Source organism: Erithacus rubecula, assembly GCF_903797595.1.
Source record: "Erithacus rubecula genome assembly, chromosome: 1".
In the NCBI taxonomy this organism is placed as follows: Eukaryota; Metazoa; Chordata; class Aves; order Passeriformes; family Muscicapidae; genus Erithacus; species Erithacus rubecula.
Window position 1 is genome coordinate 55009301 of NC_136658.1, and position 60948 is coordinate 55070248.

Here is a 60948-nt window from a genome sequence, read left to right on the forward strand (position 1 = left end):
CAGGCACTCCTATGTCACACAGAAGAAAAATTAAATATTAACACGCTCCTTCTGCTACCTGCCTGGAAGTCACACAGTCACAACATTTTAACTTGTATAGTGGTGGTGAGGGCAAATTTGAGCTTAAGCGGTGTTAGATTCTCCCATTCCCCATTTTTGGATCACTTCTCATTTCATGCAACAGATTAAAACATTCAGGCTTAACCTTCCAAATCACAAGAAAATCTTGCTTATTTTTGAGCAACTGCCTCAGTCTTCCAGAGCTGACAAAAGGAATCTCCACTACTTAAACAATATGGAGGTTTTTCTCCAGCTTTACCTGACTGAGCTTGTAGCAAAGTAAATTTGTGGTGTCATGAAAACATAAGGTTATGCCCACATTGCTCATGGAGTAGTCATGACTTGAAAGCAAGTGCCACAGCCCCAGTCTTCTGCACAGAGGAGTTTCAGGTCATCCTTTGGTGCTATTTTGGACTGCTCTGATTAAGTTCTCTCCCCCTCAACTGGACCTGGATGCAGTTCAGGCACAAAATTATTCTAGAGGAGGCTCCCAATAGGCAGTATGACTAAGACTGCACCAGGTTTGACTCTCTTTCCTATTCCACTGTGTCAGTCCTCCAAACACTACTCAGAAGTCATAGGAAAATTGAGCATTATATATATATATATATGCAGCATGGACACAGTTATTCTGCTGCAGGTCTGCATACCTGCACAAATGCAAGCTGTTCTGCACCACTGGCCTGGGTGTCAAGGATCCCTTCTGCAGCTACATTGCACTGAGTGTCCCAGGTTGCCTCTGAAAATCAGTTTAATCCCTGTCAGTGCAGACCCCCAAAGCCCATTTGGAAAGTGTCACCTAACAGCTGAACAGCACTTCTGCAGCAGGATTGTTCTTCGTGCCAAGTGTCTAAGTAAAACTCAGACTGGGGGAGCTCTCACTGTTACAGAGGAAGGATTCAAGAATCAAACAGAGCTTAAGGCCTCGGAAAACCTGGGTGACCCCTCAAAATCTCAAAATTATTCAAGCAGCAAATAATCCCAAAATAACATCTAGAAGAATGGTTCAAAAACTAAGTAAATGAGATGGGAACATGAAAATTTTTGACCAACAGCTTGCTGTGTGGCACTCTTTAAATACCTTTCCAGCTCTATCATGGAAACATACAGCTCCCACAAACCATACCAAAAAGTAGCCTGGCCATGGAAACTGGTTTCTTTGGTTTTTGTGAAGAACTCAGCCACTTTAATCACAACAAATACCAAAATACTGGGGGAAGGAGTCCCACAGCTCAATGGTATGTTTTGTGAAAAAAAAAAAATTGACATCTGTGTACTTGCTTCATTATGTTCTGACAATTCTTGGATCAGAAGGGAGCAAACAGCTGATCTTTATTTGCTTATGAAACAAAGTCTGTAGGAAAACAGGATTTCACAAAGCTAGACCATTCCATTTGAAACACCACAGAGTGAAGTGGATTGCCAAATACAAGGCAGGATCCGGGAGGAACCCAGGGGACTGGCAAATCTGGAAGTTGTGGTATCCTCAGCCACAGGACAGATGTTCCCAAAGGGCAGGAACACTGGAAACTGTGGAAAATTGCACAACTGAATTTCACAGAAAGAACAGCAATTTTCTTACAACTGAGGAACTCTACAGCAAGTTCCAGTGAGACCAAAAGCTATTGTTTCTTAAGCACATTGTTTGTAAAGTACATTTTTTGAAAGGTACTGGAAGGTGCAGTTTACAGTCCCAATATTTTAAATGCTGATTCTATTGATACCAGTTTGGACATATGGCTTTGGGTGGGAAAAAGCATCATTTGAAATTGCATTTCTTGATCTGTCAACAGAGTAATCCCTGGTAACTAGCTTAGAGTAGATGGCAAATGAATGCAAACTTTTAGGCAAAGGAAATTAGATTACATGAGGCCTGTGGCAAGTGATCCAAGCACTTAAACCTACAGTTAAAACAGGAATCATGGGAGAATATCCAGATGTCATGTATTGAGGAAGAGGCCTCATGAGGGAGATAATTTCAGGAACAATTAAGAGTATTCACAGCATCCAGTGCCCTGAGTGCTACAATGCTTAAACAAGCTGGCAGGAAATAGTAGGAGACCCACAATCCTTTTTTCAGTGTTGGAAATGTGAGCAATTCATTAGAATTTGTACATTCTTTCCCTCCAAATGCCTTCTGCCCTTTGTCACTTAACAGCAGAGTAGTTTTCAGGGCTGCTCAGCAACCCAGAGACCTGGGTTACATTTCTCCTCATGGCAGGGCTCCCCTGTCAAGAGAGAGCTCAGAACTCCAGGGTGCTGTGGAAGGAGGCACTGAGCACATCTCCCATCAATATTGGGTCAGTGATGACAACACAGGAGGATAATCAAGCACTGGGACAAGTCACCCACGGTGTGTGGAAAATTGTTGTGCTCTGGACATTTTAAGATCCATCTGACAAAATCTTAAGCAGCACAGTCTGAATTCAGCACCAGCCCTGCTCTGAACAGGAGCTCACACTAGATTACCTCCTGTGGTCCCCTCTAACCTGAATGACTGATTGTGCAGAGAGTGTGGAAACTTCTGGTCCAAAGGAAAGCAGGTAAGAAGCTGCCCAACCCTGCAAATTAGCTATAGAACTCAGATAGGAAATGGGATTCTTGGGAAAGATGACTTTTATTTATGCTAAATGTAGAAATAATCCTGAAAGCAGGAATTCAGAACAACCTGTTATACAGCCAAGCAATACACCTAAATCTGGCTTCATAAAGGAACTCACATGTAATATACATCAGTCTGATACTAATTTCTCACTATCATTACAAAAGAACTGGTAAATATGGGTAGTCAAGATGTGCTGAAGAGTGTGATGTTTATGCCCAACCTGGCCTCAAAAGCAAGTGCTTCAGCCTCACTACTTGCATTACAACCAGCCATGTACAATCCAAGCTGGCTCCACATCCGTATTTCTGCACCATAATTCCCAATAGTCCTGATGATACTAGTCACAGTCTAGGAAATTAAAAGATAGCTCTGGATGCAGCAGCCAGACCAGTTGCAAAGGACTTACTAAGCTCAGGATCAGGGACACTGGGTGGCTATGGTAACGTTTCCAAACTCAGATCCAAATCCAAGCTCTTAGCATGGTTGCTGTGACTAAACAGACCCAAGCACAGGCTTGGGTGCCAAACAAAACAAGGGCAGGAGTTAGTCTGTGGGATTCACCATGAAGATAAGCTGCCTCTGGATAACTGAGAGTTAATAGTATGGTATTATCATTTGAAGTACAAAACAACTCTGTACTAATTAGGAGTAAAAATAATACTGCACTGAATTCTATGCGTTTCACAAGCCCCAAATCTGGATTAAATCACACATGTGATTTGTAATGTGAGCTGTTTAATCACTTTTGTAACACAGATGCTCTAAAATTAGAAGCTCTGAAAAGATGGGGAGTGGTATTGAGCTAAACACTTGCACAAGCATGAACACAAGCATCAAAAAAAGAACAAGAAAAATATCCAAGGAAATAAGTATGCTAAAATCACTATTACTACTAAAATTAATAGTTTAGGGCTGAGATGCAAAAGAAATAAACAGACTGCTGAAACTTCTAAAGCACAACAAAAGTGAACTTCATTAGACTTTTTATTTTAAAAAACCTATACCAAAAAAACATCTTTTCTCTTGATAACTTAAATGTATACTGCCCCCACAAAAAACATAGGTCACTTTATAAGCAGGGACCACAAAGATCAAATTTTATATATAGTACTTATATAGCCCAAATACCATGAGTAAGTCTTTACAAAAGCTGCAGGGAAATAACAAGAAACACCAAAAATGCTGTGATAGTATTTACAAAGTTAGTTGTAAGAAACCTTTAAAGGTCATCCAGTACAACCACTCTGTAATAAGAAGGAACATCCTCCAACTTGGCCTTCAACATTTCCACATATGACACATTTACCACCTCCCCAGGTAACATTTCCAGTGGCTTACCATCCTCACAATAAAAAATTTATTCCTTAGATCAAGTCCAAATCTAGCATTTTTCAATTAAAAACCATTACCCCTTGTCCTATCACAACACACATTGCTAAAATAGTTGTATCTCAGCTTTCCTGTAGGCTGCCTTTAGGCACTAGAAGGCTGCCATAAGGTACCTGCAGAGCCTTCTTTTCTCCAGGCTGGACAGTCCCAATTCCTACAGCATTTCCTCACAGGAGAGGTGCTCCATCCCTCTAATCATGCTGGAGGCCCTCTCCTGGACTCTCCATCAGGTGCCTGTCCCTCCTGTGCTGGACCCCAGGGCTGGGTGCAGCCCTGCAGGTGGGTCTCACAGAGCAGAGCAGAGGGGCAGAATCCCCTCCCTGCCCTGCTGCCCACACTGCTCTGGATGCAGCCCAGGACACCTTTGGTTTCTGGGCTGGGAGTGACCATGGCTGGGTCATGTCCAGCCTCTCGCCCACCAGCACCCCCAAATCCTTCTCTGCAGGGCTGCTCTCCATGCTGACACCAAGTTGCCCTAACCCACAGTTGACTTTTGGAAAGCAAAAAGCAAATAAAGAATAATAGATCTTGCCATACTATCAATTTATTAACTTTTATATTACAGAATTTTAAAAGTTGCAAGATATCTTCTTGCATTATATACTTTCAAGAGAATTGAGGAAGGTAAGGGTCATGTTAATGTCTTGCATCATACATGTCAGATTTAACAAGTATAGCCAGCTTTACTGGCTTTATGACACCCCATTGAAGAGTCTGATCATGGAGATAAAAAGAAAAACCCCAAGAACACTTTATCCCAGACATTCCTTAGAATTAACAGCAAGTGCACAAAATTTCAAGTTTATTATTATCATAGAACAGATACCTTCTCAACTTAAAAAATCATTAGCTTTCTTCATAGGGAATTTTTATACCATGAATTGTATGTGTGCTCACTGTGGGAAGACTCCAAATACCAATTCAACTGCAAGGGCATAATTGGAAGGACATTTTCTTCTGCTGAGTTCTTATTAAGGTCAATGATGTGCAAGGCAAGATATTGCAGAACCGAAGATACTTTTTCACAACCAGCAATAATGCAAAGTAAAAGAGCTGACAGACTTAATTACTTATTTGGGGGAGTGAAGAGAACAACACACAATGGCTTTTGCTTTATTTCATGGGTAAACCTCCTTGATTAATTTGCTTCTTAAATTCTTGATAATTCATTGCTCTTGAAACTTTCAGATTCACACCTCAAAGATGCATGACCCTCTAAGAACAAAGAAAGTGACTTAGACTTTGAGAACTGTAACATGCTCCATTCATATTTAATGTGAAAATCAAAGTCAGAAGTAAAATAACACTGCAACATAAAGAATTTAACATTGTATTTGAAATTTTTCACTTAATGAAAAATGTATTATATTAGACATGATTAGTAAGAAGTGTTATTGTTCTGGTCTATGTCCCCCCTACAGCTGTTGCTGTTACTGAAAAGCTAATGTTTCTAGTAAGCAGCAGCTTCTGCTTAAAAAGTGCAAGTTTTATGACTAAAATGTCAATTCAGAAGCAGCCTGTCACAAACTTTACTGACTCTTTGCATCAGGAAGCTGTAGAGAGGTCCTGCCAAGACCAGGAACAAGTGTTAATGAATTCATTGCATCCACCTCTGAGATTTTAAAGAGCATTCAGGGAGGGAACACGCTATTCAACCCTTGTGTAGGTACCACATTAAGCAAAGGGTAAGGAAGGTACCAGCACCATGAGATTTGTGACAAAACACAAAGCTCAAAGTACTGATTCCTTCATTAATGTAAATTTCAGTGTTTAAAGAGCTGAGTCCCTGACATCCAGAGCACAATGTGTAGCAGCACTCACCACCATTATGAAGGAAGAATTGACAGAGCCTGCCGAGTCCAACCTGACGTGATGCCAGCTTTCAGTCAGAATTCAGGAACATTTAACTCCTAAATAAAACTTAGTTTTATAGCCACAGGATTATGCTGTCAGTGCTTCTTGAACTTAACATATACATGTTCACTACAAAAAAAAAAAAAAAAACCACCAAAAGCATCAAACAAAAAAAAAAAAAAAAAAAAAAAAACCTTCCAAATCCGACTTTTCAGGGGAAAAATAGCAGCACTTGAGAATCTAAAGCACACTCACACTACAACTGACTGATAGTAACTATTTACAACAGAAATTCCTCTTTTTTTTTTTGCTTAATCACAGCATCATACTGTTCTCAATGTAACAGCTTTTAAGTTGGGATCTGATTTAGATTTCAGGTAGAAATGGCTTATCAATTTAATTTGCAGTACTATTTCCTTAATTCTGGATAGAGAAAAGTGAAGTTCTTTGTTTCTAGAGGTAGAAGTAAATTTGATCCATCAAAAACAGCTTGTCATTCTGTAAAATAAAAATCCCTATGAAGACTTTCCATGAAAATGGCAAGAGACCATGTCAAATTAATTAATTAGAGGTCAAAGAATCAAATAATAATTATAGAATAATATATGTTTTGGGTTGGAATGGACCTTAAAGATCATCTAATTTCCAACCCCCTTGACATGTGCAGGGATACCTTCTACTTGACCAGATGTCTCAAAGTCACACCCAACCTGGCCTTGGACATTTCCAGGGGTGGGGCATACACAGCTTCTCTGGGCAACCTGTTCCTGTGCCTCACCACCCTCACAGTAAAGAATTTCTTCATAGTATCTTAATGAAACATGCACTCTTACAGTATGAAGCCATTATCCCCACACTCCCTCATAAAAGGTACCCACTCAGCTCTCCTGTAGGGCTGCTTGATGTCAGCAATGGTCCCACAGGTGCTCATGCTGTTAATTATATGATTAGCACTGGATTTATCTCAGTAACATATCCAGTAGAAAGACCAGCAAACTGCTCAAACACCCAAAGATACACCTAATGCTTCAGACTCCAGGAGAAAGTTGTGTACAACAGAAGTGGATTAACCAGAAACAATACTGCAAATAAACTACCAGACTCAGTTAAAGAATGCATCCAAGTGAAGCATGCTTCATAGTTATTTAACTCATAAACAATTTATAGCAGCAGGGGTCCATGTTCAATGTGCACCTGGGCATTTGGAAGTCATGGGACTACTCCACCCTTGAAAATTCAGAAGGATGGGCACCTGTGCAGCCATGTATAATTTTGTGTTTCTTTGCCCACAGGAAAGATTAGGAGTGAAGACTAAAAGAATAGAAGTAGCAACATGGGAATAACTGTAACCATCCCTCAGCATGAAAGAAAAAACATTTTAAACTTTTTTTTAATAGATACCATTCTTGTTCCTAAAAAAGAAAAGAAACATGAGCTGGAGATATGATGCTGTTTGCTATACTTCTAAGCCTCACTGCCCTCCAGTTACCTCAAATAGAAAATATACCACAGGTAAAAATCCATGAAAGTTGACTTTATTTCCTTTGAAAATGGTTGAGGGTGAAAGGCACTTACATAGCAGAAATAAAATATGAATGAGTACAGACCATCACTGTAAGAAATAAAAAAAATACCCTTCAGAATTTCTAGGTGTTTTATTTATTAACTGCAGCCAACATGCAGTAGAGCACCCTTCTGCCTATCCTTGCAGGGAGCATAGCGAATGCACAGAGAAAGGAGAAGGGATGTGGACCGAAATCATATGCTAAGTAGAGAACATACAGATGGTAAAAGTACACTCAGAACTATAAAGAAAAAAGATAAGGATCTCTGGATACATACACTGGAAAAACAATAGCCTGGACTCTGCTGTTTCTGGGTACCTGTGCACATGTTAATCATGTTTTAGCATGATTGGAAAATTTTTTCCCTTATTGAGAGATGTTTACTTCCACATCAGAGGTAATTCATCTTCTCTTCAAAAGTCCAGTAAGCTATGTATTGTCATTTCATTAGATTAATGTTTTTTGCTCAAGTGAATAATGTAAGCAACCACACAGGACAGACTAATGCAGAGTATTATAGGAAAACATTCTCAAAAAGTGGAAGAGAGATTAAAAGCTTTCTGATGTTATGATAACACACGAATAACACCACTTTTCCTCACCTGTTGTCATCATTCAAAGGGAGGGAAGAAGGTACAAAAAGAGCAGGGTTGAAATCGAGTTAAAAGGGGCTGCAGGATGAGGATTATGTCCATACCTTAGGTGAGACAGCAAAGGCAGAAGCTCGGAGACAACCTTGGCTCTATAAGGGGACTGAAAGCAAAGTGACTGATCGTTTCTCAAACATCTTAATAGAGTCCCACAGGCTACCCAATCACATCCAAGATCTCAGTCTTCCTATGGTGTCTACATCAATAGATGACAAAACTAGAAGAATTTCAATGCCATCTGCTCAAACAAGCCAGAATTTTCTCTCCTCACCTCCCCTCTTCAGCTGTTTTAGTCCCAAGTTTCAAAGCCTTATTTGCATTCACAAAATCTGTTTACAGGCAACTTCACTGCAATACTGGAGCTTCTTCCCCGACACCCCCAAGACACAAAGTAAAGCTGGCCAGGTGTCTCTAAACCACAGAGCCAGATGTTCCAAACCAAGCTCACAGGAAATAGCAAGGAAAATATGAAGCATTTGACACATCTGGAATAGATTGCAGTGTCTTTGAAAATATTGTCCCAGTTCCCTTCCTCCTGCTGATGAGATTTCAGGCTTCCAAACTGATGCATCAACTATAAAGGATTAGATAATGTGTACATTCTTAACCCTGCATATTCATTCTGACCAAATGAGAATTTTTCCATACATGTACACAAACAACATGTATGAAGTTTCCTATAAAATGCATGGACCAAACAATTAATTCTACCAGAAGTTGCTACTTAATATGGGAAAATTTACATAGTTGAAAAATAGCGCCAGTTGATTTTGGTAAGCACAGAAAATGAAGAAATATTGCCTGCTTTGAATGGTTGCATTAACTCCTTAAAATAAATGTCCTCACAGTTTGTTGCCATGAAACATGAGATGAAAAAGAACAGAAGATTGGTTAGTACCTATTTTGCCAAGTAATTTGTCTGTAATTCCATGTTGACACAAACACTGCAGAATACATTTTTTGACATGAAGTTAAAAAAAAACAAAAAACCAAACCCAAAAAGCATTAAGTCTTAATTAGCAAAACAAAGCAATGCTTTATTTTTCGCTTCTTTTTCATCTGGACAATGAATGCAAAAGAACACAGAAACAAATAGAAGTTTAGAAGAAAATCCCAATAGGATATTGAAGATAATACTTAACTTTCTTCTTTCCATAAAAAGCTGAGAAGTAGAGGTGCCCCTAAAGCTTTAGTTACTATCAGTTATCTCTGAAAGATTAGGAAAATGAAAATGTTTACATATGTATATTTTAAACATTCATTATAGATACAAAACTCAATACAGCACTAGCTTAACACAACATAAACCTCACTGGTTTTAATGTTAGTAATAAAAAAGCAGAATTCTAATTAAAAAGAAAAATGGAGGAAACTATTTGTACTTTTTTTCCTCAAAGGTGCAACCAACAGCCAATGCATTTTTGCAACTGAGATTCCAGTTGTACAAAGGACTGAGAGATGTCTCCTCCTATTTAGAGAAGAAGCATAAATTTCACAAACTTTAAAAGAAACTACACGTGCATGAACTGTAGACAGTACCCCTTAAAGAGATGATATTTATAAGAATGTAATGGTATACTTTAAATGAATAAAGGGAGAGGTAAAACACATTTTCTACTTTCAGAGCTTTAAATTTTTTTCCTTCATAGATTACTTCCCAAATTACCTTGCATTTAAAATAGTTTGTTCTCATGAAATGGCAATGTATTTACTCTAAACAAGCATCATAAAGTAGTTGTATGATTTTTGAGAAGCACTCAATGTGGATGTTGTATTTATAGTGACCTCAAGAATGCAAACCTCCAAAATTACATCTGCTATTAACTATCATTTAATAGCCAATTAACAAAAAATACGTATATAGCTCTAAGATTAAACAAAATTTAGAGAATATGCTGTTACAAAATATATTTTGACATATTTCCTAAGAAGCAATTAAAACAGTCATTTATGCATTTATTTACAGGGGACTCAAAGTGTATCAGTTTTAGCACAAACCAGTATATTGGCTTGAATTCAATAAAATATTGGCGAATATAAGATTGTGACAAGGAACTCTGGGGTTTAGTAAACATAAAAATGTTCTATACAATCATTAGATGAATCTAAATTATATAAAAAAACCTGTCTGAACTGGTTAATCTGAATCATTTAATGCATTTCATTGTACTCAGAAAGAAGTTCAGATCACCAACTCTGTGGTACATAAAAGCTGTGAAACAAGTTACCACTCAAATCTTTCAGATACAACAAGCACAGATTAACTGAGTCTGACTGTACCTAATCTATACTTACAGATAGTTTGTTCTTATTTCAATACTATCCTTTTAACAAGCACATATACAAATGTGCTAAAACAAAAGGCAGCAATTATAAATATTTACTAGAATGACCAGAACTGGTACTTGCTCCTAAACCATCCTGTCATTCATTTTTGAAGCCATATTTTCAATTATTTGTCTTCTGGTTTTAGTAGTCTTCTATTTTATTGACTTGGAGGGTTACAGATCATCTGGAAGTTTCATACCAGCATAGGAAAGGAATGTCTGTTCGATGCAGTCTGGAGATAAAGAAGAAGTTGTACTTCAGTTCATCACCATGACTTACCAGAAGCAGCGTTGCTAAGTGACCAGCAAACCTGAACTGCAAGCAAAGCAGCAGCATCCCCACCCCCATGTCAGAACGCGAGAAAAAAAATGTTAAAATTTACTGTTATTTTGTTATGATTTCTAAAGAACACCTGAGAATATTTTCTAACTGTAGGGGTATTATTTGTTATTTATTAAAACTAATAATCAGTGTAAAGGAGTCACTTTAGAGTCACTTTGCTACACAAGAACAAGGACACTTAAATGCGATGGCAATTAACTTGAAGTTCTTGTTTCAGTACTTAGGATGCTTCAAAAACAAATATTATGTGCTCATCTCTAAACAGCCCACAGACCTTATGAGCCCACATCTCAGAGGTGCTTACAGGCAAATAAAAGATTCAAAACCACTGAACTCTGACAGAACAGCTCATTAACTTCAGCAAGTCCTGGGTTAAACAGTGTTTTGTTCCAATGCAGAATTTTAACTGCAAAACAGCAAGGAATCCCAGACTGCATTATCCTACACTTTCACTATTCAAACTTCACTTCTCAAATACCATTTAGTCCTAACAACTGTTTTTATAACAGTATTTTTAAACTTTACTGTACTGAAAGCTAAGAGATATTTTCAGTCATGTCTACAAATTTCAGTATTCTGAAGAGGTTACCACAACGTTAAGAAAAGAAGCCATAGCTAACCATTGCAAAAAGGCAATGCTGCCATGCTTGCCACTTTGGATTGGTTGCTAAGAGGCAATATACACCTCAATAAATTGACTTACTGCATAGTTTGGAAAAGAAAAGGCACATTTAAAAGAAATATTATGTCACAGTTAGGTTAACAGATTTTTTTTCATAATGCAGTGTCTATTGTATAGCACACATTTATCATTAGCTGTTTTTAAATGTTTATCAATGTCTCTTATAAAATGAATCAGTTTTTTTTTTTTTTTCCAGTCAAATACTGTCTGTTTTCAGCCTTCAAAAATGTGTTGTTAATTCAAACTGACTCTGTGATCAATCCTGGAGAAAATTTATAAAAGACTTCATTTTTTTTTACAGCAAACATAGCTTCGCATGTCAAAACGTCAAAATACCATTTTTAAGCATTTTTAGTGAAATGCAGAGCAATAAAAATGCTGCAATACTTATTTCTAGGCTTAAATTTATCTTGTCATGCAATTTAAATAAAAACAGTCAAATGCAAATAAAGACCCCTGGTTTAAATTACATACTGAAGTCCAATAAATCCACTTAACAGATAAATAGTATTAAAAAAAAAAAAAAAAAGTGGATATGTGCCAGACTGATTAGTCAGCTACCTGAAGGATACATAAAGCACATTGTTGCATACAGAATAATCATACTTGTACATGACTGTCTTAATCCAGTCATGTAAAGAGAGACAGTACTCAACTATTGTTTGCATGTTCAGGCCCATGTCAATCAGATTTAATATGCAGGCAGATTAGAGCTTCCTAACTTGCTGACAACAGGTTGACTACTAAAGCAGCACAAAGGACAGTATCCTGACAGCAGCAGATACTGTTTCTTAGGTAAAACAATATGTTCCTCCTAATTTTTTTGCTACACATTAGCTCCAGGAAAGACTGGAAGCAATGAGGATGCATTACTTGCTTTCAAGTAAGAAACTTCACACATCTCCAAACTTATGAAGAATGTATGTACAATATTCATCACAGATGTTCAAAACCCATGCAACTTCTACTTTGTGACAGAAGTTTGATTATTTATTTTGAATATTTTTTTTTCTTTGCCATTTTCCTGGGAAAGATAACCTCCTCACTAAAAATGGCTTACCTTCAGTACAAGAAAAAAAATCTTGTTCTGTGAGCAGCTGCCATGCTTTCAGACATATTTCTGACTTTAAGATAATTAACAAAGCCTCGAAAGAAGAGAAGGAGTCCTGAAAGTGTAGAAAAATGCACAAAATTAAGTATATTACATAAATACACACTACCCCACATTATTCTTAGAAACAATTTTTAAACTCTAAGTAACTTACTACAAAGTAATTTACTACAAAGTAAAATGAACCCTTTATCATTCACAAACTCAACAAGCAAGACAGCTTTTATCTTGTGATACAAGGATTCAATTTTATGAAAGGTTTTTTACAAATTTAAGGGACTTTAAGCCCAAGTGTCATCTGCTAAAAAGACTTCATGAAAATACTTAAAGAAAAAAATCCTGAAAAGTAAAAGAATCTGATTTGCAAATTCAAGTAGAATTCTCAAAATAAACTCCTAGTGTGTTAGAAGAGTACCTGGTTTACAAAATATACCTTTAGCAATATACACAATAAATGTACTGCAAGTAAAAAAGGGAAAAATAACAGACAAAGTAAGGATTGCTCTAGCAAGAAGTCTATAATGAATTATAATAGATTATGACTTGGGATTTTTAACCATCTATAAAAAACCACCAGTCCAAGAGGAGAAAGAACAATTGCCAAAGAAAATTACTCAACATATGTCAATATTACAGTTTTGTCAACTCTAAATTTAAAAAACTTTAAAATTATCTACATTTCACTGCATTTGAAAGAATATTCCAACTAAGAGGAAAAAGATGCGCATAATAGTTACAGAGAAGTTACATTTGCAATAATGTCACCTTGAAGATATATGCTTATGTGAATATATACATGTGCATTAAAACTCCAAAGGCTGAAATGAAAATCTAAACTGAGGTTTTATAAGTTCAGCAAAGGATTTCATTATTTTCTTTTCCACATGATGCACTTTTTCTTCCTGCTGTCTGTATGTGCCTCTGATTTTTTCCAATGATCACTTTGTCTCTAAATTATTTTTGTTTGTGATTTTTTTAACTTTCCTTTTGCTTTTTTAAACCAAATCTTCATTAAGACATGCATAAAAGAAAAAAAAAAAAAAAAAAAAAAAAAAAAAAAAAAAAAAAAAAGACAATAGAAACACTCTCCTAACCCCTAACAAGAGGAACTTCACCTAAGCCAGAAGACACATTTCTGTGATTAAGGCAAATTCTCCATGAAGAAGAAAGCAGTAAGATCTTGACTGCAAGTCTACTACAAAGCCTGCTACCCAAAGGCTACCAGACATAGTCCCCCTTTCAACTGAAAAAAAACTGAAAACAGCAAAATGAGGGCAGGCAGCTCCTTAGGTGCTTGATTGCATATTTTCTGCATTATACACATTGGAAAAACAGTCCAAGCTCAAACCATATTTAACATTTCTCTGTTAAGGGAAGATTAAAAAAAAACACACCCCACTTTCCATTGTGTTCCTCAATAAGAAACATTGGCTAACATTTAAGTTTAAACTATAGATTTCTCTCTCCAATTTTTTCACTTCACATGGCAACTCCTTGGAAGTAAACCACTGCTGCTCTGTGATAAATAAACAGATTTTTCCAGATGTTGAAAAGAGGAAAGCGAGCAGAAACAGATCAGTGAACAGCAGAAGAGAAGAGATGGCAGTAGGTGGGCTGAAGGATGTCAAAGGGCTATGCATAAGAAAGACTCCAACTCATTCACTTCTGGAGAGATGCTGGACATACTATTTTGTGTTCTCTAACAAAAGGTTATCCAAAACACAGATCTGGTTGGCAGTGTTCCCATGACATGATAATACTCTTCTTCCATGTCCTGCTAAGTAGCTTTTTTATGTAGAATCCTTCTATGGTGTTCTAGCAATACCATACGGCCACTTTATCAGTTTAAAAATATTATTGGCATATCTCATGCAAAACACATAAGACAAGGGAAAGCTGACTGCTGGATGCACACTGTATACCTCAGAGTGCTTTTCATTCCAAGTCATATTATCAACTTTGTGATTTAAAGAAAAAATAAAATCTTCAAATACTTCAGACTAAAAGTAAGGCTTTCCCAAATTAAAGTGAGCTGCAAAAGCCTAGTAAAAAGAAAATTACAGCTTTTTCCATAGAAAAGGCAGGCGCAGGGGGAGCGCTAGAGGAAGAAAATTATTTTCATCCTACTGAAAAAAGGTGTTAAACCTCAATATCAGGCACCACAGGGCTTGGTTTTAATTAAAGATTTATCTGGAGATGTTTGTGTCTGCAAAGAGTCTCTTCACTTCAAGGTCTGTGCCTGCAAAGAGTCATTTCACCTACTTCAATGCAATAACCTCAAACAATACAAAAACATTCAAGGGACCGATGCTCTGATGTGTTAAACATTTGCAGTTTTAATGCATTTCAAGCAACCAAATGCACATTAGCAGAGCGAGGTGGGCATTAGAAAGTATGGCGAATGCCCTTGAACGCTACCAAAAGGCAGAGAATTTTTTAGGAAATATTATTTAAGAATTTTGGTATTTCTTGCAAGGCAAATAGTAAATCACAAACAGTGAAGATCTCCAAGTTGGTGTTTTTTCTTAACGTACTCAACACTTCATTCTAACACTTGCTGTTAGCCACTTGAATCAATTGACTCAAAGGGAAGAGTGCCACCTACTGAATCAGCAACTGTTTATCATGCTTCCAGAGCTGGAAACAAATTAAAATGCATAGCAGCATTCACTTCTATTAAAAAAAGGCATTTCAGAGTCCATATTCCAATTACAAAATCCACAGTTGGAGAAAAGGTTGGGGTTTGGTAAACCTTCATTAAAAACAAAAAGAGCAAAATTTGATGTGCATAAGACTTGAAGCATGGGCAGGCAGAGCTTTCAAGAGAAAGCTGACATCATGGGACCACTGTGATCAGAAAGCATGAAGTCATTCTCTCATCTTACTGAGCAACTGCTGATGCAGTTTGCATTTCAAAGGACTCAAAAAGGACATTTTGTGACCTGTGCACAAGACAGCAGACTCCACCTTCCTGGGTTCAGTCACATTTCTTAAAATTTAATACTTGACATATAGGTTTATACATGTAAATACTACTTAGCACATAAAGCCAAACTTTCATTACACAGTTCTGCCCCTCTAGATCAGTAGAAGCAGCTTAAAAAGCGCAAGTTGCAACTATGTTTTACACATAATCCCTTATGCAGAACTAAATTTTTTGAGCTGAAGGGTATTTGACTTGTCCACAGTTCACACAAAAACACCACTATGGTAACCAATAGCCTCATTAATACAGTATTAATACTAACGTGGAAATAAGAACAATACACAAAACTGTCAGCAGCTAAGGAAAAGCGCATAGCTAAACATGTTACAAAACTCTTATTTACAATTCCACGATTCATCTTCTGAGTATTTCCACATGAAAACAGAAATTAATTCAACTGCCACTTACCAAGTACGAGAAATATCCACCAAAGCCAGTACTGTCCATTGAAATATCCAGTAAAATAATCTGAAAACTGAAATTTATACATGAGGCTTAGCTGCAGTAAGATAGATGACTAAGACATATTTAATGCACTATGCAAATAGAGAAAGCATGAAGGGAAAAGCAAGTTAAAATAAAAGTAATGAATCCTACTAAAATGCAAACCTAGCATATGTAGTACAGTTTAATACACAAATAAAATGCTTCTGTTGTCAGTTGGCTTGCAGCAAAGTAATTAAAAATCTCCAAAAAAATACATGTGTAGCCATTAAAATATATATAAATATATATCTGAGAAACACCCTTGTACGCCAGTAATGTGATGTTTTTTATTATAATGAATCACCACTTGTCGATTTTCCCTTTTTCCCCCCAGTGCCTGCCATCCCAAACACATTACAGCAGCCTGCTGCTTTAGATATTAACACGAAAAGCCACATTAGTTTAATCTTATCAGACAGGGATGTTCTGCTGACCCCACAAAAGAAGAGCTTTTGACCTTCTGTATACCCCCTACTGTTAATCGCTGCCACGAATACCAGCCCCATAAAGACCCCCAACTCATTAAAGTCTTTTCATTTTCAAACCAGCATTCAGTTCCCAGCAGTGAGCTGAACACAACTAAATGAACCTTGAAGTGCCATTTCAACTGTTCCTGCGAGTGACCATGGCAGACAGTTTTGTCCTCCCTGTGAAGTGGGAGGCAGCTGGAGGGCAGGGTGTGATCGTACTGGAGACAGGTATCTGTGCCTTTACCAGACTCCAGACTTCATGCTTCACTGATAAAAAGGCTAATCAAATGTCTCCAAAACCCACACAAAAAGTAGAAATGGGGAGATGAGTGAAGAGTTGCCAGAAGGAGTAAAATAACCTACTTAGCAGCTCTGTATGTTCTTTCCATGCACTTCTACCCTGCTATCATTCTTTATGTTTACTGCATCCTGACTTTTGTGTTTAGTGCTTCCTATTTGCCCTTTGTAGGACATTTCAGTATATCAACCAAAAAGTAACGAGGTGGAAGGGGAAGAAGCCCTGAACAAACAAAAGAATCCCCCAAAAACAACAAAGCAAAAAACCCAACAAAAGAAAAAACAACCAAACCAAAGATACTGGGCCACATATGCAACCAGATGACAATCTAAGACATTTTAAAAACTAGATAAAGCTGGCTTTTTTCTTCAATTAATCCACATGTTTTCTCCAGAATAAAGTCAGATCATGTGAATTATTTGAGGGTTTAATCTTATATATTCCATCTATATCTATCATCAATCAATGAAAAAAATAGCAAGAAACAGAATTGCTAAGTTGAACTAAAGAGTTGGTATTTACATTATCCTTATATAAATACTCAGTTCCTAGGATTTGGACAACACATTGACATTGATCCCATCTCACTTGCTAGTCAGTATTTTCAATTCTCTAAGCATTATATGTGTGTGCATATAAATATATATATCTATACATACATACACACACACATATCAATATACTTTTCCAACAGTTACAAGTTAATTTGATTGGAAAGAAGATGTACTAAAACAAATCAAATACTTGCCCATATGCATTACTCTCCTCTCCTACTCTCTTTGGGCAGAATCAGTCATGGCTGCAGAATTTCCCCTATAGCAAAATTGTGCTTTTGTTCCCCCTGCTCTTCCTTCTCCCCAGTAAAAACTGATACAGATCAAGCATATGTGAATTCAGACTGTTTAGACACTAAAAAGTTTTGTTAATCCTGAGTGAAAGGGTGGAAGATCTTGAAAGAAAGGAACAGAATCATTTGGTGCATACAGGCCTGCTTGTGTGTCACCATTACAATGACTGTCAACACACACCTCACAAGCTTTCTGCTCTTGTCTCTAGGAAAGGAGACAGTAGGGGAACATGATGATCTTCATTACAAAAATACCCACCCCTGAGGTCTTGAAATTGGCCAACCCTAATATTTTTGAATTAGCAATGGATTACATACAATAATTTAATCATAGACTAGAAAGTAATTCTACAAGGAAGGTTAGCATATATTAACTTTTATATTTGTTTTGAGCATATTTTTCAACAGAGAGGAATAATAAAATTGACATAATGAACAAGTTCTGCCCTCTGTTTAGCATGCCTCAAGGGAAGCTGAAAATATCCCAAATGAACGCATAGTTGAAAAATTTATGTCTTCTCTCTCCATTAAGATAAATTCCACCTCAGCCCCTGAACTCCAACAAATACATCAGAATCACACCTGGTACAGCACCATTCCTCTGCTCTGAATTAGCAAAAAGAAAATCAAAAATTAAAAATAAAAAAAAAGCCCTAAGAAGGATGCAGTACATGTCCAGGAAGCACTATGCAATTTTTCTACATTGTTTTTTTTACTACTGTGCTAAGACTAATACTCACACAGAAAAAAAAAAAATGTCATTGATGGCAGAATATGAAAGATATTTAAGTTATCCAAGATATTTTTCTTCATTAAAGGGAATGGGATTTTAAATGCTGTGTCCCACAGATAAGCAGAATTCAAGTTCAGAAAGCAGTACTATATTTCATCTAGCATCCATTTAGCTAAGTAACTTGCATTTGTCTAATATGCCTTTTGGAAAAGTATCTAGTTTTGCAGTGAAAACATCAAGAATCAAGCATTTAAGATTGTAAAAGTGTGACAAAATTTATAATTAAGTTGGACTTGATCCCATATGTATCTTACAAGGAATAATATAATTAAATACAGGGAGGAAATGCATTTTTATATTCCCTTCCCAACAGCCCTAGACATCTTATATAAAAGGACACTATAATACCAGTGATATTTTAGGTACTTGCTCCACATCTTCTGTAGAGTTTTAAATACTTGTGCAAGGAATGAGTTATTCTGCATTTATTTTAGTGAAAGTGTGAACACCAAATGTTATCAAATGTTATACAGGTAAAAAAGGAAAAAATACTGGTTTTCAATTCCCTTATCCTTGAATAAACTATTATGGGTTTGCTCTACAGAGCCTGCACAGTGTGAATCAAGAAACATACCCGTACAATGAGAATCCATTTGATCAGGGAGAGACCAAATCCACAGATTGCACCATACCTTCCAGCTATGGTATTTGTTATACAGAAGGATAAACAAAATCCAATCCAGTTGAAAATAAATGCCACTATAAAATAAAAGAAACAGTAGCTTCTGTTAATCTGTATAACTAAGCAAACAGACTTAACAGTAATTTCACTTTTCAACTAAGGACATGCTTACACAGTCAGCTAATTCCCTTCCGGTAATTCAGGCTTTCAGAGATTGACTTTGAACCCAGACATTCCCCATGGTATAGTCATTTAATGACAAAGCAAATGGTAAACAGGCTGGAACCTACTAATTTACACAAGAGAAAATGACAACATAAAAGAAAGTATTACACTGCAACAGACACCTAACCAGATTATACTGGGCATGAAAAGTAAATTCACAAAAAGGTCCATAACATACAAGATTTGGATTAAATAAAAGATGAAAAACCCTTGCTACACTTTTATAACCAAAAAAGTAGTTATATGCACACATACATGCATGTATCAAAGCTGCATATTCAGCTTTATCCAGTTTGGATCTTACAGAATAAAAGTATCACTCTTGCTCCAAAAACTTAGTGTAGAAACAAAGGCAAGTTGAGAAGCTAATGTTTCATGGGTCTTTTTTAGATTTATATTAATGCCTTTTCTTTTAGATCTATATTCATAACACATAAGAAGCTTTGGAAGCTTTGCACAGAAGTTAAAAAAAAATCAATGAACAAAAGGACATTGAGCATAACTACTGATATTGCTTCAATTAACACTTTCACATAACCCACAGTTCAACAACTTAGTTTCATATCTGCATATGTACTTGGCCACCAGCATCATCTGTATTAACTTCAGGTTGCATGCATTATATCAGTGGGAGAATTCACAATTAGGGGAATGGGCCTTCTTGGGAATCTGTGAGGGCATCCAAAAAGAAAACCACCAAACAGAAGAGCTGGAGGAACTGGTAGAAGGCGGCAACTTTGGAATTCGGGAGAGGACATGACACGGAAAATTGGAAACATTAGCGAACTCCACAGCAAACACAAGAATCACAGAGGAGGGAAAGAAGAATGGAAGAAGGGTAGAGGGGAACAAAACCCCTGCCCACAACTCCTTAATGTTTAAAATCCCAAACTTACGTACATAAAATTCAGACACTAAATCAACAGGGAAAAAGAAAGCCTGTCTTTTCAGTCAAAGTTGGAACACACAACTAGGAACAGAAAATTGCTTAATAGTTTTCTTCAATTAAAGCATTTTGAAGTACTATCTATAAAAAACAACTATTTTTATACTTTAAAACCTTCTTACAACTCTCCCAATAATCCACAAGATGCAATGATATGCTCACAAATGAAAAATTAATGTGTAAAACTGCAGTAGGATTTCATGAACTTGAAAGAAACTGAAGTGCCAAGAGAAAGTTTTGGAAGGCTTTACATCAAAATAGCCATTTTAGTACAAGTGAGAAAACATTTTGAATTGGTCAGAGACATGGGTAACAGATGGTGGCAACAAGAATTCTTACTTTTATACAAATTACTAATCTAAAAGGATCCCAAAAAACAAAATCAAAAAAAAACACCACAACTTTGAACAGATGCTGATCCTAACTGGCATGTGCAGAGGAAACAAAACCAATCCAACCCCCACTAAAAAAGAATCCTACAGAACAACACTGTGACCCTAACATTTACCTATCTTTCCAAGACAGTTACATTTGAGAGAGCCTAGATAACCTGTTTTGATTTCCCTATTTTAAGCAAGCTCTCCAAACGCACCATCTTTTAATCAATTTCAAAAGCTCCTCATTCAATGCATTTTCTGGTCCTGTCTCAGCAAAAGAGCACATTGCTCTTTCTCCCCACTACTCAAGCTACAAAGAAACACTTTGATCATGGTTAGGTATACCTAAAGGCAGGTATCTTAAAAAGGTCACAGGATACACATGTTTCTAATGGTTCATGAGGACTAATTTTTTAATTACCTCATTCATTGAAAATGCATTATAAAAATTAGAGACTTCCCAATCATAAATACAGGAGGGGAAAAAAATTAGTTTTTATAATTAAAGAGGAACACTGACAATTTCACCCTACTTTCAACTTGAACTAAAGAAATATTCAAAATAGAATCCACTGTCACTGCATATGTATTTGATGGATATTTACCATCAAGGTGTTTGCCCAACTCTTGAAAGAAAAGGCATCAGCATGTTCCAGTCTTGTTCACAGTAATCTCTATCAGTCTGCTGTTCCATCAGACTAAACAGCTAATCCAAACAATAGACATAAACCTCCTAAGAGTTGCAAACTATCCAAGTTCATACATTCCAATAAAACTGAAGTACATACAGAAGAAAAATATCATTATTTAAGTTTTTATCTGTAACCATTTGATAGAAAACTTGTACAGTAGGGATGTGATAAAAAAATCTGTGTCCAGCAGCACAAGGAACATGTTACTTCCACCTCTCTAAAACTCAGGCAATGTAGGGAGATTGTCCCAACACTGCCTGGGTGTTCCATCATTTCAACAAACTTAAGAAGGGCAACAATAAGGTCTACATATTTTCCATCTTGCCCATTACTTCTCTCTTACATGCCATGTCCTACTACTACTTTGAAAATCATTCTCCTTGTCTCATTCTGGTTAGGAAATACAGTATTTGCTTTCAGAAATGCATCTCCAGCTTCTGAGCAGACTACAATTCTGCCAATTGTTTTTCTCTACATCAAGATCAGCTTCATTTGCCTATCTGTATATCTTTTTCCACCATGTGCATCCATGTATACCTTCTGTCAGCCATGCAAGCTCTGAATTTTCAGCTTACACTGCATCTGGTAAGAGTTACTGCAGTTTATTTCTGTGTAATTCTTGCCTCAACTTATTATTGAAATGAAAGTAATTTGTAATTTTCATCCCTGTGTTGCCATAGAGAAGCCACAGCATAAGCTTCCCATCAAGCTGAGGGAGAAAACAAACCAGTGAGGGGAGTGACCAGTAAAATGAATTACATATTAATTTCTCCACAATTACCAACTTCCTTCTCTATCTACTAGAGACAATTAAGGAATTGTATAAGTTCCTTGATGTAACAAATGCTATCCTCCACCATTTTCCTGCACCCACTCACTTTGTGAAATGGAAATGACACTGCTCAGCTGTTCAAGAGATGACTTCATCCTTCATACCACATCAGCTTCCATGACATTCCTGCACAGACAATGTACCTGCCGTGACACTAATAAACACACTTTCATAAGAAAAGCCATTGTTAAAACTGAGGGGGGAAAATCTGGTGAGCTGCTACAACCACATCATGATTCTAACTCAAAAAGACTTCTTAACTTCTGCTTGACCATCATCTTCATGCAGCCAAGTACTATGTGGATCCTGTAGATCTCCAATCAAACCACTGAGCAACAAGAATTGTTTTTTATCCCAAAAGTTATTACATGCCTACTTGAGCCCAACTTTCAATTATTGTCAACTTTCCATTAACAAATTTATGACATTCAGATGAACATCATGCTGACTGCATTGGCATCATGATTTCAGTATCTACTTTTAATACTCTAGCACTATTCAGAAGTAGGACTAATAAAAGTGTTTTTTGAATTTTATAATTCCTGAGGTGATGACAAGAGGACAATGTCTATATAAAAGTAATTCATGTAAGAAGAATATAAGCATTAGCATTATTTCCTCATGACAACAAAGCTCATCATAAAACATAAGAAAATGGCTTTTGGGAGGAGGAGGGTTGAACTAACTGTCTTTTTTAATAAAGAGTGTTCATGATCCAAAGCAGTCCCTACATTTATGCTGTATTTCTCCTTAAAGTTTTTAGTAAAATAATCCCAGTCAAAATACAAAGTACATGACTTCTGAGTTGTATGTATTAAAATACATCAGATGAAACAATGACAAGCACATTACATTGTGATTTTTCCTCAGATGCTCCAGCACTTCACCTGCTGATCCTGTTTACTTAGCTTTCCACAACCACACATTAACCACTTGCTTTAAATTTATAAGTATCATGAAAAGAAGCCAGCAAAACTGATTGGAAGCCTTATGTTCCAAATCTTAGCCACACTCAAGCCTGTAAAAAGATTATAATGGCAACTGAATATACAAAAAGCAATTAATGCTCAGTTATAGCCTTTATTCCACAATTTGTTTGTTTGTATACTTATTATTTTAACATACAGCAAACACCAAGAGCTTAATGGTTTATACCTGGCCTAGACTTACTAAGCATACTACAATAATAATCCTCACCAGGTCTTCACACCACTAGGAATTGTTCTTTCCATTCCTGCATACAATTTGTTCAATTCTTGAACTGGAATACATATCTTTACTCCATCCTGAAGGTTAATTTACAGACTGATGATGATCACTAGAAGTGCTGGCTCCATAGGCTTCCACAGAAATCAGAATTTTTTTCTTAATGATTAATGTTCAGAAACATTCCTCAGCAATTTATTCCTACTTCTTCATTACTCTAGCTGCTATGTTTTTCTTACTAGACCATCTAGAAGTTTCTTCATTCCAGTTGTTTTGTATATCTAATGCATACAGAAAAACTATGTCAGTCAAATTGTTTCTACGGTAAGAAGTTAGGTGATTGTGTATGAAGGTCAGTGAGCCTCCCCTAATAACCAGAGAGAAATAAGAACTCAAAACAGTTCCTCTATCTCCCAACATTTAGAATTTTAATGAAGTAACTTTCCCTCAGCTTCTCTTGCAAGACTAACAGGAACCTGCATAACATTTGTAATAGAGACAGAGAAGCCAGGTTTCCTAAAGTTACACAGAGGAAACCTCCCATGGGAAATTCAACAATGCTTACCACTCCCCAGGAAGCATTCACCAGGAGACTCTGCTCTCCCTGAGCTTGTGCTACAATTCTGCCATCCAACTAGGGTCCCCTTGAAACCCCCAAAGTAGGTTTAACTGTGTGCAGTTAATTGACTGTTTGATGAACTTATCAATTTACAAAATTCTGGTAAGTTATTTTCTGTTCCAATATACTGTCTAGAACACCATGTACATTTACATTGCCCTGTAAAACAAGATTTTATTGCTGTGAGTTGTATACAATGCTTATATAGCTTAGATGTTCAAAAACATCAGATTTCTGTATGAGAATTTAAGTTTTGGTTGTACTACTGAACACTTTTCTCCATTTTTATCTCCTTATTAACCTATCTTTTAACCTATGAATTCACTTTTTCTATGTTATAGGGACAACCCAAAACTTTACATGGTTTCAAAGAATCCAGATAAGCTTCTCAACTCCTCTGAGGGCCCACAGGAAAAAAGGTTGGTTCTAAAGCATTCCTTAAATATAAAGGAAAACCATATAAGCCTTTCAATGATGTCCAAAAACACCTCCTTCAGATAACATACCAGTATGTGTTTATCAGACATAATTCAAAAGACTTCCACTACAGGCAGATTAACCATGAAAACCAAACCCTTTGTTCATGACAGTTACTTGCTCTATCACAATTACACTTTGTTCAAAATGGAAAGATACAGCTCAGAAATTCCTCCCTTTTGTTGTGCATATAAAAAAAAATACTCTGAGAAACTCACCTACTAACATTCTCAGGCTTTCTATAAAATTTCTACCATGCTGAATAATGCATAGCTGACTTAAAAATACAAAATATATTTTAAAAATGAAGTGGTTTGATAGCATTTTTTTTTTCATTTTGCCTTCATAGAAAAAAGAATATATTCACACATATATTAATTTCCCTCTAAATAAGAAGCCGACAGATACCAGTCCCAAACATTAGAGAGCAGATTCTTAGCTCACCAACATAATCACAGACTAAGGGCAATACCAATTTCCTGAAACATGATTTTTACCATATATTAGAAACAAAATGGGTTGCTTTCCAAAGTCTTTCACCAAGTTTCCGAATCAAGTAAAAAAAATTCACCGCTTTGTGCTAAGGACTTCACTTCTTCAGTGTGCATTGCCTCATTCTGTTTAGCTCTGCTAAACAGAGTAACACTTGATAGCTTAGATGGGAAATAGGTCTGTAAACTGGCATGAACCAGGCTCCTAAAGGAACCAAAATCCTTCAAAAAAACAGATCTGGCCACTAGATGGCCTCGAGACAGCAATTTTATGCAACGCAGACAGCTACCACTAGATGGTGGCACATATCACTAAGTGCAATATGCAGCTAAACTCAGTAAAAAGTTTATTTTACTATGCCTCACTAGATAAAATGAAATTAAAGAATGCTAAATTACTGTTAATCTTAAAACAAAGCTATCTATCTCCACTTCCATCCCCAAGATCTTCCAATGCTGTACTTGACAGTCAGGGAGGAGATGGGAGAACACATCTGGAACAAGTCATTTGTTCACTCTCCTTCCACTAGAGAACAGTTCCTGATATAGTTCTCTTACATTTTAATTTTAACTACGTGGGGGAATTTGCGGATTTCTGTGATCTGCCACCTCTACTTCCCATTCTGGGAAAAAACCCAAAAGATAGCCTTGCTGTAAATTTCAATTGCTACTCTCCTAAATCTACATACATCAACTTTCTGGAGATTTTTATCTCTTTGTTGGACAAACGTGAATACATGACCCACATATAAAATATATACCCTCATTACGTTATGCTCATTTTTCATTTAATTCACCAATTTCCTAGTAGAAAAACTGCAAAAAGTAACATTAAAGGTATATTACTATTTATAATTGTGTTTTTGTGAACTCCTCATACTATGAACAAATACAGAAAGTAAAGTTTAGCAATTTCCCTATGTAACCAGTATCCATAATAACCAACACATTCCAATTAAACGCACACTTGCTTAAATACCTTTTCATGTGTAATCACTCATGTTATGCATTTCCTTCATAGGTAAGCAAAGTTTTCAACAAAACAGTCTCAGAACAATCATGACAAATTATGATCTACAGAGTACTTTTGTCCCATGTGTAAGAGCACTGCCTGTGCAGTCAGACTCAGTTAAATACCTATTTGCAGAGAAGGTTGCCAGTTTATCCAAGTACATACTTGCACTTGTGAAGGTGGGCACAAGGGTCTGGGAATGCAATTTTGGACATCTGCAACTTAAAGGACTTAAGACATTAAAGCAAATAATCCCCTTGGCCTCCAAGTACAGTGCTAATGAAGGCCTGAAGCAGAATTTAAAAGGAATAAGTTCACACAATAAAGGATCTAAATAGGTTGAATACAAAAAGTTATAGAACATAGAAAAAGGAGAGGAAAATAAAGTGAAAAAGAAAGACTCACATGTCCCTTTGCTCCCAAGAATATACTCTTTCTATGCTCCAACTACAGAAAGACATCAGGCTACAAAATTCACTTTACTACTCCATAAACATGTTGACAGATTTGCTTTGTGAGGCAGACACATTTTTATCCCAAGATGCAAACACCATATCATACACCAACATGAAAAAAATCTTCTGTGAAAACATTGTAATCTGCATGTGCAACAGTTAAAGACATTGCAAAATACATTACACAAGAAAGAAATAGTACAAAACCTAGGTTGAAAGACAATGGTGACTTTAGTGGATTATCAATCAGCTTTAATCCTGATGAATTCTCAGCAGAACAGATATATCCCCAACACCAAACTTCCACCCAGGTAGATAAACACATTTATTTCAGAAAGGGGAAAAAAATCCTCAGAAATTAGAGAAAAATAAGCAATTGGTAAAACTAGCACAGCTTCCTCGTAGAAACAGTTTCTAGTTGCTAAATCTGACTTTGCTTAATGCAGTTCACAAGTTCCAAGGCATGTACAGTGTGCACACAGTACATGACAAAGAGCTACAGGAGGGCTGGGTGAAATCAGAGGTTACCTGAAGACAATGCATTTTTACATAGCAGTGGTTAGCTTAACCTGAAAATGAGTATGGTTGGATTTGTTCCAAAAATCAACCCATGAGTGTTTAATTCACTACACGACCAGCAGCAACTTTTATTCAGCACATCATCTCTTGCAAATTTTTTCTAGTTAAAAGTCAATTGCCAGATTCCTGTGATCTGGCCCTTGGGTCCAACTAGATGATGATAGAATTTCCAGTGCTAGATCTTCAAGCATTTACTATGCTCTTTTTTTGTCCCCTTATCTGTGACAGATGCCACCAAAAAAAAAAAAAAAAGGGCAACATATTTGCTGTATCTGGAACAGGAAGTGTTTAGAATTTGTGCAAAGGCAAAAAAATCTGTTCATTACAGTACATGAATGCAATTTATCACAGCTCTCTTTTATATTCCATAGGAAAAAGGCACAATTAAGATATACCTCAGTAGGTCTGGGATACAAGATAACTTACTGAAAAATGCCAACATGAAGATGCCATCATTGCCCACTCTAAGCTGATCTGCATCACTGAAATCATCCCGTGGTGGATACTCTTCTTCCTGGATTTACAGGTTAGTGATAATTTAGTGAAAAGTTTAGAATAACTATCTAAAGGATAAAGTATTAATCATGTTTCTAAACCTAGAAGAAAATTGACATTTCTGTAACATGTCCACATAAAGGAATTAAAAAAAAATAAAATTAATATCTATAAAACAAGTCTTATTTGTTGCTAATATTGACAGAGTCCAAATTTTCTGTAAAAGTTTCTGCAGAAGATATGTACACAGTGTCTATTCATCTTAAATGAGAACTATTTCAAATGAGTACTTTCACAATCAAAACCAACATACTTTTTTCTAACTGTAAATATCTTGATACTAGTAGCTAAACTATTGAATATTTTTTTGAAAAGTCATCACACAATATGCGCTATATTTTTCCTGCTGGAAAGGTCTTCTAATAATTTCCTTAATAAAAAATAAAAGTTATAGGATAAGGTTAGTATCTTAAAATCAAGTGCTGATGCAACAGCACTGCACTAACCCATTTTATAACCCACAGCAAAACATAAGCAAGGCAGAGAACACCTCCAGGGTCACTAGAGGGCGCGAGCACATTAGAAGTGTCTAAGTGTCTAAAAGGCTCCTAAAATCAAAAATCACAGCACTTGAAGTCAAACAAAAGCAAACAGATGTCAGTCAAGACGATCCAAAGATGTCTTCCATTGTGTCAAAATGCTGGACCTTAAAATACTGAAAGTGAGAGTTGCTTTGTTTCTCAGCACTCCATTTTCATCAGAACTTGGCAGATATTATATATGCAGTTCTATGCACAGGTGAAAAACATTGTTCCAGCTGTAGACTAGCAAACACATAAGTTTTCACAACGAGTGACAGCGCATCCTAAAGGTCCTAATGAAAAATAAAACCAATTAAACACCATTTTTATACTTGAATGAGTAACATCAAAACAATGCAGGATGACAAAAATAATGCTGTCAGTAGCAGCAGTAAAATGGTCTAAACAGAAGCACAAGAAACATTCTTATCCTAATTTTTCCTCCTATTACCATAATGTATTGGAACTGACATAAGAAATTACAAACATAGAAACAAATAAAATCAAATAATAAAAACAAATGAAATCGAGACATCAAGTGAAATTTACTTGGCTGTTTTGCCTACAAGCACTTGCTACAGAAATAATGTTTATGACTAAAAGGGTATTAAACAAGCACAGTGATCTAAAGCTGTCATATGTTCCCCTTTGTCAATAGAGCAAAATTATTTACCAGGGTATGGCAATTAGGTTAAAAATGTGCTTGAACAATTGCTGTACCAACTCAGAGCAGTCACCCTCACCCTTAGTAATACAGCTGTGAAATTCCAGCTGTGGTCTATATTTCAGATTAGTTAACCATGACACTGGATCAGATAACTTAAGAACACTGCTGTTCACACAGACAATTCCAATGGAAGCACAAAAAGCCAGTTAAGTAACAATCCTTAGGGACTATATTTCAACTCCACATCATTTCAGGTGTTCCTAAATGGTCATCTTAAGTGACAAAGAAAGCATTGGTTTGTTAAGCTCAACTTTGCTGCAGCTATAAGACTGATGGAGAGGCAGGGAATGGGAGTGAAGGAAGGGCTGAAAAGGCATTAAAAAAAGGGCTGCATTTGACTGTTTATCTCCAAAATGTATGCTATAAAACTTCCTTTTTCAAGTCAGGACAAAAAAAAAGTATTTTCAATTTTAATTTCACATGGTCTACAAAACCCCATACATCATAATTTTGGGCTTCTTAAAAATTGTCTGCTAACTACTGTAGTTCATACTGGCATTCCCAAAACAATTAGTGAATTATGCTTCATTTAAAAGTCGCCTCAGAAAAAAGAAAATTCTGCTCAATGACAGGAACAAATTTAGCAGAGGCTTCTCTGAGGCTTACACTTGTGAAAACACAGGTTAATAATACAGCTCAGGAACATGAGAGCAGATATTTGCAAGAAGCACTGTTCTATTAAATATGAACAAGTATTAATTTATCACTTCCTCAAAAGGGAAGATGAAACCAAGTTATCTCTACTGTCTCCAAAAACCAGCATACAAAAATTATGAGTGTTTAAGAAATAAAGTATTTTGAATACTAAGAAATTAAATGAGCCTATATCTACATCATTTAGGATTATGAGGTTTTATGAGCAGTCCTGCAGACAGAAAACACTAACTGACCACTGCTCAAGTCCCATTAATACTGGGAGTCTGTCAGTGCTCTCATTTGATCTGGTTAGTGCCAATTGCCCAAGTCTTTCTTCAAAATATAATTGTTTGCCACCATGCAGTGAGGAATAAAAATGGGCAATGAAGAATAATTGTCCTCTACACAAATGCTAAAGTTAAACATATTTTCACAAAATACTTCTATTAGATAGTGACATTTTTATCAATGAGATATATTTTATTTATATTTTTCTTTTGAATGATAAGAATGCAATACAACATATGTAAATCTATAAGATATGTTGTACTTTTTCAGCATTTCATTGATTTTTGACAAATTTAGCCAAATTAAGGAAGACAGACAGCATTTCTTGCTTTCTAAATAAGCTGACATCTCTAGGAACAGAAAACTTACTGCTCCTATGACCAGAGAAACATCTGAACAGCAAATTATATTATTGACATAAGTGGCATGTCAGAGTAATTTCTCTGAACAAAAGAACATCAAATGGTACACAGCATCTATTGAATCTACCATGCTCTCTGCAGTATTCTCAAAGAGGAGGACCATCTTTTCTCCTCAATGTATTTTAGCTTTTTTTAAAACTGAAATCTAGCATGGCATATAGGGAGACAATCCCCTTATTCAAGTAAATAACCACTAAACTGATACAACTCTTCCCAATGCAGTGTTTACAGAGAAAAACTTCTGAGGAAAGGGTCAAATTACTTAATAAAACTCATAAATTATAATTTCAGCATACAAACCAATAGGGAGAAATTAATTGTGTGGGGAGAAAAAAGGCACAATTAACCCCAGAAGCGTTTGTTTGCCAGCAGGAAAATTCATAGCAAAGTCTAAACTAGAGAGAACTATACCATACCTCTGGACGACTGAGGAATATTTCATCAAACAGACTCCTAGATTCCCTAAACTGGGCGTGCTAAGCATGTAAAAACAGAAAAACGTAAGACAAATGCAACTGAAAAGCATTAAGTAAAAGCCATTCATTGCAACATATAAACAAAGTCATTAAATTGTTAGCAGCATTTTTGTCCATTTCAATCGCCATTTCAAAACTGACCTTGCGAATTTGAAAAGAAAAAGCCAGGACACCTAATGGTATCACTATTGATGACACAGGGTTAGTACAATTTCTTTGATAAAATGAGATATCTGGGAGCATTTGAAAGGAATACATGTTTATAACAATCTATTCCTGAAAGACGTGCTACCCAAAGAATTATAAAATTATTGAAAGTTTCAGTAAATGTTTAGTTTAGATTGTTCATATTATGTTAACACAGGGCCTATAATGAAGTATTTAATACAATCAGATTAAGTATCTTTTTAAGGGCCCTACATGATTTGGGGGAAAAAATATGAAAGCTGCTTAAGTGTACTGCACTTTCATGTAATTTTCCTCTCTTTTGCCTAATGAGTAGATTTGAACCTTTGCTGCACACTTTGGAGTACATCGTGAAAAGGATCAGCTTCACACATTGCTCAAAGTAGCATGAGCATATTTAACTTTTAACTGTTCACATTATTGCTGTCAAGAGGCAATATATCCTTGTTTACAAGGAAGAAAGCAGAAGCTTAGAACACAGCAGAGTTCACATTTGTAAGAGCACTATTTTCCTAAGGCTGAAAATAAAGAAATGAAAATAATTTGTCTGTTTTGTGAAGTGTGTAACATGCGGGTCAGATAATGTCTGCAGCTGTCACTTGTGAAAGTGAAAAAACAATGGAACGCTGCACTACTGTTACATAATCAAGTTACTTATCTGTTCTTCCATGACATTCAGAGCTAAATCCTTCCCCTAAGTAAGGCAAACCACCACTCAAACTGTAACAACAGCCTTCTTTCTTATTCCAGCCATCTGCCACATTAAGACAGTCTTATTACACAGTCTTAGTTTATCTCAGTGTAAGTCCAGAGGTATTAAATAAGGTAGGAATTTTGTGGCAGCATCACATAGTAAGATAATAAAAACTGCAGTAATTAAAACTGCACTGGCACATAATTTTAATATCATTACAAATTCAGCTTCAGCATTTCTTACTTTTTCCCCAAATTCCAACTTGGCAACCTTAATGCTGTTTCTTTAATACAGCTTGTGTGTATGAACACATTCACTTTAAAAAAATTAAAATTAAAAAAAAAAAAAGAAGAAAAAACAGAAGCAAACTGAACAGAATTACTGTCAAACTTGAGCACTTCAGCAGTCAGCAAGAACGTGACTTTCAGATACACTTCTGATACTGACTCAGTACTGCCATAAATCTAGAATCTTTTAGTCAATCTCTGCCTTGGGGGAATAATAGTGTGTTCCTACTGATTTTTCAAGTTAAGTTCTTGTGGCATCAACATGTAGTTCTTGAATTTCAAGCTCTCCTGTATGTTCTAGCAAAGCAGACTGTGAAAAAGTTTATTTTTCACTTCATTACTTCAACTTTCTTGCCTCTTACTTCCAGCTTCCTTTTCTCTCCCTGGTCTTTTCTCACACACCAGCTTCATTTCCTTTCCCAAGACTACATTTTGTCCCCACTTGGGTTCCTTTCTCTACTAATCTCAGTTAATCCTTTTCTCTTCTGTTTCTCATTTACGTCTTTCTACTCTGTCCATACCACTGCTGTCCATTCATCCTTGCCTTTTTTTATTTTGACTTGGATCCATCCTCTTTGATCCCTGCTAGAGCCAGTTACCTCTCTGCTCAATCAAAACCAGACTTCTCTTCCCACAATATGTAAGGTTCAGAGGTTCAGCCAATGTCCTTCTTCCCTTCACCAACCACTGAAGAGAGCTCAATCCAGTGGCTTTCCCTTCTAACTGAAGGATATGAATAATAAAACTGCTTCAGGGCACACCAAAATTGCTATTTCTCAGATCCAATGTTTTCACCAAAAGCAGTCAAGAGCAGCCATAAGGTGCATCTACTTTCAGCTTTGTAATTCTATTCTGATATAGAATATTTGAGAATGTTCTCTGGGAACAGCACTTCTGATGTCTCATCCCCTTCAGAGGTATAAGCAACCTAAACTTTTTCATGCAAGACTATCTCCATGCATTTACAAAATTTGAAGCTGTATGTATCAACTGAGGAAACTAATTTTTCAAAAATTTGTCGTTTGACCAAAACCAGGCAGACTGTTAGAGGAAGGGCAAAAGATGTTTCTAACACAGTGACCTGAACTTGAAAGAAAGAGTAAATAAAAGTTTAAAATGACAAGACAAAAAATACTTGCTCTGTTCTGGGGGTTTGTTTATTCATTTGGCTTAGTTTATTCTGGAAATTGACTGAACCTCAGGCTGAGTTCTCAAGGGAAATTGCTTGTATGCCTGAAATGTGCATCTCATAGTGTTCTAGATATAAGAATAAGAATCTTGTGTGAATTGCACATCTTGTCTGCAGTGTTACAAGTACTCTACAAGTCAAGGTTTGGGTTGCTAATGCTCCAAATTTGTAATTACAGCATAAGGGTTTGATTCAGACCAGTATTTCAGCAAAAGTTTTACTAATGTGAAAAGCAGTAAGGACAGACTACAAAGAATCCATGCTCCCGTTAAAGCCGATAACATGTGACAATGGAGATCATCCCCTCACAGCTAAAACTGACTGATTTGACTGGCAAGTCAAATCTCCATGGTTCCCTACTGAATTCAGTCAAACAGGTTTGTGTTTTCAACACTGTCACTGGTGATGTAACAGAAACCCACTTTAACATGAGCTGTGCATACCTTAAAGTGAGTGCACTGTGAGCACTGTTCAGCAGTCAAGAAGGACCTGCCTCCTGCTGGGTGAGTAAAGGTTTTTTCCAGTCACAAGCACACTGCAGCCAGTAAGATTTTAAATGCTTATCAAGCATATTCACATTTGATCTCAAGGAGGAGATTTTTAGTGAAAGCTCCGGAAGCCTTTTTTGGGTATAGTATATTATGGTCAATAGTACCAAGCAGCAGAATTTCCACATTCCAAAACTTCAGAGAAAAGAAGAAGCTTGTTTACAAAACTAACATTTATCACTAACTGCAGCTACCCATCTTTTATTTCAAAGACTATATTCTTCATAAAGTTAATTCTTACAAAACTAGCAACACTGAATATATGCCTATGAATTGTTTACCACAACTCGTGTAGGGGCTTTAAGTACTTGGAACACATATTTGAGCTTCAGTATTTAAATTTCCATAGATCAAACAACGGGAATCTTTCCTTTTAAAAAACATCTACACGATTTGTGGTCATAACCCTTCCAGACTGTTGAAATTCTCCCTTCCTCTCTAAAGGTCTTGGGTAATTCTTTCGGTTTTACATCCAAAACAGTACACATTAGTGATAACTCTACAAAGTAACATTAGTAGGGGATACCTAATTAAAAGTTGACCAAACACTGGATAAACTGTTAAAACAGTGCAAAATTTGGCTTTTAAAGCTGTTTAGATAGCTATGTCTTTCAAAAGATTGAATATTATGTGCTTTTTATAGTATTTACAACCAACTTACATTATCTATATAAATGTAAACATCCAAAATATTTAAATCATCAGCCCACTATTATTATAGTAGTGGGTCATAATATGTTATAAATAATTACCCCAACACATTTCACAGAACTGAAATACAGCAGAAGTGTATCACTTACTCGCTGGGCAACTTCAGCTGCAGCAGCTGCCATGGCTGCAGCTTTGGCCTTCTCTGCTTCATCATACGTAGGAAGAGAGGTAGCTACACTGTATGGAGGTGGTACAGGATAAAACTCATTGTGTGTGTCTGTTCAAAATAAAGAAGTTATTCATTTTTAAACCAGAAAGATGTCAAAAATATTAACTTTCACATGCACGTAATTATTTACCTTTAAAGTATATTTTTTACAGGGGCTGAAACTGAGTATATTTGCATTTTTAAGTTCTTAGAAATATTTTTAAAAGAAAAAACTTTTAACAGCTTGATGGTACTTTGAGCTGCTACCCAAGGCAGAAATCTTAACATGGTGGCAAGGAAACAACAAATTCATGAAGAAAAAAATAAAATTTGGTAGGTATATCCCCAGGCATTCCTACCAAATGCTTTTTATCCAATCATACAAAAGATACAGACAAAAATCTTGAACAAAAAAAGGTTATAAATATCAGTATCAATCTGTTACTTCAGTCTGGTAACAGCCATGCTGTTTTCTTATTATTGTGACATGGTCGCCAACTTCAGTTGCTCTCTGAAAATCAAGATGTCAATTTCAACACATTCTTTTAAAAATTGTTCCTCCCATCAAAATGGACCATAGACTTCATTCTTCTGTGCTGTAACAGTAAGACATTGCCATATAGAATAGAATCATTAACAATATTAATTAAAAGTACTTAAAATATGCCTTGAACTTCCTCCTACAGCCAGCAGTAGCTCATTAAAAGGCTGTTTACGTGGTAAAGATTTGCCAGCACAGGTCACATGGTAAACAGATTTGTCAGCACACCAACACAAGGATGTTATATATAGGGATAATTCCACACAGCTATGTACTATACGTGCAAACACTGCCTCAAAGAACAGGGACAGGAAACTGTTCTTTTAACAAACATTAAAAAATTAGGTTGGCAGTTACTCCTAAAATATTTATTTGGCACATGGGAGACACAAATCCATGTAACTTTACTTAAACAGGAACTTCAATGTTGCCTGTTGTTAACCCTCCCATATCCCCAAGTCACAACCTCCTAAGAAAGGGATCAGTGAATAAATGGATAAAGAGACTCATTGCCCCTTTTTCATTACAAGTTTTATCAAGAGCCTTTGAAGCAAAATTAACCTTTTCATGGCAATATTTTCACCAAGCCATGTAACACATTAAAGAAGTCTGAAGAGTTTTTTATAAAGAGGCAATGAAAATTGCTAATGAGATCTAATAATGAAGTGCTATTCAAAAATGAAGACTAAATGTGGAAATGAATAAGCAGACTTAAATAAAACCTATTTAACTAATTAATGAACATCCATTTAGTCCATTTGGAATAATCAGCATAATTTACAAGTGTATTTCTTCTGACCAAACCAAAGGGCTGCACATCAAAGGAAAGCTTTTTACTGCAATTGTGTGCATGGAAAAAAAAAAAAATACATGGCAGCATCAGACCACTTTGAACCAAGAGCTGATTCATACACGCTCATCCCTGACAAGCTGCTATTTGAGAAACATACCTGAGGTTGCAGCTGCTTCCACAGCTATGGTACAGTAAGGAGGAGGGGAAGTGTCTGCCTCAGGTAAGGCTGCTGGCTGCGGAGGCTGCGGAGGCTCTGCAGACGTGCAAGGCTGCTCAGCCGCTGAAGACTCTGGGGAGTCATCCTCGTTGTGGAGCTTAGGAGAAAAACACACATTTCAGAGGCTTTCAGGGAATACCTCCCGTGACAACCCAACACTTGCACAGACATGTTCAAAGAGAGACAAGATTAATCTCATCAACAAAACAAATTATTTACAAAACAGCGTGTGACCACTTCAAGAAGTCCAGCTAAATTCTTTTAAGCAATCACCTAAAGATTATCTTAACTGCCTTGCCATATTTTTCCCCTCAGGAATGGTTTTCTTCTCAGGGATTTTCAGAGAGTCTTAAAACTCTGGAATTTTCCATGTTTACTATATATCAAAATACTATGATATGAATATTTTAATACAATTATATTTTTGTTCTTATCTATAATAATAAAATGCATCAACCTATTTAAAAACTCATCAGATGAGAAATACTGCTGTTTATTGTATTTATCTAGAAGAAAAATAATTAAGACACATTTCTACTTCTGTAAATGGGACTTTCATTCTCTTGCATTTTATCAAAGAGCTTCTCCATGCAAATTTTAAGACTTCTTAAAATATTCTGCTTTTCTTTATACTCTGAAACAATCCTTTCCCTACAAAACTTCAAAGTGGCTGGTTTGTTGTTTTTTTTTCCTTGATTAAAATATAGTTTTAAAAAGACATGTCCAGTAAAGCATATAGAGAAATAAGAATTTGTATAAGGAAGAATGCTAATTAAAACTGTGGAATGCAGATCCAGAAGCTTTCCTTAGAGAAGACATTTTTTATTATTTTAGCTAATTGATAGTTCTTAGAATGCATCAAGCAAAAGAAAGACTGCTAGAATTACAAAAGTGATGGTTCCCAATAGTGTGAAATACAAGATAAGATGCCTAGAAGGCAACAACTGAAGCACCACATGTAAAACCCAGACCAACAAAAATAAGATTAAATAAAAAAGAAGGATTCTATAACCTTAAATTGCTACTTTTTATAAATACCCTACAGCAAAATATTATTTCAGTAACAAATATTAAGTATATAACTACAATTATTTCCTATTAGGAAAGTACAAAGTACTGGAAAAAGTGGCTTCTGAGAAGAAGGCTAAATTTCTTATTAAGCAGCATAACACTCATACCTAAATTGTTTTAATATGCAGATAATATCAAAGTTCACAGAACGGTTGAGGCTGAAAGGGACCTCTGAATCCATCTAGTTCAACCTCTCTGCTCAAGGAGCAAGACCTACAGCTGGATATATGAGATCACACAATACCTTCAAGGATGGAGACTACGTGGCCTATGCAGAAAACCTGTGTCACTGCTCAGTCACCTTCACATTACTAAAAATAAGGGAAAAAAATGTTTTCTGATGCTCAGAGGTCACCTTTAATAGAAATGATAGGTGTTTTTGAGGGTTTCTGGGTCCTGAGAAATCAGGTCATTTAATGCCTAATCAGTGATCCAGAAGTAGCAGTAACATAAGAAATATTTTTAGCCATTTCAAGTAGTTAAATCCAAAGAAAACAAATGCACTTCAAAGTAACCTAATAGATTCTGGGATATGGAAAGCAAGTGAAAATACAAACCACTCAATTCTAAAATGGTCAATCAGATCAGAAAAAGCAAACAGAGCTATAAACATTATGGTTCTAAATTAAATACAATAATTCACAAGAAAAAATCTAGTATTGCAATGAACATAACCAAAATAAGCCCATTCTTAAATAAAACTAATTGGATTAACTGACTACTGGCATAATTCTCACACAAATGGCTGGTGCACACACCCTCATTCAGGATGTGTGTGTAGTTCTGACTACCCCACAAAATAACGTGGTCTTTGGGCAGAGGAAAAAGTAAAGCAAACTTAAATGGATCTCTGCTACTCCCATTCTTCCTCACCTGCCCTCTTCTTCAATCATTGCAACTTTTTTTCCCTGCCACACCATAGTAAATGCTGTCACTATTCTGAAGATAGTGAGATCCAGAAGCATGTCAGTGACCAAAGAGCATCCTACTCAAAAAAAAAAACCAGAACAAAAAACTTTGCCATCCCCTAGAAATATAATTTTGCATCTTCAACATGTTTTCTTGAAAGCTGTTACACTCCAAATTATCTGTAATATGCTAACAGTGGAGTAATTTAGTAGATGATGGAGTTAACATGAAGATAGGATAAGAATATGTACATGAGACTTCTTGCCTTCAAAGACAAAGCCAATGAGTCAGTCAACAGTTATAGCAACTGCAATTAGGAAATGGAAAAATTCCATCCTAAGGGTTCCATACAATAGAGACCCGTTATACTCTTTAGTGCCACTCCAAGTGTCTTTGTTTTGTAAAACTTATATTTAGGAACTAAGTATTTCTATTTATCCTCTCCTATTATAGAGGCCTCCCAAATTCTAAAAAGCACCAAGGTTATCCCAATGCAGCAACTTAAGGAAAAAATCTTCACCTCTTTTATTAAAAAAAGAAAAAAAAAAAGCCAAGAAATAATTGGATTAAGTAGCTTGAGTGTTTACAGCTAGGATAATAAACACAAGTTGTTTCATGAACACAATTTAGCTATTGTTAGCTCTTGTTCAAGAGTCCTGTGTCCTACCCTCTCCTCAAAGCAGTAACTTCAGCTCCTTTCAGAGGACTACTTCACTGGGTTAAAGCAAAACAAACCCCCCCCCCCCCCCCCCAAACTGCAGCAGAATTTGCCCCAGTACACTGGAAATTTTGCCCACATCAGCAGGGTATACAGCAGTGGTTATATCATTTTGTCTTGCAGCAACTCTGCCTTGTCTTCACAGAGCAGAGCACTGACTCTCCTCTCTGGAGTCACCAGCTTGCTCAAAACCAGTAGGAATCTGACTACCTTTGAGCCTCCCCCTTCCAGTTTAATTTTGGCTTCTACTTTGGCGGTAAATTTAGAAGTTATTTTTGGAGACAGAGGAAGAAGAGGCCTGACACTCTTCATAGACTTAATTGCCATAGAAACCAAGCTAAAAACATCCAGAAAGGAACAGAAAATGTCTGTTTCAAGGCATTACTTATGCTATGTGCTTAAATGTCACCTGAAGCAGCATTTAACATTGAAAGTATATAAATAGTACCCAATACTTCCATTTTCCAATCGTAAAAATGTTTTACTTAATTTTTAATTAAAGGACTAAGGAGAAATCACAGTTCATCATCTCAGCCCCTCCCAAGCCTCCAATGTACCATTATTTGGTAGTAGGCAATATAGTTGCTTTTGTCAAGATTATGGTCAAAACAATTACCAAGATCTATTAAGCCACAGACAACTCTAAATTAGTACCTTCCCCTATTCCCTCCCTCACATTTTGAAAGTGGGTGACACTGAAATTTTTTTTCTTCATGTTTTAGTCTGTATTTGGGGTATATGGCTGACTATATGGAACTTCACTATAAAAAGTGAGTACATTGCTATTAGACACATTACTCAAACTGTTCATGCCAGTATTTCAATCCCTGCTTTTTCAGCCTTCAAACTACAGAGCATTACAGGCTCATATTCTCAAAAAGTGTCTATGATAGCGCAGGAAAAATTCAAAGATCAATTGAGGAGCAATGGCTGTTCTGCCAAAAATGACTCAGTCTCATGGTAACTTACATAAGTATGAACAGCACAGGAAAGCACAACAGTTTCCTTCATATGATTTTTACTCTATACTATCTTCAGTTTCCTTCCCAGAAAAGATCTACAAAACAGTGATTCACTTTCATTTCAGAAGTTGTTAAAATCAATGCCAAACAACACCAAAATGTTATATAAAATACAGTTATTTTTATTTTCTACTTCTACATTAATATTTCTTTTAAGAAGAATACAATGTACATAATTATTCCTTCTCGAACTGATTTCCTTAAGTCTGTTATTTTGTATAATGGTTTCCAAAGTAATCAGATTCAATATCTGAAATCAGCTGACAGCTTACAAAGAAACATGATCCACGAGAAAGTGCTTAGAACAGAAGCTTTTACTGAGGGGGTGGATACAGATACTTTAAATGTTTAGGCTTATCAAAATAAAACCTAAAAGTGGAGGAACCCATTCTCTACTTAACACTTTTTATCTATCTTCAGATAGCAATTTGATCTGACCTATAGATGTTTACTTTTCTGGCTAAATAGAGTTTGCTTAATTTCCAATGAACTGATTGCACAAGAGTGGCAATATAAGCAAGTTATCCAATTATGCCATCAAAAAAAAAAAAATCAGGGGAAAAGGATGTAATAAGATGTCTGTTGTCACCAGTATCAAAAATACATAAGATTAGAATGATGCTCTCTGATAAAGTGCATTTAAGTAGCACATGATAATTCTAGTCATAGTCTAGAAACACCACTCAATTTCTGTTACCTGATTTTACATTTCAAAAACTGCTTTTTACTCTTTTCATAAAATATGGTTTATGGAAATCAATACATTTTCAAATTATTGCATCACAACCTCAACAGCATACTGCACATTTTAAAAATTATTTTTTTATAAACATCCTGCTGTTTTTTTCATGCTGCTTTCTTTAGTGTACCACAAAATTAAGTAAGGGATACTGCCATACAAGTTAAAAACAAAAGAAAACCGCAAACAATAACCGAGCTTTCTTTTCCTGTTTCTTTTAATACCTTTATTACCAGCTCATCTTGTCAAAATGTGACTTTTAGGTAAATTTTAGCAGTGATGGTTCTGTCTGGGGCACCACAGAGCTACACAAAATTCTCATTAGCAATCATAAATTACAAAACATTTTTAACACATCCTTCTTTCTACCTTTTAAATGAAATTACACTTTTGAAGAAGTTTTTACTCTTCCAGTTTTGACCTTACATTGACAAGTTTATGAGTTCTTACAAACTGTATTAAAACTAATATGATACACAGAAATTCCATGACATTGGATCTAATACTTTGCTTCAAGTAAACTGTGGAGACAACCAAGTAGATCATGCAACTTCAACCCCTGCATGCTTAACAGTCCATTGATACACTCCTTTCACAAAGAGCAACATTCTTGGCAAATGAGATTTATCTTCTTCAGTTAGTAGAAGTTACTTTGGTCTTCTATTATCACTTTTTCAGATTATGACAAAAGGTCACCCAAAAATATCCTTTTATTGCAGCTTCTAGCATTGGAGGGAAAGGCATGACCGACTCAAGATTGCCAGTGCAGTGCACAAAAAGAACTCTGACATTTCTGCATCAGATTCATGACATTTTCCATACTGGTACAAACATATTTATTCCCTAGAAATCATAACATTGTAAACACGAGAGGTGCAACAAACAGTGGATTAGAAAAAAAGCTATCCTCTTCAAAAAGCCAACAGAGAGCTTTTCACATCTGTGTTTCACCTGATGCTTTCACTTGCTGAAAAATTCAAGTCCTTTTACACTTGCCTACTGGTAGTGATTTGCAATTCTGCAATAGACTGCTCTCTACAAATGAGGCATAAAAGCAGAAATCTCCTGCTACATAAAAATAACTTCAACAAATACAGGCTGAAAATTTAATGCTTGTTTTGTAACCACATACTGCATTTTCCAGCTTTACTAGTCTAAAAATAAGATTTATTTATCTGTAAATAGCAAAATCTTAATCTTGGGATTTTCAAGGCAAAAAAAAAAAAAATCTTGAAACAAAATTTGATTCTGAACCTGTTAGAAAAAACACTTCATTATGTTTCTTTTTTCTGAATGCTACCTAATAGCATCAACAGCTTATACAATCAGTTATTACTTTTTCATTTTTAGAAAAATACATAAAACTTGTATCATTAAAACAATCTCCATTAACAGAATCACAGAATTGTCTGTTTTGGAAGGGAGCTTAAAGATAACAGCATTCCAATCTCCCTACCACGGAAAAGGACACCTTCCACTAGACCAGGTTGCTCAAAGCCCCCTCCTGGCCTTGAACACTTGCTCAGATGGGATGCTCACAGCTTCTCTACACGTGTTTCAGTGCCTCACACCCTTCACAGGAAACAATTTCTTCCTATATCTAATACACACCTACTCTCCTCCAGTTTGAAGCCATTCTCCCTTGGCCTGTCACTGCATATCCTTGTAAGAAGACTCTCTCTGGCTGTCTTGTACAGCCCCTTCAGGCACTAGAAGGCTGTGATAAGGGCTCCACAGAGCCTTCTTTTCTCCAAGCTGAACAATCCAAATTCCTACAGCATTTCCTCACAGGAGAGGTTCTCTACCCCTCTAATCATGCTGGAGGCCCACCTCTGGACTGTCTCCAGCAGGTGCCTGTCCCTCCTGTGCTGGACCCCAGGGCTGGGTGCAGCCCTGCAGGTGGGTCTCACAGAGCAGAGCAGAGGGGCAGAATCCCCTCCCTGCCCTGCTGCCCACGCTGCTCTGGATGCAGCCCAGAACACCTTTGGTTTCTGGGCTGGGAGTGCCCATGGCTGGGTCATGACCAGCCTGTCACCCACCAGCACCCCCAAATCCTTCTCTGCAGGGCTGCTCTCCATCTGTTCATTCTCCAACCCACATTTGTGTTTGGGATTGCCCCAGGTCAGGCACAAGACCTTATACACTGGGCCTTGTTGAAATTCATGTTTGCATCCCCCCACCTCTCACGCCTGCCAGGGTCCTTCTGGGTGGCATCCCTTCCCTCCAGCATGTCAACCACACCACAGCTTGGTGTCATCGGCAAACTTGCTGAAGGCAAGTGCTAAGATCAATCAGCTCTGATTTAGGTCACTAGTAGCCACCGAAAAATCAAAACTAAAACAAATAATCTGTAACTACACTTGGAGAATAATTTTAAGAGCAGAAGCGGTAAATAGATATTTCTGCAAAATAAATGTAATTTTCTTGTTTATTTGGGAAAAAAACCCACATTCACAACTTTTTTGAAAGAAATATTTCACAATTTTCTAGAATGCAAGGATTCTTGAGAAAATACACCAAACAAACCACATTGTATTTTAGCTTACTAGCTTTCTCCTCAGTATCAGTTTATTCTCCACAAATAAGGTAGTTTACAACATGCCTTTTTCTTCAAATGTGTGTTTTAACATCAATCTGCCATGAGCCAATGCAGATCAGCTAGCAGGAAGGCAACTATTTCCAGTTCTCTACCAAATGCATGCATGCTCTGCTACAATATAGTCCTGGTCCCAGCACTCCAGAGAAACACCATCCCCGAAAGACTGGTGAACCTTCAGACTAATAAACACTGAACTACTAAACAATTAAGCTTATAAGGCACTTCAGCAAAATGCACAAGTATAGAAATTTCCAGCTACTTTTTGGTTTTATGTATTCAAAACTAAGTGAACAAATCTGATTAGAATTCCTGATTGCACAGAACAGATGCACATCATTTTCTTTTCCTCACCATCCCATCACTTGGCAAGCATCAACTATCCAACACTCAGATCTAGCCATATCCCTTCATGATAACTAAGTGGGTTGGTTTGTTGGTTTTTCTTTTTTTTTCATGAGGCAACTCTGCAGAAAGTTTTCAACAGTAGTTAATATGTCAAAAGGTCAAGGGTGTAGAATCTGCACTAGAGGCAGGAAAGCTGAACAGAAGTCCATTGCTGCCATTCCACAGCTGTGTAGAAATACCAAATGTGTCTGTTAAACAGGGATTAGATACCATGGAAACCCAGAACCTCTGGAGGCAAACTTCAACTGAAAAGAATCCAGAGATTTATACTGAATGTTGTTGAAAAATAAGTTGCCAAAAGAATGGCTCTTCTACCACAGTGAATTTTCTTGTGCAAAAATAATCTGGAGCAAGTGAAAGTGTTTCAAAGGCATTTAAGTGATACTTAAATTATCTTAGTTCTCTTCTAGCTAGAGATCTTTAGGCTATTGAATTTTTTAATATTTTTAAAAATAATCTTATAAATTTGATTAAAAAAAGAAATACTAACCAAGTAAAACAATGGCAATCAGGACTTCATGAAGGAAAAAATAATAAAAACATTTTAATGTGTGTGTAGATAGACCTATATAGATATGTCTGCCCACCCCAACAACTACCTCACATGTAACATCCTCTTTCATTTTACATGGTTATAATCCAGATTTAACCAATTAATTACACATTTGGTAGCACAACATACATTCATTCCCTATGGCTTCTATTGACATACATTCCTTCCAAATCCTCTCATTAACAGTAAAAGTAGAGGTATTAGTGAATATGAAAACATCTCATGTAATGTGTAAACTCTTCCAGAAAAGTAAATGTTCTAAAACTAATGATATTAGAAGTATAGTCTTATTCTTCCAAGTATATCCATTTCCCTTCCCCTTTTCTTGCAGGTTTCTTGTCTACTAAAGAATTATGCCTCAATAATTTTGAATACTGGAATTACGATACAAACATATACATGCTTCATATTAATTGTAAAATTATAAATTGGGCATTGTTTCCCAGGGTTCTTCCTATTGCATAGTCATACCAATTAATAGAGAAATTTGCCAACAAAAAACTGATGTCTCTAAATACTGACAACAGCAATGGCTGGGACCAACATTTTCAAATCTTCACAAGAGTATAAAAAAATTATGGGAAAAAAACTTTGCTAAAAGGTTACTCTAAAGCTTTGTACACAATGAGATAGTGCCACTCTGATCTACACCAGGATGCAGAAGTCACTAAAAACATTATCACCTCTCATGTAGCCTTCTGTTTGTCAAATAGTAACTTGAGAACAGCTTGAAGAACTGGTTTAAATTCTATAAACAATGTATAAAAAGAGGTTTTCTTCCTTGAACACTTTCCAGATAGAAGAAACTCTGTAACAAAACAGAAGCACATTACCAAGACCAGAGGTCAGTCTAAGGACGTGTTCTGACTCCTACACAATCATCAGCACAGGAACCTTAATCACTTCTTTGATATCCATTCCTCCGACTCCCCAATATGCATGACAGTTCAATTCCAGCTGGTAAAGTGTATATCTCTGCCCATTCCACTAACATCTGTCTCAGATTTGATGCATGTGAGTTTGTTTTCTTGAATCTGTAGATATAATCTGCCTGTATAACCTTGTGTATTGACAGACTGTATGTTTGCTGCTTCTTGTGTACTTTCTTTTCTAAATCAAACCTCAGTGAACACTCTACAATTTTAATATTGCACAATTTGGTAAATAACAGCTTCACAACTGCTTTTCCCACTGCGTCTGTAAGTGTTGGTCACTTCCAACTCGCACCACCTATTTCAGAACACTTTTAGGAAATCTACTTCCCCTTGTGAGTAACCAAAACTGTGGACAGTACCCAAAACACAGGTAGGTCCTGTGTTTCACACGATATTTCATGTTCATTCTCACGATATTCCCTAATGACAATGTTGCATCAGGTTTTGTTGGCAGCTGCCACTAAACAACAGTTTCAGTCACAAGTCGTGTCTTTACTCCAAAGCAGCTTTATAAAATCAGTACAGAAAGCAGATGCTGATCACTCTTGAGTCATGTCGAACATACACAGCACATAAACTGTAAAAGTAGAGGGAACAGGAAAGCCTGCAAAATCAGGAAATGTCACCAAGAGTAGACTCAATATTCAACAATTAGTTCCATTTTCCCTTTTAGCCAACATTTGGGCTACAAAATTAAATGTTGATTGAAAAAGCTGAATATTACTCTAAATATTACACATATTTCAGTTAAAGTACAATGGGAAAGCTCAAGCATAAAAACTTCTTAAACACAATACAGGAGGATGCTAAAATGATACACTTATTTTACAAGGGAATAACAAAGATGAAGAAGAGCTTCTTCAGGGAAATGTATTATGGAAACTGAACTACAGAAGCAGCATGCAGTTTCACCTCAAACTCCTGATTTGAAAGAAGTAGGGGAAAAAAGATTCAAGTTTCTGTCTCTTGTATCATGCATAAGTGTCATTGAAAATTCTTCAGAAAAACTATGAAAAACTTAAAAAGTCTCAAGTTTATCAACAACCCAGGAATTTTATGGCATGTGTGCTTAAATAAAGCCCTCCCTCCCCCCCAGCAGAACAGTTTCCTACTCAACAGTATCACTCAGTAGTCCAAAATGAAATCATTACATAAAATATAAATCAGAGGATACTATCAATCAGTGAGAGCAAATTCTATTCTTATTAGTGAGCCAATCATGCTTGACTTTTTCAGTATAACCCATTTTCTTAGTAATTGGAAATGGAGTAGTTGAGCTTATTCTGAGCCACAAGAACAAGCTCTACTGAAAAGATTTTCATTTTGATTTGCAACTCACACAACACTTACACACATTCAAGGTACTTCCTTTAAAAAAGGCATGTTTCTGTCTCAACAGGTAGTTGGCAATTTTTTCAATGCTACTGTTAAAGAGTGCTGATTGAGCATTTAAAAGCACTCCTACAAAATATGTGGCACAAAGGACAGTTATTTGGACCTCTCAGTTGCCAGCGAGATGATACACACACCTGAAAGCAGGCACTTTCCAGCAGGTTAGTTGATTGTAAGGCAGCAAAACAAAACAAAAAAGCAGCAGTCCAGGAAGCTCACCTCTTGAGAAGACAGCAGAACATAACCAAATCAATGCTGTCACTAAATCATAGAAAATATTCTTAGGAGGAAAACAGTAGATATGGAGGCACACAAGAAAGAAACGCAAGTCACACTGCTCAACATCAGCTGTGGCCCAGCACTGCAGGGCTTTAGTGGCCAGCTCCTTTATTTGAATTATGCACTCATTCTAGAATTTGGAACAGATTTTAAAGAGCAAATAGCTTGTGCAAGTCTCTCCTAACCATTTATTCCATGTATTTGATGCAAGTCAATTTTACGACCAGAACTCTGAAGATTCAATTAAGACACTTAATGCTTCAGTACATTCCTTGAAAAATACCTTAAGGACTGTTTCTGTTAAATATCAAGATATAACAATTGATTCATAAGTGCCATGACTAAAATGGACAATTGGCCTCAGTATCACCCAAGACCCCTATCTCAATTGTTTCATGTTCTACCAAAGGCATCACTTACTCCTCAAAGATGACAAGTGTTAATTATACTAACCATTACCAAAACCATGTTTAACCACGAGCTTATGAGTTTTTAAAGAACCCTAAACTTCTTTCCTGCAGGAAGGAAAGAACTGCTACTGTAAGTATTCTCTTTTCAATAACCTTTCCTCAAGGCTGCTCTACATTACCTTTTCAGATTAATCAGGGAAAAGCAAAAGCATGCTCAATAGCTCAAGCTGCATATACATCTTTACCAAGGACATAATTCTGATTTCCCCTACAAGAGCAATCAGTGAACATTTGTAGAATTACTTTCAACAGGTAAAATACTGTTCAAAGCTAAATGGACAAATCGTGTTTGTGAATATGTTAAGTTACCCTTCAAGAGTGAGGAGACAAACTTTTTCTTCATTTTTTACAAGAAATCCACATTTTACAAGTAAGAAGGTGGCAGATCTCTGCCAAGCACCCAGTAACCAAAGAAAAATAAAGACAGGTTTATAAAGAAAAATGGAGTAACGTACAGCTTATTGCAGATATTACTGTGTCTACACCACTCAAAGATCAGAGGACTTTTTTGTAATTGTTCTGTGCAGTCCAAATACAACTGGAGGCACAACCATGGATGAGATTGGGGGGCATGACTCATCTAATGTTTTGGTTATGGAGTGATTGAGAACTAAATTAGACTCTCTCAGTTTAGCCTAATCTTACCTATGAAAATGGAAACAACACTTAAGTGGAATTAACAGTTATACATTAAAATGGAAATATATTTTTCACTTTCACTGTAAAACAGACATGCTCTGAGTGCAGGCTGTGCCTGACATGACTTAAGCATAAACCAGAAAAAGTTAGTCATTCTCATTAAAAAACACAGCTGGTGAAGGGGGTGCCCAATTTACTAAAATCAGCTACTTGTGACAGTGTTTGCCCAGGAAGTGGGAGACCTAAGCTTGAGGCAGCTGAAACCCACAGTCTTGGCTCTGCAGTAGTTCAGTTTCAGTAGAAAAAGTTGGCAGTGCCTCTTCAACTTAACAAGTTGCCAATTTTTTTTTCTTTTTTTTACTCAATCTCTTAGGATTACATTTCTTCTTCATTTGAAAATAGCTTCCCTGATTTGAGTGTACTGGTATATTTCCAGTACATATATTTCCCCCTTTCCAAACAGCTAGAAATCTAGATGGAGATTTGAGGCTATGAAACTTCAGAAAATACTGAAATCTGTGACTGCAAGTTGAACACTGAAGTCCCACAAATTTAGTTGTGACGACATTACCGGTTGCCACATCTTCCTTGTTTTGTCAACACTGTCACAGAGAAGAAAGTTTCAAAATATGCCTATAATTAGCCATTTGTCAAAAGTAACTCATTTTCCCCATCTAGAAGACTATTACTAACATTTTGTATTAATGCAGTGCTTGATTTCTGAGATTATCCTGATACAGTCCCTATACATTTTTCAGATATAAACAAGAAGGAGGCTTACAGTTTCTCCTTTTCAAAGTACCACAGAAAGAACAGCGAGTTTGGCCACAACACAGCTGACTCCTGCTCAGAACCCTGCTATTTGAAGTAATTTTATTCATGTTGCTGAACTTTCCTAATAGGATTAGAAGACTTACTAGATGTGACACACATGCTACAGCCTGAAGCAGCTTTTTTGCATTGCATGACCTCATGTCACTGTGCAGATCAGGTACATCTTTCTTCGGGCTTCATGCATCTTTCAAGAGCCTAAAAAGATCCCCCTGTTTCACAAGACAGGCTCAGCCATACCAAGATCTCACTGCCACTGTTCACAGGCCAGTCCTGTTCACAACCTCTCCTCCTGTACAACCTTTGCACAGATGCAACCTTAGATTCTGGCCTACAAAAACCTTTGGTGAAAAACCTGAGTGGAAAAACTCAGGTACATTTTGCTGGTTTTACTCTTTTTTTTAATTTTTTTTTTCCCCTCAATATGGTAGAACATATGAAACTAAGCCAACTTGTGTGCAAACTTGCTTAGGTCATTCTGTGTTCACACCAAAATAGAAAGGAAACTGCCCAGATAAAACTCCATAAAGTTACTGTAACCACTGATATTCCTGGGGTACCAGTTAGCCAGGGTTTCCTCCTATGAATCAGCTGCAGAGCAGGGTAATATGTCTGTGGCCCTCCAAGATTCAAAAATCAGATAGTAATGGCAATACACAGTTAAACAACCCTGCTTTAAATTTATACAAAATATTGTACCTGTCCAGTACCTCAGAACCTTTACTTAAGAGCAACATACAGAGAGATTTGTTTATTTCCTTGTTCAGATAAAATGAGAAAGTACTTAGAAACTTAACTAAAAAGTGAAAAAAAAAAAAAAAAAATAAAATTAAGTCCTTTAAGGATTAACTGCATCCCTACTGTATCTGCAAACATCTCAGCAGTTATAATAATTTTTTATGGCAGGATTCTACATTAAAAATAGCAAAAAAGTGTTTACGAAAATATTAAAGTTATTCATTCAAGAGAGAAGCTACATTTAATAGAGAAATTTGTAACAGGTAAGTGCTACAAAAATAAATTAAAAATTTTAAATGTCTTAGATTAAAAAGTCAGTGCAATGAAAAATTGTGTCTTCTTATGATTGAGAGTCCTATCACTAAAAATATCTGTGCAACCGTCACAAGCAGCAACTCTAACACTTATCAGTTAATGCATCCTTCCTTGGTACTTTTCAATACTATAAATTTAGTCCTCCAGATGCAGAATTTTATTTTCCAGTTATGACATCACCCTGTATCTGTGGAAAGCAACAGAATTTCCCTAAGCTAGCTGGAGCTGTTCAGTAACACCAATTACATAAAAGTTTTCCTAAGACAATAGATACTTTAGAAAATACAGTAGATATATAGATATAATCTAGTGGTCCTACATCAAAGCCATAGAATTACCTACATTTGGGAGTTTATTTGACAATCACTATTAGGTTTAGCTCCCAGAAAAGAAAGAAGAGATTATTTTTTTTGTTCAAATTTCCTGTGCAGGTTGACTTTCATGAGAGTTACAAAGACAGCTTGACTTTGAGCAAGATTTTTAACCAAGTGACATTGGGAGAGTAAAAAGTCAATGACAATGGAGGCAACAGATACAGAAAAGTGTTATCTGAGTTTGTGTTTCCTATAGTGTTTACAGAACAAATTTTCATCTCTTAGCACAATTTCCATAAGCACACACAATTTATACAAGACTAATAATCCTTTGAAAAACCACAATTTATTTAACCCTGTATAGTGCCATAAAACAGCAGGCTGCCATCAGTCTTGCCTCAACTATTACTTACAAACCCCACCAAAACCAAGTGCTACAGTGGCATGGCAAGTTCAGTAACAGCTGAATTGACATCCCTGTGGAGAGCTGCCTTTGCCTCCACCCAAATTGGTTTGTTACCTTCCCATTTCACCATTTACCTATTTAGCTCTGACCAAATCCTAAGTCAAAGACTCCAGACTACCCGACCCTAAACTGGTTACCCAAACTTTAAGCAAGAAAGACTGGTTATTATAATTCATGAGCAGCACAGCTTGTAAATCCTGCAGCCTTCAATACAATTTCTGTGCCTAAATCACTCACATGCACGTGAAGTCTTCCCTCATGACTCAGTTATCTAGAAACCCACATTTTTAAGTAAAAAAGGCATCTCGATATTTAATGCTTAGCTGCTTTCTCAGTTTTATCTGCTGCAGAAAACAACTGAATTTCCTTCTCTTTCTTTCAGTACAGATTCACAAAGCACCATTCCAATCACTTTTTCTTGCAAACAGGCTGGACTAGAAGCAGACTTTTCAGATAAGGTAGCAATGCTATTAAAGTCAGATGACCAAAAACCAGAAGGTAAAAACAATCAGGAGAATGGTTGTTGAAGAATTTCATTATAATTTTCCTAAATTTGATGCCTTATCCAACATAGAGCAGAACAATGGAATAAATAGAAAAAAATACAACAAGTAAATGGTAAAGCTGAACTGACTTTTACCTGCAAGGAATGTCATCTGCAAAATTTAAGACACATTTACCAACAGGAATGCAGTCATTCCAGTGACTAAGGAAAAGAAAAAAGGAAGTAAAGCAAGACAACAAAGGTTGGCTAATTTACTTCTAATGTCATACTCCTGCAGGGAAGCATGACAAATTCTTACCCATCAATTATTGGTCTTTTTGCCCTACCAAGAGAGGCCAAACAGGAGGGCCAGAAAGCAATACAAATCACACATGCCCAGGGCAGACAGTTACGTAATGCTGACGTACTGCCTGCTCTTTGCTCACAACACTTTGCTGCAATTCCAAGGACCAGCTTTTAACAGTTACCCAATTTGAACACTTTTAAACTGCTTTGTAAATAACATGCAGACACAGGAAGAGGACCAGAATAAAGCTTTAGAGCTACTTTCAACAGAGGTAAAAATAAGAAAAGCTGAGGGTTAGCTTTATGATGAGACATTTTCTGTTTCATAAAAAGTCATAGAACTGGCTTTTTGTACTAAAACTCAAAACTAAATTGCCTGTCAATCCAAAGTCTTTTAGCTTGCTTGAAGAAACCACAAACAAAAAGAGAAAGACAGCTCCCCCAACTTAACTGAAGTGCTACTGCCAGGAACAGAAACACAAGTCAGTAATTCTTTTGATAATAATATACACCTAGAAATCTTTCTATTTAGAAGAAAACTTGCTCTGAATAGAATCAAAACACATCAGCTAGAAGTAAAGGCAGAATGGGTACATTCTGCAGGGCCAAAAAGTATTTATTAATCACTGGAGAAAGAAACGAGAAAAAAACAAAACAAAAAAATACAGCAAACACAGCAGAACTGGTCAGATTTCACAAAACTAAATCCATAAAACATCCATAAAATGTGGTACTACCCATATTAAGTCATTTTTTTTCCTACATTTCATCTTGGAAAACTAGGACACAACCATAAAATCAGCAATGATCTATTGCTCAGTACCTATCATACTCATTATGTAAGCAAATACATCACAACACTTAAGATCACATGCTTGAATAATCAGCTGCTAATTAAGTATATCTGCAATTGCCTTGCTCCTTCGTTTCCCTGACCCAAAACAGTAAGTAAGCATTACAAAAAATCTCAGTCTTCAGCAGTCAGATGTAACAAAGAAACTAAAACAATATACTCCTTCCTGTGGGGCAGTAATGAGTGAGGCTGCATTTTAAAGTCTGGAGCACAGCAGACTGATTTATAACAAATGACTACACAATTTAATATACACAGCAAACTGAGGAGGCCACCTCATGCAGTCAAACATTAAGATAAGCTCTTTCAGAAGGCCACACCAAAGAGTGTTTACCCAAAATTGGGCATCAGCATCCATCACTGGAATTTCCTAACAAGCATATGATAAAAAATATTGCAGAGACAAATTATTTCTTCATGTGGTTTTTTTTTTTTTCTTTACTCCTTTGAGTAACTAAATTAAAGTTACCTTTCTACCTGCCTGACCTCTAATAACATCTTTTAAAACATGCCCAGGTTACCTCAGGCCTCGAGGAAGACAGTGTTTGTAGACTCTCAAGAAAATGCTCTGCCAGCATTTTCCTCAGCTGCAGAGGAGAAGGAATGACTTTAGAAATTCTACTGATTTCAAGTTATGGAAGCACAGTGCCAGAAAAGAAATGTGCTAGAAAGAGCTGACCCATAAAGCAGTTGGTGACCAACTACCATCCTAAAGGCAGACGTCACAGGGTGTGTGGTGTGTTCATCACCTCTAGGACAATCCCTGTGTCTAAGGGCCCAAAAGCATATAGAAATTTACAATGCTGTAAGCCTATCAAAATAAATATTCCAAATATAATAAAAGCATTTCCTATTGTTTTTTCTTAAATCATAACCTAGGAACAGTCTGAATATAAATGCCAGTATTTACATATGCACGGACATAAGTGTGATTACTTCTGTGGACATTCTTTTCACTGCTCAAGGTGTAAAACACAAACACCAAGATAAATAATTCAGGATTTAGCTAGAAGATTGAAGTAGCAGTTTGAATCACAGAGAGCAATAAAGATTTCAGACTTGCTTATCTTTACATGCATAGCAAAGCCATAAAGTACAAGGAACTTGACGATAAAATTCTAACTTTTGAGGAAACTGATTGCACCCAAGTCATTTTTACACCAAATAATCAGAAAAGCTTATATATTTTGAATATAATTGACCTTAGGCTAAGGACTGCAAGATTTATGTAACTGACATTAAACTAGTGACTGAGAAACAAACATGACAATGAATTCGGGCAGGATGAAAATCTTTCTATTCTAAATGATTACTTCTGCGGTTACTTTCGGGAACGAAAGAAAAATTGGTCTCGGTGACCCAAAAAGCTGCAGACCGTTCTTGAGAAGAGTGTGCTCGTGTATGTGCATACACACAGACAGACACACTCACAAACTGAAGGTCAGTCTCCTCCCTGCATTTCACACTTCCCTCCCTCCCTCTCATCTTCACACAGGCCTTGCGCTCTCTCCCTGTGCCAGAGAGCTGCGGGCTTTTAGAAATCACAAGGCTCCAGAGGCTCTCTCCGCGGCCCGTACCCAGCAGAGACGAGCAGCGCTGTCCCTTCCTCCCCGGCCGCTCCGCCCCGGCGCGCCCCGCTCTCCGCCGGGAAAAGCCGCCGAGCCCGGGCCGGGACCGGCCGCGGGAGGGGAGAGGGAGGCGGGCAAAGCCGCTTTCAGGGCAGGCCGGGCAGCCGCCCCCTCCGAGCCGGGGCAGCCGGGGGGGAAACAGCCCCCGCCGCCCGAGCAAGGCCCGGCTGTCAGAGCCCCTCGGTGGGACGGGCCACGCTTGGCCCCGGTGCCGGTCCCGGTTCGTGCCGGAGCCCCGCGCGTAGGAGCGGAGAGGCGGCGGCGGGGGAAGGGCGCCCCGGTCGCACCGTGCCCCTTCGCCGGCCCGAGGGGCGAGCGGAGGCGAGCGGGGCCTCGGGGGCCGCACTCACCACTTGGTAGCGGCTGACGGGCTGGTGGTGATCCATCCTGGCCACCCGCCGACACGCACGGGCGCGGCCGCAGCTCCTCCGACCTGGCGCCGCGTCGCTCGGGCTGTGCTCCCCTTCTTTCTTCCTTCCTTCCTTCCCCCGCCCGCTCGCCCGGCGCCGCCGCCGCCGCCGCCCGGCCCTGCCCCGCTGCGGCCGCCCCCTGCCCGCCCCCGGGGCGGCGGAGCCGGCCCAGGCCCCGCCCCGCCCCGCCGGGGCCGCGCTCGCCGTGCCCGGGGCCGGCAGCGAGCGCCTCCGGTGCCGGCAGCGAGTGGCGCCGGTGCCGGCAGCGAGAGGCTCCGGGGCCGGCAGCGAGCGCCTCCGGTGCCGGCAACGAGAGGCTCCGGGGCCGGCAGCGAGAGGCTCCGGGGCCGGCAGCGAGAGGCTCCGGGGCCGGCAGTGAGAGGCTCCGGGGCTGGCAGTGAGCGCCTCCGGGACTCTCCGGGGCTGGGAGCCAGCGCCGCCGCCCCCGCCTCCGCCCGCCGCCGCGGCCGCGCTCAGCTCGGAGCGGCTCCACCGCGACTGCCGAGAGCGGGACTTGCTTCGCCCTTCCTAGGCTTTTACGTCCCAGGCCTTGCCTAAATATTTATCACTGTTGATCACCATGGGGCAAGAAGTCCAATATAACGCAGAAGACACATTGGGCACCCGGAGAGAGATTTTGAGTTAGGCATCCACCTAAAGCGATTAAGAAACCTGAGCCCGTTTGCCTGCTGTTCCTGTAAAGGCAAAGCACCGTTCTGTGGCAAGGCGATGTTGTGGTTTTCCTCTTCTCTCTTCCTCCTAAAACTAAGTGTTCAGGTGCTTATGACCCTCCTGAAGTAAAACCAGTTAAAAAAGCCTGCGCCCGTAAAGGTGTATGGGGTGAGGCTGACTCATTTCTAGGTTCCTGAGCTGCCAGATGTGCAGCTGTGGCACGCAACAATTTCAGACAGCCGTAGGTGCATCTCCTGGCTGCAGTGGAGAGGAGCGCTCAGGTGTGCTGCTCTATAGCTCATCTGCAAGGCAAATGCTCTCACAAAAGTGGCTTCTCGCTATCGCTGATGGCCGGCACTCAGAACTTTACCCTGCCGCTCAGGTCATCACCTTTCCGTAGCAGTTTGCTGGCCTGAGCGGCAGGGTGAGTGTTTTTGTGCAGGCAGCCATCCCCGGTGAGCTGGGCGAGGGTTTGCGGGGGTGCGGCGGAGTGCCGGTAGGTGTGCGTGGGAGGGCAGAGAAGCAGAGAGCAGCTCCATTGTCGGAGCCATGCATCGAGATGGGGGTGGGAGTCAAGATAGGCAGGATTACAAGGGAGGAGGAGGTGGAAGCGTGAGACTGTGTGTGTGCTTGGCACCTTGCTTGCAGTCCGTACCTGGCTAATGCGGCAGTTACTAAAGCTATCCAAATGAAAAGAAAAACATGTTTGGAAAGTTCGGGCCTATTCTGTTTGTTGCATTTATTTTGCTTCTTGTACAACTCTGTTGCACAACAAAAGCCCCAGCAGTTAGGAGACAAAGTTACCAGAGACATACAGGTTAGATATAGATTAATATTTTTCTAACAAGCTTTTCTCCTTTTTCTTCATTATACATAATGAATGTTTAACTATTCTGTACTTAAAGAAACAGCTATTAATAAAGGTCATCTTGAGTTTAAGAAATTTTGCACTGAGTATTGCTGTGTGTTTCAGTTACCAAAACCTCTTAATTATATTTCTAGATTTCATGGGACATGGAAATTGGACCATACATACACTCAGTTTAACATCTTATGCATCATTAGCAACAATTATCTCCAAAGTAAACTTTTTCTGAAGTGTTGCATGTCACAGCTCAGAAAGTTGTCATCTGATCTCCACGGCTTTTTAAGTGTTATGTCTCAGCTCTGCTATACACTGCCCTTGAAACTCCAACTAGTTAAGAGCTGCCAAATGGAATTTGAGACTGCAAATGTTGGAATACAATTGAGTAAACATTTATTAAGATGTAACCTTCACTTTTGAACTCATGTAATTCATGTATTTTAAGGGAAGAAAGGACAATAGGCCTTATATTAAATACACCAAGATGTATTTAATAGGAAAATTGGAAAATATTCCATAGTCCTTAGCAAAAGAGTTAGTAGAGGCAGGAGCAGATTCAGTATGTGTGTGAAAAGGTAGTTTTAAATTTAGGGACAAATTTTGGATGGATTGTCAACTTATACACAGAGACCAAATTTCTTTTACTTTGGGAATATAAGTGTAGTTATGTGACTTACACCGAAGAAGGCCATGTGTCTAACTCAGGCTTTAAATACGCCCTTCTTTTGATTTTTATTCTTTTTGGAACATCATAATATTTAAAAAAGAAAGGAAAGATAATGCATTTCTATTAGATCTTTGTATTTTCAAAGCAGTGTTATCTGTATATTTTAATTTAACTGTCTGATTCCAGAGGTTTTGACAGTGGCATAATATTAATGTATATTGGAAAAAATTTGAAATAAGTAAGATTCCTTAAAATCACAGAACCACAGAATGGTTGAGGTTGGAAGGGACCACTGGAGGCCATCTGGTCAACCCCCAGCTCAAGCAGGGATACCTGGAGCAGGCTGCCCAGGACCAGAGGGTTTCTGAATATCTCCAAGAGTGGAGTCTCCACAAGTTCTCAAGGCAACTTAAGCCAGTGCTTGGTCACTCTCACAGTAAAAAAACACAATTCCTGATGTCCAGAGGGAGCCTTCAGTGTTTTGTATGGGCCCATTATCCTGGCTTTGTCACTGAGCACTGCTGAGAAGAGCCTGGCTCCATCCACTACATACCTTCCCTTCAGGTGTTTATATACACTGGTGGGATCCCCTATGAGCCATTTCTGCTCCAAGTTGAAGGACCCCAGATCTTGAAGGCTTTCTTTGCAGGAGAGATGCTCCAGTCCCTTCATCACCTTGGTGGCTCTTTGCTGGAGTCTCTCCCATGAATCCATATTTCTCCCATTTTCCTTTGAACAGAATATTTATTGCACATGGTAAGTGTGTCTTTCAGAAGTGCTAGGACTTTATTACTTAGACAGAGAGACCATATGGACTGTCCTGTTGACTAAAACACTTGAATGGTAGTTTTAAGATTTAGTTTTTCATTTTGGCCCTCTTAAACCTTAAGGGACTACAACTGCAGTAATGGTTAAGACTGTTTTCTGGATCCTGCAGAATACTCTTTTTTGTCAAAGAACTGTATTAAAAGAAACAGAAGTAAGGCTCTAACTAGCATGTAGTCAAATAGTTACAAATTTACATTTAAAAGGAAGTATTGCTTCAGACTTTTTTCAGGAAAAAAGAAACTTAATTGCTGTTAGTCAGCAAACTTACAACAGTTTAAACTTTGCTCCACCATGAAAATAAGCCAAGAAAAGATTCTTCTTGGTAACAGTAGCTCTTGCAAGCCCAGTTCTGTGAAAAGTTGTCTTGAAGAATGGCATCTGAAGTCTGAACTTAATTGCACAAAGCATTTTAATCTCGTTTTTCATTCATTATTCAATCAATGGTCAGCAAGTAAGAAAGCACAGTATTTATCTTTAGATTTCTTCACTTGTATAAACCTATTCAAATTTTTAAGGTTTCTTATGGAACTTACAGAGTAGGTAGATTTCAGAAGTTAATTTTATCATAATAAAGATATATAAACCAAATATTTTTATTGGTTAAAATACAAATATTTATATAACATTTATAGTACATATTTTTTATTTTTTAAGTAAATATAGCAGTTACTGTAATATTTAACTTGCTGTACTGTATAAAAGATTTAAAAATTTAAAAATAAAAGCTGTACATTTCTATCCAAACCCTGGGAAACAAAGTAAAATTTCAGGTTTTCTAGCTTTGTTTTACACCTTTATGTTTTTAAATGTCTAATACAGTTATCAGTGAGAAATAAACAGATTTTTTCCAAATGTAAATCTAATGAAATAATTGTACTTAAATTACTCATGGACTCATCCTTGTCATGGTGTGACTTGGGTTTGCCAATTTTAATATATATTTAGTTTCCTTTGGAGATAGGATTCAGAAGCAGAGGCAAGGCAGGCTTAAAACTTAAAAGGGTATAAGAAGAAATTTATTAATAACACAAAAAGAATTCAGAATAAGATTTCTAGATTATTCTCTTCTCCCCCTCCTTTCATTCCACATTTCTTAACAACAACATAAAGAAAACACTTCAGTCACTTATCTACTTAAATAATCATTTCAGACCACTCTAGAGAGAAAATTCCTTTTTTTGGTTTAGGGTTAGGGGGTGTCTTCACCTTCACAATCTACATCCATCCGGGAAAATATTGCAGATTATGACTCTCCTCCCATCTCACAGTCTTTCCAGAGCTGTGCTATGGGTTATGATGCACACATGGGGTAGCACTTTTAAAGGCAATCTGATGAAAAACAAAATTCTCTTAATCTCTTTTTCTATTAAATGTCTCTGTCCATATTTCCAGTCCCAAAACAGAGAGCTCCATTTCCTCAAGGCAAAATGATCTCCTTTTCAAGCACTTAAACCTCCCCAAGTATATTTCACAGTTCAAAGGAATTTTAGTGTAGACACAGTCCCCTTAGCCCACAAAAAAGGTTTTCAGCTACTCATCAGTTGCATCTTTTCAATCTCTTCCCATCAGGAACTTTATCTTCATTCCTCTGATTTCTGTTGTCTCCATGGTTTATTCCTTCTCATTCAGGGCAGCTCAGGAGATTGAGAATCGGGGCTGGAGCTGGGTCTCTGGCCCGAGGCCACCGCACCTCCAGGGAGGCCAGAAGCCAAAAGAGAGCAGCCCACCCCCACCAATGTGATTTATGAAAATGAAACAACTCTCTCATTGTCCACCTGGGATGCCAGCCACCAGATCAGCCTCCCACTGGTCCCGTCATCCCACAGGGAAAGCTCCCAGTGAGGGGACAGCCCCCCCCATTCCCCCAGGCAGCTCCACCCCCCACCCTTCCATGTGCAACCAGCACAGTCCTAAAGCAGGCTGTGAATTTATTCACTGTATTTATTTTCTGCTGTATTTTCAAACTCCTTTTATAAACTACTTGGTTTTAATCCTATGTTCCTGATTATGTAAACTGTACAAAATTTGGGATCTCTGTATGGGCTTAGATAATTTCTTTAAGCAGGAAGTAGGCTTCAACCACTGGGGCTGAATTTCTTAGAAAGAAACAGCAGGACTTAGGCTTGGCTTTCTTCATCATTTCTTCTCCCTTTTTTTAGGCAACATAGGCAATGCCAGAGCCATCATTAGCAGGAACACTGGGCTGCTTTTAAGATTTTGTAGCCAAATGTAGATTTTCAACTGCATTGTCATCATCTCTGTTCAGTGTACATACTTGTGTACAGTCTTGCAAACCTGGCCTTTGGATATGTCCAAATACCATGCAGATGTGTCTGAACCAGGTTTAAAAGTCATTACTGCAACACAGAGCTCAGGCTGGGAAATTTCTCAAATATTTGCCTTAGTCTAGGACAGATTTTGCAGCCTGCATAGATCTTTTTACTGCTGCAGCTATTTCCTGATAAGTCACGGAGACAGTTCTGAACTAGCTCAGATATATTCTGACAAGCTCCTCATAGCTGTGGATTGCACAGCTGTACTTTGTCTAAACTGGTAGCATGCTTAGATCCCTATACCTCTGTTGTCTCCCTTACAACTTAGATTGATTACCTTTGCTGACTACAAACATAGTTAAAGCAGGACAACACAGAAGTGAAGGAACATCATCTTTTAAAAAGGCTTCAGACAAGTTTAGGGAGCCAATGCTCACATTACCAGCAGTACAGCTTCTTCAGTACAGCTCAATGGCTTTGCAAGGAGAAAAAAAGAGCATAATGAGCTGCCACTGCAAGATGATTGCTTAGCCAGCTCTGTGCAGTAAGGTATGAGTCTAGAGGAAAAGGTACAGAGTCCATAAATAAAGGCTGAGACAGTGTGTTCTTGTCTCTCAGAAGAGTCTTCTTAAAAGTCATATTTCCATATGATGTGACAGACTGAGAATAAAGAATGAATGCAAAGGCTGCTGGTGTTTCACAGGTGACAGAGGAGGGTCTAACACTGAGCAAAAAGGATCTGCCAAGTCCCACCTTTTTGGAGAGGAGCATGTACTTGAAAGAAGTCAGTTTAAAGCACAAGAATCACAGGAGCAGACACGTGAGTGTGTGCCAGTTTGAAGTTGCTCACCTTAAAACTGGATTCTATCTTAAAAATCTGTGCGTTTATAACTATTTTTTTAATCCCTTGTAATAATATATAATATTTTAAATATTTGTGTGTTGTGAACACTGATGGTAGACAATACCTAAACATACCACAAATGTCAAAAGCTGAGAAGTAACTAGAATTTTTTTAAACGTGTATGGCCTAGCTTTTTAGTGTGTTTTTAGCTACAGACCTGATGTTAAAAACCTGATGTTGATAGTTGCCAACATGTGCTGTTATGTGAATGTGCCATGTTTAACAAACAAACAAAAATCCCCCTGTGACTTTGAAGTTTTCATTTTACAAGTGAGGTTGAATGGAATGTGCAGAAGTCAGTCAGTTAAAACTGGTAACTGTAAATTTGAAATACAGAAGAAAGAATTTAAATATACACCAAACTGTGAAGGAATGTGGGAAATATGTGAGAAAATACCTCCAGTTGGAAAACAGTGAACAACAAAACAATCCCCAAACCCTCAAAATCTGTTGGGGGAAAAAATGGAGGAAATGGTAGAAAATACAGACGTCTGTAGCTTAGTGCATCAGTAGTCAATAAAAATGCAAGCTACAAGAAGAAATCCAATGCTGTTATAAAGTCTTATTTGGACAAGATATTTCTAGTCTGATCTTGGCAATACTTGTCATTTTTGCAATATTGATAAGGCATGATGAACTAGAAAACAGTTTTAAGATGTATTCTTTAGGAAAAAGATTATTCAAATATCTGTTAATCCATTTATCTGAAAGCTACCTTGATATTA

General features: G+C 37.4%; 1 protein-coding gene across 2 annotated transcripts; it reads right to left on the reverse strand.

Annotated features, from left to right (window-relative positions):
- Positions 1-9135: 9135 nt before the first annotated feature.
- NDFIP2 (Nedd4 family interacting protein 2) lies at positions 9136-54146 on the reverse strand. 2 transcript variants are annotated; one of them, XM_079317207.1, is made up of 9 exons: positions 53955-54146; positions 35879-36035; positions 34329-34456; positions 30565-30624; positions 27426-27513; positions 19041-19165; positions 15981-16047; positions 12536-12641; positions 9136-10683 (listed from the first exon to the last, which is right to left on the reverse strand). In XM_079317207.1, the coding sequence occupies exons 1-8, from the start codon at positions 53988-53990 to the stop codon at positions 12538-12540; spliced, it is 765 nt and encodes a 254-aa protein (XP_079173333.1). In that variant the 5' UTR covers positions 53991-54146; the 3' UTR covers positions 9136-10683; positions 12536-12537. The 2 variants fall into 2 exon arrangements, with proteins under 2 accessions (XP_079173333.1, XP_079173334.1); XM_079317208.1 differs by lacking the exon at positions 30565-30624 and having other exon boundaries at positions 53955-54144.
- Positions 54147-60948: the final 6802 nt, after the last annotated feature.

Coding starts and splice junctions, on each gene's coding strand:
- NDFIP2 (XM_079317207.1), bottom strand. CDS start 53,990: ATGGATCACCACCAGCCCGTCAGCCGCTACCAAGTG. Junction 30,625..34,328: donor CAGCTGAAGTTGCCCAGCGA/GTAAGTGATACA, acceptor TTACATGCTTAG/CACGCCCAGTTTAGGGAATC. Junction 16,048..19,040: donor AATGGATTCTCATTGTACGG/GTATGTTTCTTG, acceptor TATAAATTTCAG/TTTTCAGATTATTTTACTGG.